The sequence below is a fragment of the Hoplias malabaricus genome, chromosome 18 (genome assembly GCF_029633855.1).
Source record: "Hoplias malabaricus isolate fHopMal1 chromosome 18, fHopMal1.hap1, whole genome shotgun sequence".
NCBI lineage: Eukaryota > Metazoa > Chordata > Actinopteri > Characiformes > Erythrinidae > Hoplias > Hoplias malabaricus.
Window position 1 is genome coordinate 31002142 of NC_089817.1, and position 58694 is coordinate 31060835.

At 37.0% G+C, this 58694-nt stretch overlaps 7 protein-coding genes and 1 pseudogene across 7 annotated transcripts; all 8 read left to right on the forward strand.

Moving 5' to 3' along the window:
* Window positions 1-364: 364 nt before the first annotated feature.
* LOC136674285 (trace amine-associated receptor 13c-like) lies at window positions 365-1381 on the forward strand. The gene has a single exon (XM_066650206.1). It carries the CDS (start codon window positions 365-367, stop codon window positions 1379-1381), a length of 1017 nt encoding a protein of 338 aa, XP_066506303.1.
* Window positions 1382-5596: 4215 nt separating this feature from the next.
* Window positions 5597-6613, forward strand: LOC136674284 (trace amine-associated receptor 6-like). The gene has a single exon (XM_066650205.1). The coding sequence runs from the start codon at window positions 5597-5599 to the stop codon at window positions 6611-6613; it is 1017 nt and encodes a 338-aa protein (XP_066506302.1).
* An 11175-nt stretch (window positions 6614-17788) lies between these two features.
* Window positions 17789-18781, forward strand: LOC136674288 (trace amine-associated receptor 13c-like). Its single transcript, XM_066650209.1, has one exon. It carries the CDS (start codon window positions 17789-17791, stop codon window positions 18779-18781), a length of 993 nt encoding a protein of 330 aa, XP_066506306.1.
* Window positions 18782-27094: 8313 nt separating this feature from the next.
* LOC136674289 (trace amine-associated receptor 13c-like) lies at window positions 27095-28087 on the forward strand. Its single transcript, XM_066650210.1, has one exon. The coding sequence runs from the start codon at window positions 27095-27097 to the stop codon at window positions 28085-28087; it is 993 nt and encodes a 330-aa protein (XP_066506307.1).
* Window positions 28088-30946: 2859 nt separating this feature from the next.
* On the forward strand, window positions 30947-31954 carry LOC136674423 (trace amine-associated receptor 13c-like). The gene has a single exon (XM_066650431.1). The coding sequence runs from the start codon at window positions 30947-30949 to the stop codon at window positions 31952-31954; it is 1008 nt and encodes a 335-aa protein (XP_066506528.1).
* Window positions 31955-36785: 4831 nt separating this feature from the next.
* Window positions 36786-37787, forward strand: LOC136674424 (trace amine-associated receptor 13c-like). Its single transcript, XM_066650432.1, has one exon. The coding sequence runs from the start codon at window positions 36786-36788 to the stop codon at window positions 37785-37787; it is 1002 nt and encodes a 333-aa protein (XP_066506529.1).
* Window positions 37788-41404: 3617 nt separating this feature from the next.
* LOC136674425 (trace amine-associated receptor 13c-like) lies at window positions 41405-44106 on the forward strand (annotated as a pseudogene).
* A 3143-nt stretch (window positions 44107-47249) lies between these two features.
* LOC136674426 (trace amine-associated receptor 13c-like) lies at window positions 47250-48266 on the forward strand. Its single transcript, XM_066650433.1, has one exon. It carries the CDS (start codon window positions 47250-47252, stop codon window positions 48264-48266), a length of 1017 nt encoding a protein of 338 aa, XP_066506530.1.
* The last annotated feature ends 10428 nt before the right edge of the window (window positions 48267-58694 follow it).

A 58694-nucleotide genomic window follows, 5' to 3' on the forward strand; every position in this document is an offset into this window, starting at 1 on the left:
ACTCCCAGAGGACTAGAGTGAGAACTTTCATTAAGGATGGTACAGGGTCAATGAATCTTGACAGTTTGTAAGCCTTCCTACTTTTTTGAGCCAGGTATTTTAAAAGAAGCCTTATTGTTTGGGTTTCCCTTGTTCGAACAGGACATTTGTTAACTTCCAAAAGGTCAGGATGATCCACCGATAAGCTAAATGACAGAAAAGAGAATTATTACTGGTGGGAATGTCATTTCTAAAGTAACATTGGATGTTACTTCTGGGAAAGTGGTTGGACACAACAACTAATCACATGACCATGGGAGGGGTCAAAAATGTCCATAAAAGAAAAATGAAAGTCAGTCCAGTGATTTTTTCAAATCAGCTCAAGATGAACATCACAGAGCCTCAGCAGAACATCACAATCCAGTACTGCTTTCCTGAAAACAACTCATCTTGCAGAAAGCAGGCCCGACCAGGCCCTGCTTATATATTTCTGTTCATTGTTCTCTCATGTATATCTGTGTGCACTGTATTTCTGAACCTGCTGGTGATCATCTCCATCTCTCACTTCAAGCAGCTCCATACTCCAACCAACCTGATCATCCTCTCTCTGGCTGTGGCTGATTTTCTTGTGGGACTGTTAGTTATGCCAGGGAATATAATGCTACTTTTTGACTCTTGTTGGTACCTCGGAAAAGTGGCGTGTTATATGTATCCAATAATCAATGGCCTCTCACTGTCAGCCTCTGTCTTTAGCCTCATTTTCATTGCAGTAGACCGGTACATTGCTGTCAGTGATCCTCTTCTTTATTCCACTAGAATCTCAGTGTGTAAAATGTCTATGCTCATAACTCTAGGTTGGTCTTTCAGTCTATTTTATAATGTCCTCTATGTGTACTTTAATGACCATTTTCTTGAGTCTAAGGTAAGATGCTATGGGGAATGTATTTTGTTTGTAAGGTACTCCTGGGTCATCATTGATCTGGTCACTGTTTTTGCAACCCCTTTCTCTATTATAATAATTTTATATTTCATCATATTTAAAATTGCGATACGTCAAGCCAGAGCTGTCAGAGCTGCGACCAATGGTATCTCAAAGAGTCAAGAAGAAAAAGTCTCAAATTCTTCTGAAACAAAAGCAGCAAAAAAACTGGGAATTGTGATATTTGTTTTCTTCACTTGCTGGATACCATTTTATTTAAGCTCTCTTTCAGTAGAAAATGTTACATCTGTGTCTGTAGTATGGACTGTGTTTGGCTGGTTGACGTACATTAACTCCTCTGTGAACCCACTAATTTATGCCATTTTATATTCATGGTTCAGAGAATCAACCATGATTATTTTAAGATGTAGAATATTTCGATCTTCATCTTCAAGGTTTAATCTGTTTCAAGAAAATTTCTAACAAATGTCAACTACAGTCACACACTGAAGACATCCTCATGCTTAGCTTAAGGAAATTAAGATTGTTGCCTTTTCTTCTGTGGATGAATATTTGAGTATAGCATTGAGGCACAGTTAAAGTCACACCTGATTTTTTTTCTGTACTGCAAATAACATGTTATGTTAATTTCTATTACACAAGAAAACTAACCTCTTTAATATTTGTATTTTAACAACATTCTCTTTTTTCATGGCTACTTAAAGAAACATCTTTTTGAATAGCAAATTTGCCAATATTACGTGAATATTAAGTGTTATCATTGTGAGTAGTGTTAACACTAGCATTGTTGAATAATATGTGAATACGTTTTTATCATTAGAATTAAAAAAAATCTTAATATATTATTGTTAAACAGGTATTTGTCAAATTACATTAGATAATATTTGCCTTAAGATACCTTCATCTATTACTCAATCATGAACCTTTACAAAACCCTTTGTTTGACTTTTTATTCAGGCCTTTGCTGCTTTCTTCTGAAATGTTTGATGAGCTCCATTGCAATGATCCACTTTAACCATCACATGGTCACTTTAATGATTTCTGGGTCTAATATGATGCACTTTTTTTCCAAGATCATATACTGTAATAGACAGAGTCTTAGTAGTTTAAGTCCTTTGTAAATGTGAGAAAGATTTTTATGGACATATTGAAAACCAAAACACACAAGCAAACAAATAAACAAAAAAAAAACAAACAAAAAAAAAAGATAAGAAGAAAGGGGAACCCACAAAACTATTTTAGCAAACAACTAAAGAGTTAAAACAAAGCAGGAGGTTACAAAGCAAACAATGTAATTGTAAATGCAAAGAAATATGTATGTAGGTTATCATATTGATACAGCAAAATATACTGAATGGAAAATATACGATGGATACAACATCCCAGAGAAAGGCCGGGTTTTAGGCTATGGCTTCTCACCCATGGCTTGTATTCCGGAGCCTTTCTATGATGGTGATTTTGAGTCATTTAACTGCCTTCTCCAAATGTACTAAAGTAGTCCCCCAGATCTCTTACTTCCCTAGAACTGTTGGTCAAATGCAGATTTGACCCCAGTGTCTGTGATCCAGGGGGAACATGATGGTTGAGGAACCAGCCTGGACTTAAAGTGTGTAATCCTTGAAAAGGAGTAATTCAGAGATATCTGAACATAATTAGCCCAAGAGAGATACATGTAGCCATCTCCCTAACATGGTGCTCTGAATCTGTGCAAATGCTGAGTTTTTATTGTCTCTACACTGAGGATGATGTCAGCAATAGCAATCTTCCATCTGGAGTGACCAAGCTGGATTCTGGACTGTGTTTTGGTGGTGGATATAAATATATATATATATATATATATATATATATATATATATATATATATATTTATATATATATCAGTGGCGGATGCTGGTCTTTCAAAGAGGGGAAGCTCAATTTCGGCCTACATCATAAAAAGTGTCGGTTTATTTATACGTAAATTCTACCCTCCGTTCCTTTTCAAGAAAATTATCTGTGACCCTGTCATACCAACAAGGCGTCTTTTCCAGGGACTTGACTAGTGTCCTCTCAATGGCCAGCAGAGCTAGGCTTAAACGGCCTTGGCCCATGTGAAGTGTGTCCGCCTGTGAGTGCTTTGTGACGGTGGAGGGGCTCAGCAGCACCCGCTGGACAGAAATTGCGATAGAAGTCAGAAAGAGTGATAGAAGTCAGTCTCCAAACACAAGCAGCTACAAAAAAAAACCCCACCAGAAATAGAAGCTCGATTTGTCACTAGTCATTTTTAACAAAGAAAATGCCGCTAAGGGGACTTAGAAAGTCTGGTTCAACTCAGAACAGAATGAAAATGTAATGCTCCCATGGATCTTTAAACCAAAGGATCGCTGATTCGCTTATTTCGCTGTCAATCAAAAAGGGATTCAGTCTCAGACAGATCATCCAATCATCATGCAGAAGCTGAGCGTCTGGGCCAGCCGAGGCCAGCCCACTGCCCCATAGACCCTCAGAGACGCTGAGCGTCCGATGGGCGGGACAAAGCCCAGCATTTATCCAATGACTCATCTCGTTTCGCTGCACTTCGCTGCTTCGCAATTGAGCTCTGTGGACGCTCAGCGTCCTCACTGTTTAAAGCACTGTGATTCTGCGCGAATGATTGAGAGGAAAGCCACGTCTTTACCAGTGAGAAGAAGCTGATTCTGAACAAAAGTTAATCGCGTTGTAGTGAATATTTATTCAGTGAAATGTACACACAACAGTATATATTTGATCACTTATTTTTTGACATTGTAGGGGAAGCTGAGCTTCCCTTGCAGTCTTAGAGCAATCGCCACTGATATATATATATATATATATATATATATATATATATATATATATATATATATATATATATATATATATATATATATATATATATTTGAATGACAGACAAGAACACAATATAAACACCTAATATCAGGCATGAGACACAATGTCGGGACCTTAATAACCAGTGGCATTACTTTAGAGGTGGATAAAATGACATACACGAATACATAAGAAAAGAGTTGTCAGAGTTCCCCTAGTGGTTAAAACAGGTATTTGCATCCAGTCATATTTCACTACCTAGAAAAATCCAGCTAAAATGGGAAACAAACAAAAAAAAAAAAAAAGATAAAACTGAATTATTCATTTTAGACAAAGAAAAAAAAATAGGATCATATAAATATATTACATTAATACTAAATAATGCATTAAAAGTTTATATTTTCCCCATGGACATATCACCTTGAACAAAATTTGTGTACTAATATTTTGGCTGGTTTTACTGCTTTCCTTTACATATCAATGTCATGTTTATTGGCATTTCATTGAGATTTCATTTTCTTTAACTTAAACACGTGTTAAAGTATATGTTTATGTTGGAATTCTGATTATCAACAAATTGGCAATTGCACACACACACACAAACATACAGAGATATTTTATTGTTATTTTCAGTTGTTACCTGCACTTATTGTTAAAACATTTGCTTATTAAAAATCCCCTTGCTTGGGAGCCATGGAGACCCTGAACTGGATTAGAGGTTACAGATAATGAATGACTGAATGAAAGTATGTTTCCAACATTCATTCATTCATTGTCTGTAAATGTTATTGAGTTCAGGGTCGTGGTGTGTTCGGAGCCTACCCAGAGTCACTGGGCGCAAGGTGGGAGCATACACTGAAGGGGGCCCCAGTCCTTTTCAGGACCACACACAATTTCCTTGAGTAGCCAATCCACCTACCAACGTGTTTTTGGACAGTGTGAGGAAACTAGAGGACCTGGAGGAAACCCATGCAGACACAGGGAGAACAGACCAAATTCTTCACAGAGAGTCACCCAGAGATGGGCTTGGACCCACAACCTCAGGACCCTGGAGCTGTTTTTATGTGACACTACATGCTGTGCCCTATTTTTCAGCAAATTTATATTTTCTTCTACTACTGAAGTGTACCAGAATGCTAACAAAGGTAATCTAGTTACGTTTATGTATTTCCACCAGGGTTGTATTCCACAAATCAGTATTTCTCAGTTAGCCAGTTATTTTAAACCCATGTGGAGAACTGTTCCATAAGAATCTCCATGAGTGCTATTCTTAAAGGACAGGCCTGACTTGGCTTTAAGATATCTATCTAAACTGAGAAATCCTGCTTTGAGGAATATTCCCAGGCACGAGAGAAAATATAACTCGTTCTGCAGATTGTCACAGTGTCCGGGGTTACTTGCGGCTGCCCAAGTAAATTCCTGGTCTCCTAGAGGATACAGTGACACAGCAGTTTGAGCTGTACATTCCTTATGGATCGTTCTCATAATATAATTTCAACCTTCCTGCTGTTTGAGCCAGGTCTGTCTGAAATAATGAATTGTAAAGATTCCACATGGATCGGTGCCCCTTGTTCAAATGAGCCTCTTTTTGACTGTGGCCTCCAAAGGGTCTGGATGATTCAACAATGTGTTGGATGAGAGACAGTGTGTGAATGTAACACCTGATCGCTGCTGTGAGATATTCTGTAATTAATTATGGGAGTGTTGATTCCAAAACAACCTTAGAATATTCCTTATGGGATGGTGCTTGGAGTAAGAACAGCCAATCAGGTGTCAATGGGCAGTGTCAGACATTTCCATAAGTAGACAGTGAAAAATCAGTCATTGCATGAATTTTGAAATATGTCTAAGATGAATATCACTGGGCTTCAGCAGAACATCACAGTCCAGTACTGCTTTCCAGACAACAACTCATCTTGCAGAAAGGAGGTCCGAACAGGCCCTGCTTATATATTTCTGTTTATTCTTCTCTCATGTATATCTGTGTTCACTGTGTTTCTGAATCTGCTGGTGATTATCTCCATCTCTCACTTCAAGCAGCTCCACACTCCAACCAACCTGCTCATCCTCTCTCTGGCTGTGGCTGATTTTTTTGTGGGACTGTTTCTAATGCCAGTGAAAATAATGGAACTCTTTGACTCTTGTTGGTACTTTGGAAAAGTGGGATGCTATATATTTCCAATAATCAATGGCCTCTCACTTTCAGCATCTGTATGTAGCCTCATTTTTATTGCAGTAGATCGGTACATTGCTGTCAGTGATCCTTTACTTTATTGCACCAGAATCTCAGTGTGTAAGATGTCAGTGCTCATAATTCTAGGCTGGACTTTCAGTTTATTTTATAATGTCATGTACTTGTACTTTAATGACCATTTTCTTCAGTCTAGGGTACGATGCTATGGAGAGTGTGTCTTTTTTGTAAAATACTCCTGGGTCATCATTGATTTGGTCACTGTTTTTGCAACCCCTTTCTCTATTATAATAATTTTATATTCAATCATATTTAAAATTGCGATACGTCAAGCCAGAGCTGTCAGAGCTGTGACCAATGGTGTCTCAAAGAGTCAAGGAGAAAAAGTCTCAAATTCGTCCGAAACAAAAGCAGCAAAAAAACTGGGAATTGTGATTTTTGTTTTCTTCACTTGCTGGATACCATTTTATGTAAGTTCTCTGTCAGTAGAAAATGTTACATCTGTGTCTATAGTGTGGACTGTGTTTGGCTGGTTGACATATGTGAACTCTTCCGTGAACCCACTAATTTATGCCATTTTATATTCATGGTTTAGAGAATCAACAAAGTTTATTGTAAGCTGTAGAATATTTCGATCTTCATCTTCAAGGTTAAATCTGTTTCCAGAACATTTCTAACTCCACTTTGTTGTTATTGGCCACATTTTCGACTAATTCATTGACTCAGAAATTATACTATTACATGTAATGCAGGTCATTCAGAAACACCATAACTTTATAAATATGTATACTCACATTTAATAAAGAAATATTTAGCTTAGTGTATTTTGCAGTCAAACTAAATATGACATCAGGTTATATGTGATACAATATATTGTAGCATTAGGTGACCATTTCTATAAACGGCTTATAGAAAATGAATAAATATAACTGCCTTGTCTTTTTAGGCCTTGAATTTTTAGGCATATCAGTGAGACATAGCAGTTAAATCCACACCTCTTTTATTCTGCTTGGCCTTCATCTGTTAGATTTTTGATAATATATATTCCATTAAAATAACTATTTGATTACAGAAGCTAACAAACCTCTTTAATATTTGCACTGTATTTTTTCATGCCTTTTTTAATATACAATTTGTGGGAAGATTATTTTTTTTCTTATAATATTATGTGGCTAATAGGGAATTTTACTGATTAAATATGTGACTTGCCTTAGGACCCCTTCCATGTACCTCTCCGTCAAGAGCTCTTATATGATTTCTTGCATGTCCTAATTATTCAGGCCTGTAATTCTCTTCAGGAAAATATGGTGAGACAATTTGTCACAGTGTTCCAGTCACCAATCATATGCTATTGTGTGCTAGGTCTTGCACATATATATTTTTTTTTTCATTATATACTAGCCCACATATACGCTACACAGGTGTTCTTTTCATAAGTTTTTAAAAATCATCCAATCTAAACAAGCACAAATTTAAAATAAAATATGTTTCAATATCAATATCAAACAAAAGAGAATGCCACAGTCTTGAAGCTACAAACCCCCCAACTTTGTTTTTTATTTTGTGACTAGAAAACAACACCAATTATTTCTGTGTTTTTTCTAAATATCTTCTCCCTGGACCTAGTTTTCCAAAAGTTCAATTTTCAGTGACCTAAAAAACACAATGTGAAAAGCAAAAGTAGATGAAAGGCCAAAATTCATGGAAAACCTACATTTAATAATAATAATAATAATAATAATAATAATAATAACAATAAAGATACCCAGGCATAAGTGGACAAGGTCTCAGTTTCTACCATAAGGTCATTCAGAAGTGAAACTACCCACTTTTCTCATGAATGCCCTGAAATCTGGTATATGAACCATGAAATAAAATGTGGCTAAAAGAGAATTTAAATGATTAAATTGGAGACTATTTTGCCTTAGGACACCATCCATGTATCTCTCGATCAAGAGCATTTTTATGATTCCTTGCACATTTGTAATAATCAGGCCTGTAATTCTCTTCTGGAAAATATGATGAGACATAATTGGTCACAGTGCTCCAGTCACCAATTCTATGCTCACTTTAATGACCTCCATGACCTAAATCATGTTCAATGCCATAATTCATTTTTTGGTATTTTCTAGATTTTATAAATTCTACACCCTTGTTTGGCCTGTAGTCTGGGGCCTCCCTATGGTGATGATTAGCTTGGGCCTTTCATCATTTAATTGCCTTATACAAATGTATTTCAATATATTTCAATAAACACCCGAACCTTTTATCTCCACCAAATAATTTGTCCACAGCTTGTACCACTTCACTTTCTTCAATCCAGGGGAACAGTGATGGCTGATGGACAAGAAGCCCTGAAAGGTGATTAGCCCTGAGGTAAAGGGAATCAGAGATTTCTGAGCATAATTGGCCTAAGGAATCAACCTGGAATGTGAATCATATTCCTCTGTCCTATACTACGTACCCTATATGGCCAAAACACAGAAAGTCAAGGAATAATGGCCTCTGCCTGCTTGTACTGACTGGAGACTCATCTTTTAGAAAACTGTTTGTACAGTCTTTGTAGAGGTCAAAGACATGGGCAGAGTTTGGAGTATGCCAGGGAGTAACACCTTGGGAAGCTGGGATACTTTCATCCAGAATATAGCAATTCACAAACTTTAATTGATTCTGGCAATCAATCATGATCTGAAGGTCATTGAATAGTTCTGTTTACTCATGGATAACCACTGGCTATGGCTGTGTGTGTCCAGGTAAAGAGAGTTTACCTTCTGTGACATTTGGGAAATACAACTTGTTTGGCTGTAACTGCTGGCTACACTTCCCCCACTATTTAATTCTGCACCATTTGTTCTGTATCTGCAAGCTTTTGAGAACATGTGCAGAAATACAAAGGAAATGACCACAGGGCATGGACACTAGGCTCCAGTTTTAACAGGGAGCCCAAATTAGCCTTTAGATGTAAAAGAATTTGAACATTATCATTCGAAAAACACAGATATATTAATGATGTAATCCATATCTAAACCTATTCTTCTGAGACCACTTAAAGACTTTTGTTTACTTCATATTTTCAATACAAAATGTCCCTCTATGATAATATTTACCTGTTCCTAGACACAGGTCTCCTAAGACCCTATTATCACCTTCACACCCTGTCCAAAATAATGGATGCTTAGAAAACCACACAATTAAAGGTGTGAAGTAAACACTGGTGTGGTGATGCAAGGAACACTGCTGGGATTCAGCACCAAGGTACGGAGGCCCGCTGCTGCTGTAACTTACAGAAGCTTTGCCTGAGAAGTGAAGTTTTATTGAAACTAAATTCACAAAATAGATAACATCTTTTAAAGGCCCATTTGTAATAGGTATATTTAAACTTATTGACCCTCTAGGTGCTATTGTGTCATTGGACATGTAACTGGAAAGTCATAATCTGGTCATCAGTATGACTGTACATGGCTCATATACATTTGTGGCTTATCAAATTTCTTCAGCCACTCTTCCTTCTAACAGCTATAAGTGACCAATATTAGCCTATTCAGTGACAGAGTGGATGTAAGCATGTTCAGTGCATGTTCAGTCATAGCTTATCCTATTAAGTAGCATTGCAGTCCAACATGTTCATACAGCATCTGTACACAGAAGATTCTTTACAGACTGGGGCCTCATATTGGCAAAAGTGCTTGTGCAGTCTACAGATATCCAGGGCTATGTCATCAATAGTTTTAGGCTCCTTATAGGATCTCCCACTAGCAATTAGGCCACAGCTGCTCCCAGACTCATGTTCAAATATGTTCCCAAAAGCAAGCCAGGTTATTACTGTACACTGCTATCCATGGTTTTTTTATATTGAACACCAGCACAAGGTCACTCAAAAGTGTATGTGGTACAAGAAAACTGTGTCAAATGTGTCAAGCAAAATGTCAGTGTGGGACTTTGTTTTGTCTTCTGGTCTGAAGATATATAATTTGGACAATCATGTAAAGAGAGGAGATGAGCTGTCAACAGGTGCTGGATAAGATGGTGGTGAAATACCTGTTAGGCCCAAATGTGTAGTGAGTGTTGGCTGGGAAAAGCTGACCTAGAACTCTTTCTGGAATTATTTGAAATCCCACCTCTGAGAGTGGGGGCCATGGAGTCAGAATGGATCCCACTCAAGGCCTCTGCCGTGAAAGCAGCTGCATTCAGTTGGTGCCTGTTGTGTGTGTGTGTGTGTGTGTATATATGTGTATGTATGTATGTATGTATGTATTCCTTATGCTCATTTTACTGATGAAACCTTCAACATGAAGGATTACAAGCTTCACAAGATTCTAATTTGTCATTTAGACATAACATGAATCATCCCGATTTTAAAGGTGAAGTTAAATGGAAATACTACTTTTGGCATGTCCTGCTATAGGTTCCAAGTTAATTATGATTTAACAGCTGAAGAAATATGTACATTTCCACTTCCCATGATACAAAGATATGGAACAGAGCAAATATTTTCTGAATATACAAATTTCCTCAGAGGCAGTCACCTGGAGCAGGGCTCAAACCATCAACCCCAGCTCCATTCATTATTATTATCATTATCTGAAACCGCTTATCCAATTCGGGGTCGCGGTGGGTCCAGAGCCTACCTGGAATCATTGGGCGCAAGGCGGAATACACCCTGGAGGGGGTGCCAGTCCTTCACAGGGCAACACAGACACACTCACATTCACTCACACACTCACACCTACGGACACTTTTGAGTCGCCAATCCAGCTACTAACGTGTGTTTTTGGACTGTGGGAGGAAACCGGAGCACCCGGAGGAAACCCACACGGGGAGAACACACCAACTCCTCAAAGACAGTCACCCGGAGCGGGTATCAAACCCACAACCTCCTGGAGCTGTGTGACTGCAACACTACCTGCTGCACCACCGTGCAGCACCCCAGCTCCAGGACACTGGAATTGTGTGACAGTGACACAGCATTGCCATGCTGCCCCCATCTAAGCAGTATGTGTTTATAAAATGGGTAGTGAAATAAGAGATCCTTGGTTTGTGTGGAAAATATTTCAGTTTGACATTGAGGATAGTAAATGACATCTTGGCGAAATGGGCCTTCTGTTTAGGTATGACCTATGTATGACAAAAAAAAATAAATAAATAAAATTGTTGAATGACCAAATATAAACATTCAAAACTTGTGTACCATATATTTCTATTTGGGAATTAGAATACCTGAATAACATTGTTACGGGACATTATCAAATCAACAACTCTAAAATGCAAAATAGCCACTCCTTTGTCCATTTCAGCCTCATAGTTCTCCATAAAAAGGCAGTGGAAATGTATCAGTGTATGTTATTTGAAATATGCGTAAGATGAACATCACATTGCCTTAGCAGAACATTACAGTCCATTACTGCTTTCCTGACAACAACTCACCGTGCAGAAAGGCGGTCTGAACAGGCCCTGCTCATATGTTTCTGTTCATTGTTCTCTCATGTATATCTGTGTGCACTGTGGTTCTGAACCTGCTGGTGATCATCTCCATCTCTCATTTCAAGCAGCTCCACACTCCAACCAACCTGATCATCCTCTCTCTGGCTGTTGCTGATCTTCTTGTGGAGCTGTTTCAAATGCCTGTGTAAATATCGGAACTTGTTGACACTTGTTGGTATCTTGGAAAAGTGGGATGCTATATTTCTTCGATAATGAATGGCCTCTCATTGTACATCTCATCATAGTGCATCTCTCAGTAGCCTAATTTTAATTGCAGTAGATTGAAACATTGCTGTCAGTGATCCTTTACATCGTTCCACCAGGGTCACTTTGTGTAAAATGTCCTTGATCATAATTATGGGCTGGTCTAGCAATCTGTTTTATAATATAATCTACTTGTACTACAATTACCATTTTCATCAATCTCGGACAAGATGCTATGGAGAGTGTTTCTTGTTCATAAAATACTTCTGGGTCATCATTGACCTTGTCTTTTATTTTATAACTCCTTGGTCTATTATAAAAAAAAATTCCTATTCAATCATTTTTAAAACTGAAAGAGGTCAAGCCAAAGCAGTCAAAGCTGTGACTAATGGTGTCTCAAATTCACTTGAAACTAAAGCAGCAAAAACACTGGGAGTTGTGATTTTTGTCACTTGCTGGATACCAAATTATTCAAGTTTTTTGTCAGCTAAAGGTGCCAATTCTGTGTCTGTTGTATGGACTGTGTTTTGCTGGTTAATGTACATGAAATCCTCTCTGAATCCACTGATTTATGCCATTTTCTATTCATGGTTTAGAGATTCAGTTAAGTATATTGTAAGCTGTAGAATATTTCAGTATTCATCTTCAAGGTTTAAACTGTTTCAAGAAAATTTTTAAATATAGATCTATTTACCATGTTTTGGATAATTTCACTCACTAAAATACTAACAAAAAAAACAAAGATTCTTTGTTTTGCTGATTACCCAAAACCTTCAGTAGTATAGAAATATATTTACTCACATATAATATGGTATGCCCTGTGAAGGACTGGCGCCCCCTCCAGGGTGTATTCCCACCTTGCCTCCAATGATTCCAGGTAGTCTCTGGACCCACCGCGACCCTGAATTTGATAAGCGGTTACAGATAATAAATGAATGAATGAATAATATGGTATTTGAGCCCATGCTCCAGGTGACTCTCTGTGAGATTCTCCCCATGTCTGCTTGGGTTTCCTCCAGGTTCTCCTCCTATGGTCCAAAAACACAGGTTGGTAAGTGGACTGACTACTCAAAGTGTCCAAAGGTGTGAGTTTGTGAGTGGATGTGTGAGTGTGTGTCACCTTTTGAAAGACTGGAGCCCCCTCCAGGGTGTGTTCCTGCCTTGTGCCCAGTGACTCCAGGTAGGCTCCTGACCCACCGCAACCCTGAACTGGGTACTTACAGACAATGAATGCATGAATAATATAGAAAATGGAAGTGAGTAATTAGGCCAATCTCAGGCAATATAATCTTAGTCTATTCCCAGTCAAACTGAACTGTATATCTGGTCATGTGTTATATTATTGTATGAATTTTATTTTATCTAGCATTCAATGAAAACTTCTTTGAATGGGTTATGCATGGTTCCATATATTTCAAACAAACTTGAATATATTAAATATTACCTGGAACACTACAGTTACAGAAACACTATGTGTCAGGCATTACACACCGTAAAGCTTTTTCTTGCTGGTGAGTGGTTATGGTGATGAGCTGGTGTATATAGAATGTAAATAAATAGATCATATATCATTATATGAATAGATTAATTCCACAACAAAGCAACATCTTTAATATGTGCATTTTATTGCTATTTTTCTTATGTCATGGTTTAATAAATATATTCTATGAAGCATATTTTCATTACATTTTTTTTTTAAGGGAAATTCAATTATATATTTGGAAATTATTTTGCCTTAGTACATCATCCATGCATCCCTCCACCAAAAGGAATTACAGCTTACTTGTGGGGTCAAGTATTCAGGCCTATACTGGTCTCTTTTTGAAAATATAATGAAGACTTTAAAACAAGATCACTCACAGTGCTACGGTTTCCAGTCATATGGTACATGTTGAGCTCTGTGGCCTACATTTCATAGAGAATGATAATTAAATGTATATTCTAGCTTAGAAAAAGGAAATAGGTAGTGATAAAAACGAAGCTAGAAACTCTCAGATTGGCGTTTTATGTTGTAGGGATGTGTAGGAAAGAGGCTTGTGTGAACATTATCAGGATTAATCAATACCAAAGACTAACAAAACAAACCTACTCATATGACTAAACATTTATTTAGTCCTTCATTGTCTGTTTCCTGCACTGACCAGTAAAAATGGGGCTCAATACAGTAACACACCCTAGACAGGGAGCCTGTCCATCACAGGACATCACACATTCACACAGTAACTTACACCTTTAGGTAACTCCGGCTACCAACATGTGTTTTTGGACTAATGGATGAAGCCAGAAGACCTGGAGGAAACCCATGCAGACACAGGGAGAACACACCACACTCAACAAAGTCAGTCACCTAAGGTGGAAATTGAACCCAGGACTTTGAAATCCTAAAGATGTTTAGTAAGGACATCGCCTGTAGCATCACCATGACAACAACAGCACCAGACAGCGCCTGGGATATACATGAAAATAAACTTAGCAAGCAACTGAAGAGCCAAGATGAATCAGGACATACACACATAACAAGGACAGTGGTTCAATTCACATGAACAAGTGTAAAACTGTGGACGGAGAATAGGAAGGCTTTGGGTAAACATGTGTGTATGACATGGAAGATTTGAGCCATTGATTAGCAGGAAATGAGAGCCAGGGGTTAGTTCTCAGATCGGATTCACACTGATGATGGTGTGGGAGTCATTTATGGCACTTGCCACTGTGGTCTTAGTTCTACTTGACTCAGCTCAAATCTGCTCTTTGTTTTGAACAAGTTAATTTTTTTAGTCACTGCTGCCTCCTAGTACCAATTGAGCTGGGTAGGGATTAAATGTGATGTGTAAACTTTGCAGAGCTCTGATTGGCCAGAGAGACTTAAGTATCTACATGATGAAAATGCAGACATCAAACAGAAAGTAATCTTCTATAATTTCCCCAAGCTAGAGCAGAGATCATATTTGTTTTTAATCCTGCTCACAACAGCAGCTTGTAAAATTATGCCAATTTTGCCCACTTTTAGAAGTGGTTCAAACTCTCCTTGGATCAGTGGCTGACAAAACATCTGGTGCAAACCAGAGCAACTTGAACAAAAAAAGGAAAACAATCTACAGATCTGTCTGAACTGATCCGCAGGACTGTGTTCAGCCCCAAATAACAACAAAATGCAAAAACACAAAGAGTAAACAAAGCTTACATTTCCTGTGCTGTCTCCAAGAGGATTGGAGTAACCAAGCAGAAGTTAAAGATGATGGACTGTACTTTCATGGCTGTTAGATTGTAGAGGATTGTAGAGCATTGAAATGGTGTAGGCTTTCATACACTTTGAGCCAAATTATCATTTCAGACAGTGTCTACCTGGATTGGTGCCCAATGTTCAACTGGGCCTGCTGACCTCCAAAGGTCCTGGATGATTCAGCAATGGAATGAATGTCAGACTATGAGTAAACATAAAACCCAATAGCTGGTGGTGGATACTCTTACTTTACTATTTTTATTTTTATTTTACATTTCCAAAATAAAACTAGAATTTTACTTGTGGGAATAACCAATCGTGTGTCAATGGGAGGGGTCAGACATTTCAATAAATGTTCAATGGAAATCAGTCACTTCATGATTACTGAAACATGCATGCCATGAACATCACAGAAGTTCAGCAAAACATCACAGTCCAGTACTGCTTTCCTGACAACAACTCATCTTGCAGAAAGGAGGTCCGAACAGGCCCTGCTTATATATTTCTATTTATTGTTCTCTCATGTATATCTGTGTGCACTGTCCATGTCTCAACATGCTGGTGATCATCTCCATCTCTCACTTCAAGCAGCTCTACACTCCAACCAACCTGATCATCCTCTCTCTGGCTGTGGCTGATCTTCTCGTGGGACTGTTTGTAATGCAAGTGAAAATAATGGAACTTGCTGACACTTGCTGGTATCTTGGCAAAATTGGGTGTTATATTTCTCCAGTGATCAATGGCCTCTCATTGTGTGCATCTCTCTGTAGCCTCATTTTTATTGCAGTGGACCGATACATTGCTGTCAGTGATCCTCTGCTTTATTCCATCAGAATCTCAGTGTGTAAAATTTCTGTGCCCAGAATGAAGAACCCACTGATTTATGCCGTTTTCTATTCATGGTTCAGAGAATCAGTGAAGTATATTGTGAGCTGTAGAATATTTGAATCATCGTCTTCAAGGATTAATCTGTTTCCAGAAAACATAAAAAAAAAAAAATTCATAAAAAAGAGGCTGGTCACGTTGTATTTGTTGACAACATTCTGGAAACCACCCCCAGTGAATAAATGACACTGTTGCGTGTGTTCAAATTATCCAACAGCAACAACTATATACAATAATATAGAACTGTATTCACTCAAATGTAACATGGAAATCAAGGCAGTAGTGAGACTATTTGATAGCAATTTAATGTTAGTGTTTTTCACAGAGGAAGACATATGGTGAAAAGTAATTTTCCTGCATGTTTCTCTTTTTTAGCTTTTTTTTTAAATTATTATCTTACTGTAGGTTTTGTAAATAAATATTCCATACATTTAAAGCTCTTCGAATATAATAGATCACTGTTTGACATGTCTGCCTTTTTTGCTGGATGGGAAATTGTGGGAGTATTCTTTCTTAGTGTAACTTGTTTTTGCCTATTAATATAATCATGACTCTCTATAACCACTTAAATACCATGCTCCAGTAACCACTCACATGGTGACATTAATGACCTCCATGTAAAACATGGCCTAAGCATCTTACAGGATTACATGTTAACATTCTGGCTTTGGCAAGTGCTAAATGTATAGAGAAGGTTTGTTTGGAAATTCTACTCTAAAAGATTGAATTACAAGCATACACAACATAAGGAAAGAAAAAATCTCAAGGATAAAAAAGAAAATTTTATGTAAAAACACAACTAGATATAATATAATGAAAATAATCATAATTTCAGACAAAATCAGTGTATGTACAAAGAAACATGAAAGGGAAAGAAGAGTGAACGTAGATAGAAAACTGTAACCCTACACAAGGGGCACAGGGAGAGGTCATGGTTAATTAATGTAGTTAAAGCAGAGGAGATTGGCCAGTGATGTGTAGATAGTGTCAGGTATCAGTTGTCAGGTGGCACTTGTCAGGTGGCTGTTGTCAGGTAGTTGACAACTGATACCTGACACCTGATACCTGAGAAATGACACCTGATACCTGACAACTGAGTATTGATAATAGAATCTTGAAGCCATGTTTTATGATACCTTATTGCATTACAGAGGAGGCATGACTTAAATGAATTTGAAACATGGTGCTTTTTATTCTGATACACGAGGACAAGGTTTCCAACATTGTTTGGAAAACTGATTCTATTAAACAGGACCTCATTTACAAAATCTACAGATAAAGATGTAAAAAGTCACTAAGGCTATACAAAAGGCAAAAGTTGTTATTTGCAAAAGGGTAAACATTTGGGTATATTAAACTGAGCATTCAGAACATGTATAATGTATTTTAAAGATAATTATTTCAGTCTCAGTTAAGATGCTATGGAGAGTGTGTCTTGTTGCCTGAAAGCCAAGGTGAAAAAAACAATTTTAATAACTTTGGTTCATTTCAGTGCTCATGTTCAGTACAATTCATTTTGCCATATCTTTAAAGTGGAGCAATTTTTGTTTAAGATTTTTTTGTTTCCTCCTGTAAAATTCAATCTGAAGTGTGATGACATCAGTCAGAGCCTACAATTATGAAGAACATATCTTTTTCACTCACGACTGAATGCATTAAAGTAAAAGAAGTACATATTCTGGTATCATTTGTGATTTGGAGGCTCTAAATCAGAATTTCTTGGGGTGCTCCGGTTTCCTCCCTCCAGTCTAAAAACACATGGGTGGATGGGCGACTCAAAAAGTGTCCAGAGGTGTGAGTGTGTGAATGAATATGAGAGTGTGTGTGTTGCCCTGTGAAGAACTGGCGCCGCCCCCCCCAAGGTGTATTCCTGCCTTACCCCCAATGATTCCAGGTAGGCTCTGGAACCACTTCTACCCTGAACTGGATAAACTGGATTGAGGGATTAGAGACATAATACACACCCCTTTGTTAGGGGGGGAGGTCCCACTAATCTATAAAAAGGTAGTGGAAATGCTTCTGTGCATGTTTTTACAAGACAGCGTGACAAAATATGTTCAAGATGAATATTACAGTGCTTCAGCAGAACATCACAGTCCAGTACTGCTTTCCTGACCACAACTCATCTTGCAGAAGGATGGTCAAAACAGGCCATGCTTATATATTTTTGATTGTTGTTCTCTCGTGCATATCTGTGTGCACTGTGTTTCTGAACCTGCTGGTGATCATCTCCATCTCTCATTTCAAACAGCTCCACACTCCAGCCAACCTGCCCATTCTCTCTCTGGCCATGGCAGATTTATTTGTGGGACTGTTTGTAATGCCTGTGAAAATACTTCAAATTGCTGACTCTTGTTGGTATCTTGGAAAAGTGTGGTGCACTATTTATCCAATAATTAATTTCCTCTTTGTGTCAGCATCTCTCTGTAGCCTCATTTTCATTGCAGTAGATCGGTACATTGCTGTCAGTGATCCTCTACATTATTCCACCAGAATCTCAGTGTGTAAAATGTCTTTAATTATAATTCTAGGCTGGTCTTTCAGCCTTTTTTATAATATTATCTACTTGCACTTTAATGACCATTTCCTTCAGTCTAGGAGAGGATGCTATGGAGAGTGCATCATTTTCTCAAAACACTCATGGATTATTGCTGACCTGGTCATTATTTTTGTAACCCCTTGCTCTGTAATAATAATCTCATATTCCATCATTCTGAAAATTGCAAGACATCAAGTCAAAGTTGTCAGGGCTATGACTAATGGTGTCACAAATTCATCTGAAACCAAAGCTGCAAAAACTATGGGAATAGTGATATTTGTTTACCTTGCTTGCTGGATACCATTTTATATAAATTCTCTGTTGGCTGACAGTTCCACATCTGTGTCTATAGTGTGGACTATGTTTGCCTGGCTGATGAACATAAACTCCTCCGTGAACCCATTGATTTATGCCATTTTCTATTCATGGTTCAGAGAATCAGTTAAGTATATTATAACCTGTAGAATATTTGAATTCTCATCTTCAAGGATTAATCTGTTTCCAGAACATTTCTAACACCAGAACATCTGGCCACTTTACTATTACTGATCATATTTTGACCATATTAATTGACAATGAATTGTACATTTTGCTTTTTTGTAGGTTATACACAAACATAATACACTGAAGAAATGTATGTAGTCATATTTAATATGGGAAATTAAAGAAGGTAATAAGGCCAATGTAGGACAACTGCAGATATTGTTACCTGTAATATATCTCAGCTTTAAGGTTTAATCAATTTCCTGAAAATTAGTCATTTCAGTTTGGCCACGGTGCAGTTATTGAATAAATTCAGAGCAATTTAACAGAGTTAGAAATGAGAGTGTGTTCTTCATATATTATCTAAAAACACAGTGGTAGAAATGCATTTATTAATATTTAACATGGAAAATGTAAGCAGTAATGAGGCCAGTGTGGAGCAGAATCAGTTTTGTGTGTTTCCTCATTAAACTGAAGAAAATATCAGAGCATATTCATAATTTTTTTTTTACTAGCATTGGATAAAAATGTATTTGGATTGATTATAATGTTGTTTATAATGATTGTTTATAAATAATTGTTCATATATGTTTTTGTTCCTGTAAAAATCCAGATACATTTCCACTTGCAAAAACAATGTGTCAGACATAACAAATATAAATACATCACTGCAATATGTGCAATAATATGAATATCCTTATACTAACTGTTCAACTGCATAATCCAACTGTCATGGTAATAATGACACAGTATTGGTATATGGGCTCAACTCAGGGATGTACCATTCTAATATGAAAAATATGTTGAGGAATTTTGGAAAAGCTCTACAGTAGTCAAACATTGCCTAGCTCTGTTGTGTAAACTGAATTGCTATAAAATATATTTGAAAAAATCTCATTTTGTCTTCTTAAAACAAATAGTAAAAACAAAAACAACAGAAGGTAACCAAGAAATTCAAGGTTGAGAAAACAGGAAAATAGAAAAAAAGAGGTAATAGCTTAGAAAAATTAACAAGGGATGAACATGATTAAAAAATGCAACAGCTTAAGAGCCATAAAAATTGTAATGCTGTGCTAGGAACACGTGAATATTCTGAGTTTACATACAGCATGGCGCTTAATAAGAGGAAATAAACTGGTAACAAGAAAGTAAGCGAAAGTAAAATGGCCTGATATTGGTATTGAAGATGGGTTCACACAAATAAGATTTGGGGAAAGTGGCTGTCCAATTGGAATAATTAAGAAGTCTGGGTCCCTCTAAATGGTGAAGGCAGGAGGTGCAATGTCACAGAAAACAGTATAATGGTTAGGAATAATAGCCCTTAGGATTGAGACTTGAATAGAGGACAAATCTTTAAGGAAGTAACAGTACATAGGTTAACGTACTGATTCTGCAAACAATCCTGAATGGAAATAACAACACAGAGACAACTTCCTGGAACAAAAGCCAAGGTTTAGATTTTACAGTCTTTCTCTTTGCCTGCAGCTTCAACCTGAGGTAAAACCTCACTGCCTGCAATCCAGGGCAAGATTGCTAGCAGCAAAAGTGGGTAAGCCCCTAGATATAGGGTATCAGAGAATTCTGACAGATGGGGGGTTACAAAATCCACAGAGACACACAGTGGGTAGAAGTTGACATTTGTCTGAGGATAAGTTGTTAAGTGGACTGGGAAAACAGAGCAAAAACTTGAGAGCATTTGCATGCATACCTGGCCACCAGTATTGATGCCAAAGAAACCAAATATTTCTGGTTAATACTGGATGTGTGGTACATGTTTAACTGTTTGCAACTGTGTCTGGATTCACCTGTGGCTGCTGCTGGGACAATTTCTTTAGTTGTAACTTCCAAAGTGTCTGAATTATTCAATAATGAGACAGACAATGAAAGAATATAACAGTAAACAGTTGTTGTCACATACTCATGCCATGGTGACTGGAGGGAAAAAAAAAACAATCCTGTGTGAATGGAAGGGTTCAAAGTACTCCCATTCCCATACTCCCATAATCAATTTCCTCTCTATGTCAGATTCTCTCTTTAGCCTCATTGTCATTGCAGTAGATCAATACATTGCTGTCAGTGATCCTCTACTTTATTCCACCAGATTCTCAGTGTGTAAAATGTCTATCATCAAAATCATAGGCTGGTCGGGCAGTCTATTTTATGCCATTTTTTTCCTGTACTGTAATGGCCATTTCTTTCGGTCTCAGGTAAATAAATACTGGGTCATTGTTGATCGGGTCATTGTTTTTGTTACTCCTTTGCTCGGTTATAATACTATTATACTCCATTATTTTTAAAATTGCCAGACGTCAAGCCAAAGCAGTCAGGGCTGTGAGTAATGGTGTCTCAAAGAGTCCAAGTGACAAAGTCTTAAATATGTCAGAAACTAAAGCAGCAAAAACACTGGGAATTGTGATTTTTGTCTACCTCACTTGCTGGATACCATTTATTCTAAGTGCTCTGACAGTTGATAATGTTACTTCTGTGTCTATTGTTTGGATTGTGTTTGCATGGCTAATATACATAAACTCCTCCATGAACCCCCTGATTTATGCCATTCTCTATTTATGGTTCAGGGAATCAGTTAGGTGTATTTTAAGCTGTAGAATATTTGAATCCTCATCTTCAAGGATTAATCTTTTTCTAGAACATTTCTAACTTCAAAGTGAAAGTATTGAGCCCTCTGAAGATAGCAGAACTTATCTTCTTTTGTAGATTATCTGCCAACACTCAGAACTGTAGAATTGTATTTACTCACAATTAATATGGAGAATGGAAGAAATAATAAGGCCATCATAGAGCAATTTCAGCTTTAATATATTCCACAGTCTACCTGAAAAAGAGGTTTGGCCTCATGACATTTTAATGTGCATTTATACTTTTTTGTAGAATTAGGTAGTCACTTCTGTGAATGGTTTATACATGTTATTGTCTCTGTATCAAATTCCACGTATTTCACACTACTTCAGTATATATTAGAACCATATGCATGTACATAACCCAGCATTTGCAGAAACACTGCTAGACACAGTTAAATCCACACATCATATCTTTTGCTCTGCAATTTACAATTTGCTGTAAAGCACAGTATAATCATTTAAGTCATTGCTTCTGTATTATTGTTTATAGTCATTGGTCATTTTTCACAAGTAATAAAATACCAGGACCATGGAATTACTGACACCTCACCTGTGTGAAGCCTCATTTTTAGTTTAAATCAAATCAAATCAAATCAAATTTATTTATATAGCGCTTTTCACAACTGATGTTGTCACAAAGCAGCTTCACAGAATTCCAGTAAGACAAGATTTGACATGAAATGTAAAGACAAATGTAAAACCCTCAAGTGAGCAAGCCAGGGGCGACAGTGGCAAGGAAAAACTCCCCCAGCTGAGGAAGAAACCTTGGGAGGAACCAAGGCTCACAAGGGGTGACCCATCCTCCTCTGGTCAATCTACTGGTGATGATAGTTAGTAGTCCATGAGAACTTCAGTGTAGGGACAGCTTCAAGGCACTTGGTGGTTGCTGGAGCGTGGGCAGCTGGTCTGAAGCGCGGAGGAGGATCTCGACAGTCATCCATCAGTGTCCAGACAGACAGGTGGGCAGTCGTTTACTCAGAAAGATGTAAAGGGATGGAATTAGTTTTGAACTGTTTTGTGTTTGTAAAGTAGAAAATATGAACATTTCCAGAGTGTGGCTAATGACTCCGGCAGATCTGACTATGACAGCATTAACTAAAAGGAGAGAACCAGAAGGACACACAGACACGGGAGCATCCTGAAACACTGGCATCCCTCCGCTCCACCGTCAACAAACCTGAGTGATCGCGAGAAGCGGCGGGACGACAGCACCAGCGTCTCAGTATACTATAATTCCCTGTGTCCATGGACCCCCCGGATCTGCCGCCTTTATCTATGGGGGAGCATTAGCTACCAAATGATAAACTAAACAAATGAGTTTTTAGCCTACATTTGAAGATTGCGACTGTGTCTGAGTCCCGAACATTTTTTGGAAGATCATTCCAGAGTTGGGGGGCTTTATAAGAAAAGGCTCTTCCCCCAGCTGAGGCCTTCTGAATTCTGGGAACATTTAAAAATCCAGTATTCTGTGATCTGAGTGAACGTGGAGGCTCATAATAGGAAATTATATCTTGAAGATATTCAGGAGCAAGCCCATGTAGAGCTTTATATGTTAATAACAAAATTTTGTAGTCAATGCGGAATTTAACAGGCAGCCAATGAAGTGATGATAAAACTGGGCTGATATGTTCAAATTTTCTAGTTTTAGTGAGGACCCTAGCTGCAGCATTTTGAACTAGTTGAAGTTTTCTTGAATTGCTGCTGGTGCATCCTGACAGTAGTGCGTTACAGTAGTCAAGCCTTGAAGTAATAAAGGCATGTACTAATGTTTCTGCGTCCTGGAGGGATAAGGCATTTCTAATCTTAGCAATATTGCGAAGATGTAAAAAAGCTGTCCTAGTGATACTACCTATGTGTTGATCAAATGATAAATCCGGGTCAATTATGACACCAAGATTTTTTGCTGCTGAACCAGGTTTAACTGGAAAGTTAGCTAGATCTAAAATTAAATCTGATAATTTATTTCTTGTCACTTTTGGACCCAAAAGCAGGACCTCTGTTTTGTTGCTGTTTAGAAGGAGGAAGTTACGCAACATCCAGCCTTTCACGTCTTTTACACAGTCCTCTATTTTCTTTAATCTGTGTTTGTCATCGGGCTTGGCTGAAATATACAATTGTGTGTCGTCTGCGTAACAGTGAGTTAATGTCATGGTTTCTTATAACTGTGCCTAGCGGTAACATGTATAATGTAAATAATAATGGTCCTAAAATAGAGCCTTGTGGAATTCCAAATCTTACTTTAGAATAATTTGAATTTAGATTGTTTACTTTTACGAATTGATAACGTTCCGTTAAGTAAGATTTGAACCATAATAGGGCTGTCCCTGTGATTCCAACCATGTTTTCTAACCTTTCTATGAGAATATTGTGGTCTATTGTATCGAAGGCTGCGCTTAGGTCAAGAAGCACTGCAAAAAGCAATTATGATGCTTTTAAATGTGAATTGTATTTATGCTTTTAAGGTTTATTTTGTGTTTGTAAACCTATCATTACCCCCTTCAGCAAGAGCATTTTCAGCATTGTGTCATTCTTTGTAGGGCCTGAGTGAGTGCTCTGAGTGAGGAAAATTATTTGAAAACATGTACTTTTATGTACCATATTTTAAGTTAATTTAGTGGATTTTATTTTACATTTTTATTCATATATGTCTTATTTTTATACATGTATTACAGGTATATTATGTTGTTAACTCTAGTTTCTACAACACAGATGTAACTCTTAGTTTTCCCTCTGCAATGAATAAAGTGATTTATCTATCAACCTATCTATCCATTTATTAAAATTTTGTATCACGTAGTTGTTGTTTTTTTAAATTCAACTTAATGTGATTTACAATGTGCATTGTTTAAAGAGAATATAACATGCACAGTTCTTCATGATTTTTGTAATGTAACAAATATATTTGTGCCTTTGAAAGGGACATTTGTATTTTCATCCACTTTTACCTGTAGATTGGGTTAAAATTGGTTAAAAAATTATTTACTAGAAAGCCCTTGCTTTCAACAAACAACAGCCAGGGGATTTTACTGTTTATGTTTAAAAAGATATATTGACAGCATTTCTGGAATTTTTCCACAGAAAAAATGGGAAGTATTTAAAAAAGTACAAATTCAGGAGTAATAATTAGTTTATAACCCAGCAGAGCAAAATTTTTTCTAATCCACCTTTGGGGCTGGTAAAAGCCATCTTCACAGTGCCCAATGCCCAAATAGGTCTTGTTTGCTGTGACCTACAAATAGTCTTGGTGATTCAACAATAAGTTTTATTACAGAAATTGTTGATGTCAGAAACTGTCTACTTTTGGAAATGAGAATTTCACAGAAGAGTAGAATATTTCTTTGGGAATAAAGGTTGTAGATAAAATAGCCTTGTGCTTGTGCAGTCTACAAATATCCAGGGCTATGTCATCAATAGTTGTACGCTCCTTATATGATGTCCCTCTTCCCATATTGAACACCAAGTTTTAACACAAGGTCACTCAAATGTATATGTGGTACAAAAGAAGCTTGAGCAAAATGTCAGTGTGGGACATTGTTTTGTCTTCTGGTCTGAAGATATATAATTTGGAAAATCATGTAAAGAGTGGAGGTGAGCTGTCAACAGGTGCTGGAAAAGATGGTGGTGAAATGCCTCTTAGGCCCAAATGTGTAGTGAGTGTTGGCTGGGAAAAGCTGACCTAGAACTCTTTCTGGAATGATTTCAAATCCCACCTCTGAGAGTGAGGGCCATGGAGTCAGAATGGATCCTACTCAAGGCCTCTGTCATGGAAGAAGCTGCATTCAGTTGGTGCCTCTATGTATATATATATATATATATATATATATATATATATATATATATATATATCTATCATCTCCATCTCTCACTTCAAGCAGCTCCACACTCCAACCAACCTACTCATCACCAGTCCCAGATTGAGTGCTATGGAGAGTGTGTCTTGTTCATAAAATTCATAAAAATAAAATAAAAGTCAAAGCTGTCAGAACTGTGACTAATTGTGTCTCAAAGTCTCAAAATTGTCTGAAACCCAAGCAGCAAAAACACTGGGAATTTCGATACTGTTTTTCACAGCTAAACAGAGGAAGACATATGGTGAAATGTATTTTTTCCTACATGTTTCTCTTTTTTAGCATTTTTTTTTTTTATTTTACTGTAGGTTTCTTGTAGATTTTGTAAATAAATATCACATACATTTAAAGCTCTTTGAATATAATACGTCACTGTTTGACATGTCTGCCTTTTTTGCTGGATGGGAAATTGTGGAAATATTCTTTCTTAGTGTAATTTGTTTTTGTCTATTAATATAATCATGGCTCTCTATAACCACTTAAATACCATGCTCCAGTCACAACTCACATGGTGACATTAACGACCTCCATGTAAAACATGGTCTAAAGATCTTACAGGATTGCATGTTAACATTCTGGCTTTGGCAAGTGCTAAATGTATAGAGAAGGTTTGTTTGGAAATTCTACTTTAAATTATTGAATTACAAGCACACACAACATAAGGAAAGAAAAAATCTCTAAGGATAAAAAATAACATTTTATGTAAAAACACAACTAGATATAATATAATGAAAATAATCATAATTTCAGGCAAAATCAGTGTATGGACAAAGAAACATGAAAGGGAACGAAGAGTGAACGTAGATAGAAAAGTGTAACCCTGCACAAAGGGCGCAGGGAGAGTACATGGTAAATAAATATAGCTAAAGCAGAGGAGATTTATCAGTGATGAGTAGATAGTGTCAGGCATCAGTTGTCAGGTGGCTGTTGTCAGGCAGTTGACAACTGATACCTGACACCTGATACCTGACAACTGAGTAGTGATAATGGAGTCTTGAAGCCATGTTTTATGATACCTGACTACATTACAGTGGAGGCATGACTTAAATGAATTTGAAACATGGTGATTTTTATTCTGATACATGATGACAATGTTTCCAACACTGTTTGGAAAACTGATTCTATTAAACAATAAAAAGTCACTAAGCAAAAACAGAAGTTGGTATTTTCAAAATGTTAAGTATTTGGAGATATTGGACTGAGAATTCAGAACATGTATAATGTATATTAAAGATAATTATTTCACTCTCAGTTAAGATGCTATGGAAAGTGTGTCTTGTTGCCTGAAAGCCAAGGTGAAAAGAAACAATTTTAATAACTTTGGTTCATTTCAGTGCTCATTTTCAGTATAATTCATTTTGCCATATCGTTAAAGTAGAGCAATTTTTTTGTTGTATAAAAACTGTAAAATTCCATCTGAAGTGTGATTACATCAGTCAGAGCCTACAGCTATGAAGAACATATATTTTTTTACCCACAATAATATCATTTGAAACATTTCTCACACACTGGAACTCAGGACTTGAATTTAAAAAATTGGATGCATTACAGTAAAATAAGTATGTATTCTGGTATCATTTGTGATTTGGAGACTCTAAACCAGAGTTCAACATTGTGTAGTTTAAATAGGTAAAATCCACTTTCCATATACTCTTTGGCCCAATACTCCTTCAGATTACATGTGATCTAAAAAATTACCTGGATGACTCAAAAATGAGTAAGCAGTGGAATATTACTGAGGGATTAGAGACATAATACACACCCCTTTGTTAGGGGGGAGGTCCCACTAATCTATAAAAAGGTAGTGGAAATGCTTCTGTGCAGGTTTTTACAAAACAGCGTGACAAAATATGTTCAAGATGAATATTACAGTGTTTCAGCAGAACATCACAGTCCAGTACTGCTTTCCTGACCACAACTCATCTTGCAAAAGGATGGTCAAAACAGGCCATGCTTATATATTTTTGATTGTTGTTCTCTCATGTGTATCTGTGTGCACTGTGTTTCTGAACCTGCTGGTGATCATCTCCATCTCTCACTTCAAGCAGCTTCACACTCCAGCCAACCTGCCCATCCTCTCTCTGGCCGTGGCAGATTTATTTGTGGGACTGTTTCTAATGCCTGTTAAAATACTTCAAATTGCTGACTCTTGTTGGTATTTTGGAAAAGTGGGGTGTGCTATTTATCCAATAATTAATTTCCTCTTTGTGTCAGCATCTCTCTGTAGCCTCATTTTCATTGCAGTAGATCGGTACATTGCTATCAGTGATCCTCTACATTATTCCACCATAATCTCAGTGTGTAAAATGTCTTTAATTATAATTCTAGGCTGGTCTTTCAGCCTTTTTTATAATATTATCTACTTGCACTTTAATGACCATTTCCTTCAACCTAGGGTAGGATGCTATGGAGAGTGTATCCTTTTCTTAAAACACTCATGGATCATCGCTGACCTGGTCATTATTTTTGTAACCCCTTGCTCTGTAATAATAATCTCATATTCCATCATTCTGAAAATTGCAAGACATCAAGCCAAAGCTGTCAGAGCTGTGACTAATGGTGTCACAAATTCATCTGAAACCAAAGCTGCAAAAACTATGGGGATAGTAATATTTGTTTACCTTGCTTGCTGGATACCATTTTATGTAAGTTCTTTGTTGGCAGAGAGTTTCACATCTGTGTCTATAATGTGGACTGTGTTTGCCTGGCTGATGAACATGAACTCCTCTGTGAACCCACTGATTTATGCCATTTTCTATTCATGGTTCAGGGAATCAGTTAAGTATATTGTAACCTGTAGAATATTTGAATTCTCATCTTCAAGGATTAATCTGTTTCCAGAACATTTCTAACAGCAGAAAATCTGATGCCTTTACTATTATTGATCATATTTTGACCATATTAATTGACAATGAAATGTACATTTTGCTTTTTTGTAGGTTATACAAAAAGATAATACATTTGAAAAATGTATGTAGTCATATTTAGTGTGGGAATAGACAGAATGTAATAAGGCCAATGTAGGGCAAATGCAGATATTGTTAGCTGTGATATATCTCACCTTTAAGGTTTAATCAATTTCCTGAACATAAGTAATTTCAGTGTGGACAAACTTGACCACTATTCAATTATTGAATAAATTCTAAGCAATATAACAGAGTTAGAAATGAGAATTTTTTCTTTATATATTATCTAAAAACACAGCTGTAGAAATGCATTTATTTCTACTTAACATTGAAAATATAAGCAGTAATGAGGCCAGTATGGAGTACAATGAGTTTTGTGTTTCCTCATCAAATTGAAGAAGATATCAGAACATATTCATAAATAATTTTATTTTTTCTTGCATTGGGTGAAAATTAATTTGGATTGTTTATAATGTTGTTTAAAAATTATTGTTTATAAATGATATTTTGTAAATATATTTTATTCCTGTAAAACTCCAGACACTTCATATTAATTTCCTTTTGCAAAAACACAATGTGTCAGACATAACAAATATAAATACCCCACTGCAATATCTGCAATATTATGAATATCCTTATACTCACTGTTCAACCGCATAATCGAACTGACACCTTATAGGTTTATATATTACTTTCAGTTGGCCTTTGCTATGACTTATGAAAACAGTATCTTAGTAATAATGGGCTCAACTCGGGGATGTACCATTCTAATGGTGAAAAATATGTTGAGGAATTTTGGAAAAGCTCTGCAGTAGTCAAACATTGCCTGGCTCTGTCATGTAAACTGAATTGCTATAAAATAAACTTGAAAAACTCTTAGTTTGTCTTCTTAAAAAAATAAATAAATAAAAATAAATACATTTATTAAAAAATAAAAAATAATGTTAGCAGTCTTAAATACAAGGAAAAACAACAGAAGGTACAGGCAGGGAGTGTCGCAGTCACAAAGCTCCAGGGGGTGTAGGACACAGACCCTGAATTGGATAAGGGTTACAGATAATGAATGAATGATTGAATGAATGAATGAATGAATGAATGAATGGTATACATGAACTCCATTCAGTGAGAATACTGAAATAGTTTGCTGTAAAAACACTCATGAACCATTTGACCACTCAACACCTCCTTGATCATAAAATCAGAAATATTGTTAGGAAACTTATTTGAGAAACTTATTCACTACCAATATTTGATAACGCTCTTCCTAAATTAACATGACAATGTGCTCAGGGTCTCAATTATTTTAGGTTTTGAAGAGGCTGGGATAGTATCAAATTTAACATTATGTCCAAAACAGTTCTAGCTGGACTTAGTGTAATGGGATTCAGTCAAACATTACATCTGACACATTCAGATGTCTGATTTTTCAAAACAAACAGTTAGAAAGAATCAGTTCCATAAAATCAGTGGATTTTTTTTTTAATCAGGCATTTCACCATACAGTCAAATCTGTACAGATAAAGTCATGCATTGGCCATTTTTTTCTCTTACCCAAACAAGTCAATTTACTTGGAATTATTCCATGTTAAATAAGTAAAATATGCTTAGATTTCCATTTAATGTTAACTTTAATGACCTTCTTGCTGAACATGACTGTCAGGACTGGGCGGGTGCAAATGCAAAAACAGACTTTTATTGATACAACAGGAAACAAACAGATAACTAAACAAGACTAACTAGACAGGGAATACTTAGATACAAAGAACTCAACAGAGGAAGACCCGAACAGAGAGAGCTAAATTGAGAGACTCAGACAGATAATGCTCGGACAGAGGAAGACCTAGTGGATATGGAGAGCCAAACAGAGAACTAGACAGAGAGAACTAAACAGGCGAAACATAGACAGAGAAAGCTGTTTCCCAGAAGTGAAATTGCAAACTTATTACCCTCACATTCCATGAACTTGCATAGATATTTAAATAATTGGTCCTTCTTACATGATGTCTTCTGAAAGTCAAAACATATTAATAAATGTGTTGAAAAATGTTCTACATCCAGCCGTCACAGACAATTCACTGTATAATACTCTGCGAAGTCAGTTTATTGAATCCCCAGATAAGCACATAAAATGTCACTAAGGAATGGGCAGAGTGTTCAGCCCAGTCCACCTCTCTGAGGTAGACTGGGCAAACCACAGAACAGCAACTCAGAAATATCTATATATTTGCATGCACACTCAGCCAGCAATGTATATGTCAAAGAAACAGCTTCTGGTTTCTCCCTGAAGATCAGATGTTGTGGATTTACTTTTTCAAGTGATGAGCTTTAAGAGAACTGTGCGATATATATGAAACATGTTCAGCTGCTTGTTAGTGTTTTTTTCTATATACTTGAAGATTGGAGCAACAAAGCAAGTGTGCTTGATGATGAGCTGTCCTTCCGTGATTTTGGAAAGTTCGGGATTGTGATCGCTAGGTCGGACAGAAAAATTGTGAATTGATAAAGACTATCTAGCTTGGTACCCCATGTTCAAATGAGCCTTTGGCTCAGTCACCATTTCCAAAGAGTCTGTGTCATTCAAAACTGAGCTGAATGACAGAGAATGAAAGAATATAACACAAAATTGTTGTTGTCAGATATTGTCATTAACTTTGTGAATGATGATTCAGGAATAACACTGATGTATTACTTAAGGAAGAGTAATTGGAGAAAAAAATAGCCAATCCTGTGAGTGGGAGGGTACAAACTTATCCATAAAAAGGCAGTGGAAATGTATCAGTGCATGAATGTTGAAATAGGAACATCATGGCACATGAGGAAAATATCACAATTCAGTACTGCTTTCCTGACAACAACTCATCTTGCAGAAAAGAGGTCCAAACAGGCCCTGCGTATATATTTATTTTCATTCTTCTCTCATGTATATCTGTGTGCACTGTATTTCTGAACCTGCTGGTGATCATCTCCATCTCTCACTTCAAACAGCTCCACACTCCAACCAACCTGCTCATCCTATCTCTGGCTGTGGCTGATCTACTTGTGGGACTTTTTCTAATGCCAGTGAAAATACTGGGACTTGCTGACTCTTGTTGGTACCTTGGAAAAGTGGGATGCTATATTTCTCCAATAATCATTTTCCTCTCTACGTCAGCATCTCTCTTTAGCCTCATTTTCATAGCAGTAGATCGATACATTGCTGTCAGTGACCCTCTACTTTATTCCACTAGAGTCTCAGTGTGTAAAATGTCTGTCATCATAATCATAGGCTGGTCGGGCAGTCTATTTTATGCCATTGTTCTCCTGTACTTTAATGGCCATTTCTTTCGGTCTCAGGTAAAATGCTTTGGAGAGTGTGTATTATATATAAAACAATCCTGGGTCATTGTTGATCTGGTCATTGTTTTTGTTACCCCTTGCTCTCTTATAATACTATTATACTCCATTATTTTTAAAATTGCCAGACGTCAAGCCAAAGCAGTCAGGGCTGTGAGTAATGGTGTCTCAAAGGGTGAAAGTGACAAAGTCTTAAATACTTCTGAAACCAAAGCAGCAAAAACACTGGGAATTGTGATTTTTGTTTACCTCACATGCTGGATACCATATTTCATAAGTGCTCTGACAGTTGAAAATATTACTTCTGTGTCTATTGTTTGGATTGTGTCTGCCTGGCTAATATACATAAACTCCTCCATGAACCCCCTGATTTATGCCATTCTCTATTCATGGTTCAGGGAATCAGTTAGGTGTATTTTAAGCTGTAGAATATTTGAATCCTCATCTTCAAGGATTAATCTTTTTTTAGAACATTTCTAACTTCAAAGGGAAAGTGTTGAGCCCTCTGAAGATAGCAGACCTCATCTTGTTTTGTGGATTATCTACCAACACTCAGAACTGTAGAATTATATTTACTCACAATTAATATGGAGAATGGAAGAAATAATAAGGCCATCATAGAGCAATTTCAGCTTTAATATATTCCACAGTCTAACTGAAAAAGAGGTTTGGCCTCATGACGTTTGAATGTGCATTTATACTTTTTTGTAGAATTAGGTAATCACTTCTGTGAATGGTTTATACATGTTATTGTCTCTGTATCAAATTCCACGTATTTCACACTACATCAGTATATATTAGAACCATATGCATGTACATAACCCAGCATTTGCAGAAACACTGCTAGACACAGTTAAATCCACACATCATATCTTTTGCTCTGCAATTTACAATTTGCTGTAAAGCACAGTATAATCATTTAAGTCATTGCTTCTGTATTATTGTTTATAGTCATTGGTCATTTTTCACAAGTAATAAAATACCAGGACCATGGAATTACTGACACCTCACCTGTGTGAAGCCTCATTTTTGGTTTAAATTATGATGCTTTTAAATGTGAATTGTATTTATGCTTTTAAGGTTTATTTTGTGTTTGTAAACCTATCATTAGCCCCTTCAGCAAGAGGACTTTCAGCATTGTGTCATTCTTTTTAGGGCCTGAGTGAGTGCTCTGAGTGAGGAAAGTGATTTGAAAACATGTACTTTTATGTACCATATTTTAAGTTAATTTAGTGGATTTTATTTTACATTTTTATTCATATATGTCTTATTTTTATACATGTATTACAGGTATATTATGTTGTTAATCTCTAATTTCTACAACACGGATGTAACGTTTGTATTCCCTCTGCAATGAATAAAGTGATTTATCTATCAACCTATCTATCCATCTATAAAATTTTGTATCACGTAGTTGTTGTTTTTTAAATTCAACTTTGTGATTTACAATGTGCATTGTTTAAAGAGAATATAACATGCACAGTTCTTCATGATTTTTGTAATGTAACAAATATATTTGTGCCTTTGAAAAGGACATTTGTATTTTCATCCACTTTTACCTGTAGATTGGGTTAAAATTGGTTAAAAAATAATTTACTAGAAAGCCCTTGCTTTCAACAAACAACAGCCAGAAGATTTTACTGTTTATGTTTAAAAAGATATATTGACAGCATTTTTGGAATTTCTGGAAAAAAATATGAAGTATTTAAAAAGTTCAAATCCAGGGCTCATAGGTAGTTCATAACCTTTGATCCTTTCTAATCCACCTTTGGGGCTGGTAAAAGCCATCTTCACAGTGCCCAATGCCCAAATAGGTCTTGTTTGCTGTGACCTACAAATAGTCTGGATGATTCAACAATAAGTTTTATTACAGAAACTGTTAATGTCAGAAACTGTCTAATTACTTTTGGAAATGAGAATTTCACAGAAGAGTAGAATATTTCATTGGGGATAAAGGTTGTAGATAAAATAGCCTTGTGCTTGTGCAGTCTACAAATATCCAGGGCTATGTCATCAACAGTTGTACGCTCCTTATATGATGTCCCTCTTCCCATATTGAACACCAGGTTACTCAAAAGTATATGTGGTACAAGAGAAGCTTGAGCAAAATGTCAGTGTGGGACATTGTTTTGTCTTCTGGTCTGAAGATATATAATTTTGAAAATCATGTGAAGAGTGAAGGTGAGCTGTCAGTGGAGGTGAGCTGGTGATCATCTCCATCTCTCACTTCAAGCAGCTCCACACTCCAAACAACCTGCTCATCCTCTCTCTGGCTGTGGCTGATCTTCTCGTGGGACTGTTTGTAATGTCTGTAAATGTAATGGAACTTGCTGACTCTTGCAGGTATCTTGCCAAAATTGGGTGTTATATTTCTCCAGTAATCAGTGGCCTCTCATTGTGTCATGTATTTGTATTTTAATGAGCATTTCCACCAGTCCCAGATTGAGTGCTATGGAGAGTGTGTCTTGTTCATAAAATTCATAAAAATATAATAAAAGTCAAAGCTGTCAGAGCTGTGACTAATTGTGTCTCAAAGAGCCAAGGAGACAAAGTCTCAAAATTGTCTGAAACCCAAGCAGCAAAAACACTGGGAATTTTGATTGTTGTTTACTTCACTTGCTGGATACCATTTTATATAAGTTCTCTGTTATATGAAAGTGTAACATCTGCGTCTGTTGTGTGGACTGTATTTTGCTGGCTGCTGTACATGAATTCCTCTGTGAACCCATTGATTTATGCCATCTTCTATTCTTGGTTCAGCGAATCAGCTAAGTATATTGTGAGCTGTAGAATATTTGAATCATCAAACCTTCAAGGATTAATCTGTTTCCAGAACATTTATAATTTCTTAAAAAGAGGCTGGTCACTTTGTATTTGTTGACAACATTCTGGAAACCACCCCCAGTGAATAAATGACACTGTAGCTTGTTTTCAAATGATCCAACAGCAACAACTATATACAATAATATAGAATTGCATTCACTTAAATGTAACCGTGAAAATGCAAGGCAGTAGTTAGACTATTTGATAGCAATTTAATATTAGTGTTTTTCACAGCTAAACAGAGGAAGACATGGTGAAATTTATTTTTCCTGCATGTTTCTCTTTTTTAGCATTTTTTATTTTACTGTAGGTTTCTTGTAGGTTTTGTAAATAAATATTCCATACATTTAAAGCTCTTTGAATATAATAGATCACTTTTTGACATGTCTGCCTTTTTTGCTGGATGGGAAATTGTGGGAATCTTCTTTCTTAGTGTAATTTGTTTTTGTCTATTAATATAATCATAGCTCTCTATAACCACTTAAATACCATGCTCCAGTCACCACTCACATGGTGACATTAACGACCTCCATGTAAAACATGGTCTAAAGATCTTACAGGATTGCATGTTAACATTCTGGCTTTGGCAAGTGCTAAATGTATAGAGAAGGTTTGTTTGGAAATTCTACTCTAAAAGATTGAATTACAAGCACACACAACATAAGGAAAGAAAAAATCTCAAGGATAAAAAAGAACATTTTATATAAAAACACAACTAGATATAATATAATGAAAATAATCATAATTTCAGACAAAATCAGTGTATAGACAAAGAAACATGAAAGGGAAAGAAGAGTGAACATAGATAGAAAAGTGTAACCCTACACAAAGGGAGAGGCTAAGGTTAATATTCATTCATTCATTATCTGTAACCCTTATACAGTTCAGGGTAGCGGTGGGTCCAGAGCCTACCTGGAATCATTGGGCGCAAGGCAGGAATACACCCTGGAGGGGGCGCCAGTCCTTCACAGGGCAACACATACACACATTCACACCTACGGACACTTTTGAGTCGCCAATCCACCTACCAATGTGTGTTTTTGGACTGTGGGAGGAAACTGGAGCACCCGGAGGAAACCCATGCAGACACGGGGAGAACACACCAACTCCTCACAGACAGTCACCCGGAGTGGGAATCGAACCCACAACCTCCAGGCCCCTAGAGCTGTGTGCCTGCGACACTACCTGCTGTGCCGCTGTGCCACCGTGCCGCCCACTATGGTTAATAAATGTAACTAAAGCAGAGAAGCCAGTGATGAGTAGATAGTGTCAGGTATCAGTTTTCAGGTGGCACTTGTCAGGTGGCTGTTGTCAGGCAGTTGAAAACTGATATCTGACACCTGAGAAATGACACCTGATACCTGACAACTGAGTAGTGATAATGGAGACTTGAAGCTATGTTGTATGATACCTGACTGCATTACAGAGGAGGCATGACTTAAATGAATTTGAAACATGGTGCATTTTATTCTGATACATGATGATAATGTTTCGATTGTTTGAAAAACTGATTCTATTAAACAGGACCTCATTTACAAAATCTACAGATAAAGATGTAAAAAGTCACTAAGCAAAAGGCAGAAGTTGGTATTTTCAAAATGTTAAGTATTTGGAGATATTGGACTGAGAATTCAGAACATGTATAATGTATATTAAAGATAATTATTTCAGTCTCAGTTAAGATGCTATGGAGAGTGTGTCTTGTTGCCTGAAAGCCAAGGTGAAAAGAAACAATTTTAATAACTTTGGTTCATTTTAGTGCTCATTTTCAGTACAATTCATTTTGCCATATCGTTAAAGTAGAGCAATTTTTTTGTTTAAATGTTTTTGTTCATGTAAAATTCCATCTGAAGTGTGATTACATCAGTCAGAGCCTACAGTTATGAAGAAAATATTTTTTCACTCACAACTGGATGCATTAGAGGATCTGAATTTTTCGGGGTGCTCCGGTTTCTTCCCAGAGTCCAAAACCACATGGGTGGATGGGTGACTCAAAAAGTGTCCATAGGTGTGAGTGTGTGAATGAATATGTGAGTATGTGTGTGTGTGTGTTGCCCTGGGAAGAACTGGCACCCCCTCCAGGGTGTATTCCCGACTTGCGCCCAATGATTCCAGGTAGGCTCTGGAACCACCGCAAAACTGAACTGGATAAGCAGTTACAGATAACGAATGAATGGATGAATGAATGAATGAATGAATGAATGCATGCATGAATTAATGCATCAATGTATCAGCACTCAACACTGTGTAGCTCAGTTTTGAGATTGGTAAAATCTACTTTACAAATCCTCTTTGGTCCAATACTCCTTCAGATTACATGTGATCTAAAAAAAGACCTGGATGACTCAAAAATGAGTTAACAACGGAATATCACTAAGGGATTAGAGACAAAATAACCACCCCTTTGTTAGGGGGGAGGTCCCACTAATCTATAAAAAGGTAGTGGAAATGCTTCTGTGCATGTTTTTACAAAACATCTTGACAAAATATGTTCAAGACCAATATCACAGTGCTTCAGCAGAACATCACAGTCCAGTACTGCTTTCCTGACCACAACTCATCTTGCAGAAGGATGGTCAAAACAGGCCCAGCTTATATATTTTTGATTATTGTTCTCTCATGTGTATCTGTGTGCGCTGTGTTTCTGAACCTGCTGGTGATCATCTCCATCTCTCATTTCAAACAGCTCCACACTCCAGCCAACCTGCCCATTCTCTCTCTGGCCATGGCAGATTTATTTGTGGGACTGTTTCTAATGCCTGTGAAAATACTGGAAATTGCTGACTCTTGTTGGTATTTTGGAAAAGTGGGGTGCGCTATTTATCCAATATTTAATTTCCTCTTTGTGTCAGCATCTCTCTGTAGCCTCATTTTCATTGCAGTAGATCGGTACGTTGCTGTCAGTGATCCTCTACTTTATTCCACCAGAATCTCAGTGTGTAAAATGTCTTTGACAATAATTCTAGGCTGGTCTTTCAGCCTTTTTTATAATATTGTCTACTTGCACTTTAATGACCATTTCCTTCAGTCTAGGGCAGGATGCTATGGAGAGTGCATCATTTTCTTAAAACACTCATGGATCATCGCTGACCTGGTTATTCTTTTTGTAACCCCTTGCTCTGTAATAATAATTTCATATTCCATCATTCTGAAAATTGCAAGACATCAAGTCAAAGTTGTCAGGGCTATGACTAATGGTATCACAAATTCATCTGAAACCAAAGCTGTAAAAACTATGGGAATAGTGATATTTGTTTATCTTGCTTGCTGGATACCATTTTATGTAAGTTCTCTGTTGGCTGACAGTTTCACATCTGTGTCTATAGTGTGGACTGTGTTTGCCTGGCTGATGTACATAAACTCCTCTGTGAACCCACTGATTTATGCCATTTTCTATTCATGGTTCAGAGAATCAGTTAAGTATATTGTAACCTGTAGAATATTTGAATTCTCATCTCCAAGGATTAATCTGTTTCCAGAACATTTCTAACAGCAGAAAATCTGACAACTTTACTATTCACTATATTATACTGATCATATTTTGACCATATTAATTTACAATGAAATGTACATTTAGTTTTTTTGTATGTTATACAAAAACATAATACACAGAAGAAATGTATGTAGTCATATTTAATATGGGAAATTAAAGCAGAATGGAGCAGAATGAGTTTTGTGTGTTTCCACATCAAACTGAAGAAGATATCAGAGCATATTCATAAATAATTATTTTTTTTCTAGCATTGGGTGAAAATTAATATGGATTGTTTATAATGTTGTTTAAAAATTATTGTTTATAAATGAATATTTATAAAGATTTTTGTTCCTATAAACTTTGCTCTCCAGACACACTAATTTCCACTTGCAAAAACACAATGTGTCAGACATAACAAATATAAATATCCCACTGCAATATGTGCAATAATATGAATATCCTTTTACTAACTGTTCACCAGCATAATCCAGCTGACATCTTATAGGTTTCTATATTACTTTCAGTTGTACTTTGCTATGACTTATGAAAACAGTATCATAGTAATGACACAGCATTTGGGCCCAACTTGGGGATGTACCATTGAAAAGTATGTTAAGGAATCTTAGATAAGCTCTACAGTAGTCAAACATTGCCTAGCTCTGTCATGTAAACTGAATTGCTGTAAAATATACTTGAAAAAATCTCAGTTAGCAGTTTTAATTACAAGGAAAAACAACAAAAGGTAATCAAGAAATTCAAGGTTGAAATAACAGGAAAATAGAAAGAAAGAATTAATAGCTTTGAAAAATAAACAAGTTAGGAACAAGGTTATTATTTCATACATTATTCAGCTAGCATAGTAACATTTATTCACGTTTTTAAAAATGTTCATTAATATTATTGTGTTTTCATAGTGTGTGATTTGCAGTTTACTAAGAACATCTTTTATTTTTTGTTATTTATACTGATATAATATGTCTATACTAACTGCTTAAATACACAACCAAAGTGAAATTTCCAATGTCCTATTATTGTCACTTGACTTTTATCACCACATTTAATTAATTGGCATTATTGAATTGGTGGTGCAGCATTTGTATGAAACCTATACTTCAATTTTATATATGATGTTTTTCTAAATGAATACCTCCAGAAAGAACATTTACAGCATTACAGCTGTCCTTGTAGGGGCAGAGGGTTGAGGCCTATACTGTGGACAATATGGTAAAGTCTTTAAGGGAAGCTTTATAGCAATGCTCCTGTCACCAGCCATATAGGTGTCTGAAAGTCAAGATAAAATAAAATACGTTCTAACATGTTTCATGATAGAATTTATGGTTCCTTAAATATTTTAACCAAGATTTTTCTCCATGTACAGTAAGAACCTACGGTTATGGAAAACATTTATGCTATAATGTCTCCAAGAACAATCAAGACCAGTCAGTGAGAATACTGAAATAGTTTGCTGTAACAACACTCATGAACCATTTCACCACTCAACATCTCCTTGACCATAAAATCAGAAACATGGTTAGGAAATGTAAACCTTATTCACTACCAATATTTGATAACTCTTTTCCGAAATTAACACGACAATGTGCTCAGGGGCTCAATTTCTTAGGTTTTGAAGAGGCTGGGATAGTGTTAAATTTAATATTATGTCCAAGTGTGCTGCCACTGCTGGAGTGCAGTAGCGGTGGCGTAGGTGGGCTTGTAAAACTAAGGTTCTCTATTAGAAAAATTAAACGTTGAGAGAGTCTGAACTGATAGCGGCCCACGTTGTTTGCAAAGTTGTTTTTCTCACAGACCATGGGAAATATATACCTGTAAGTATGAGTGCATTCTAAGTTCGTGTCGAGTGAGTAATGTAATGTAGTTTTGTAGTGTTGTTTGATGATCATGCAGTTGCGCTCGTCAATGCTAATCGTGTTAGCTTGTCTATGGGAAAACCCATTATGTTAGCATCGAGCTAGCGGGATGCATGCTACCCATTGTTTACTCTTTTTCTGGTGGCTATGCCAGCTACATTTTGAGATAGTGGAACTCCAATTTATAGCGTGTACTAGTATAAATATGTTATGTGACTATATGCATATTGTAATGTGTTGTTTCTTGTGTTTGTAGTTTTGCAGTGCCTTCATTTGAGTCAAATAAACTTTGCTACAATGGAAAACTTTTGCCTCTTATTTTGAAGAACTGTTATCTATCTGCAAAACTGGACATGCGTGTACAGTGAGGGCAGAATACCAAGGCAGTTCTAGCTGGACTTAGTCAAGAATCTTAATTGAAAATGGAATGGGATTCAGTCAAACATTACATCTGACAGATTTAGATGTCTGGTTTTGTTTTTTTTAACAAACAGAAAGAATAATTTCCATAAAATCAGTGGATTTTTTTTTTCTCTTTTTATCAGGCTTTTCACCATACAGTCAAATATGTACAGGTAAAGTCATGCAGGAGCCATTTTACTTTTACCCACACAAGTCAATTGACTTGGAATTATTCCATGTTAAATAAGTAAAATATGCTCAGATTTCCACTAACTATGATCTTCTTGCTGAACATGACTGTCAGGACTGGGCAGGTGCAAATGCAACAACATACTTTTATTGACACAACAGGAAACAGACAGATTACTAAACAAGACTAACTAGACAGGGAATACTAAGGTAAAAAGAACTCGACAGAGAGAGCTAAATGGAGAGACTTAGACAGATAATGCTTGGACAGAGGACGACCTAGTGGACAGGGAGAGCTAAACAGAGAACCAAACAGAGAGAGCTAAAGAGGCTAAACCTAGAGAGAGAGTGCTGTTTCCCAGAGAGACTTACTACCCTTTCATTCCATGAACTTGCACAGACATTTAAACAAATGGTCCATCTTACATGATGTCTCCTGAAAGCCAAAACATATTAATAAACATGTAGAAAAATGCCCTTCATCCAGCTGTTACAGAAAATTCACTGTATAATTCTCTGGGAAGTCAGTTACTGAATCCACAGACTTAGAAATATCTATGTATTTACATGCACACTCAGCCAGCAGTATATATGTCAAAGAAACAGCTTCTGGTTTCTCTCAGATGAGCAGATGTTGTGGATTTACTTTTTCAAGTGATGAGCTTTCAGAGAACAATGCAATATATATATATATATAACATGTTCCGCTGCTTCTTAGTGTGTGTGGGGACACCTTCTGATGCTGGGGTGATTGTTTTTGTCTATGTACTTGAAGACTAGAGCAAAAAAGTAAGTGGGCTTGATGATGAGCTGTACTTCAGTGATTTTGGAATGTTCAGGATTGTGATCACTAGGTCAGACAGAAAAATCGTGAACTGAAAAAGATCATCTAGCTTGGTGCCCCATGTTCAAATGAGCCTTTGACTCAGTCACCATTTCCAAAGGGTCTGTGTCATTCAAAACTGAGCTGAATTACTGAATGAAAGAATATAACACAAAATAGCTGTTGTCAGATTTTGCCATTAAATTTGTGAAAGATTATTCAGGAATAACATTGATGTATTACTTAAGGAATAGTAATTGGAGAAAAAAATAGCCAATCCTGTGAATGGGAGGGTACAAACTTATCCATAAAAAAGCAATAGAAATGTATCAATGCATGAATGTTGAAATATGAACATCATGGCACATGAGGAAAATATCACAGTTCAGTACTGCTTTCCTGACAACAACTCATCTTGCAGAAAAGAGGTCCAAACAGGCCCTGCGTATATATTTATTTTCATTCTTCTCTCATGTATATCTGTGTGCACTGTATTTCTGAACCTGCTGGTGATCATCTCCATCTCTCACTTCAAACAGCTCCACACTCCAACCAACCTGCTCATCCTCTCTCTGGCTGTGGCTGATCTACTTGTGGGACTGTTTCTAATGCCAGTGAAAATACTGGGACTTGCTGACTCTTGTTGGTACCTTGAAAAAGTGGGATGCTATATTTCTCCAATAATCAATTTCCTCTCCATGTCAGCATCTGTCTTTAGCCTCATTGTCATAGCAGTAGATTGATACATTGCTGTCAGTGATCCTCTACTTTATTCCACTAGAGTCTCAGTGTGCAAAATGTCTATCATCATAATCATAGGCTGGTCAGGCAATCTATTTTATGCCGTTGTTTTCCTGTACTTTAATGGCTATTTCTTTCAGTCTCAAGTAAAATGCTTTGGAGAGTGTGTATTAGATATAAAACAATCCTGGGTCATTGTTGATCTGGTCGTTGTTTTTGTTACCCCTTGCTCTGTTATAATACTATTATACTCCATTATTTTTAAAATTGCCAGACGTCAAGCCAAAGCAGTCAGGGCTGTGAGTAATGGTGTCTCAAAGACTCAAAGTGACAAAGTATTTAATTCATCTGAAACTAAAGCAGCAAAAACACTGGGAATTGTGATTTTTGTTTACCTCACTTGCTGGATACCATATTTTATAAGTTCTTTGACAGTTGAAAATGTTACTTCTGTGTCTATTGTTTGGATTGTGTTTGCATGGCTGATATACATAAACTCCTCCGTGAACCCCCTGATTTATGCCATTCTCTATTCATGGTTCAGGGAGTCAGTTAGGTGTATTTTAAGCTGTAGAATATTTGAATCCTCATCTTCAAGGATTAATCTTTTTCTAGAACATTTCTAACTTCAAAGTGAAAGTGTTGAGCCCTCTGAAGATAGCAGAACTTATCTTGTTTTGTAGATTATCTACCAACACTCTGAATTGTAGGATTGTAATTACTCACAATTAATATGGAGAATGGAAGAAATAATAAGGCCATCATAGAGCAATTTCAGCTTTAATATATTCCACAGTCTAACTGAAAAAGATGTTTGGCCTCATAACATTTGAATGTGCATTTATACTTTCTTGTAGAATTAGGTAATCACTTCTGTGAATGGTTTATACATGTTATTGTCTCTGTATCAAAGCCAATGTATTTCACACTACTTCAATATAAATTAGAACCATATGCATGTACATAACCCAGCATTTGCAGAAACACAGCTATACACAGTTAAATCCACACATCATATTTTTTGCTCTACAATTTACAATTTGCTGTAAAGCAGATAATAATCATTTAAGTCATTGCTTCTGTATTATTGATTATAGTCATTGGTCATTTTTCACAAGTGATAAAATACCAGGACCTTGGAATTACTGACACCTCACCTGTGTGAAGCCTCATTTTAATTTTAATTTATGATGCTTTTAAATGTGAATTGTATTTATGCTTTTAAGGGGTATTTTGCCTTTCTAAACCTATCATTAGCCCCTTCAGCATTTTTTTTTCGGCATTTTCAGCATTGTGTCATTCTTTGTAGGGGCTGAGTGAGTGCTCTGAGTGAGGAAAATGACTTGAAAACATGTACTTTTATTTAAGCTACTATATTTTAAGTTAATTTAATGGATTTTATTTTACATTTTTATTCATATATGTCTTATTTTTTATACATGATTTACAGGTATATTATGTTGTTAATCTCTAGTTTCTACAACAGAAATGTAACACTTTGTTTTCCCTGTGCGATGAATATAGTGATTTATCTATCAACCTGTCTATCCATCTATTAAATATTAGGTTAGGGTTAGGATGAGGGATGTGATTATACATCAGCACATCCCTTTTTTGTGTAACACATACACACACATTTAGGAATAGTTCCTCAGTTAAAAATAAAATGCAACATTCATTCATTATCTGTAACCACTTATCCAGTTCAGGGTCGCGGTGAGTCCAGAGCCTACCTGGAATCATTGGGCGCAAGGCAGGAATAGTCATTCACAGGGAAAAACAGACACACACATTCACTTTTGAGTCTCCAATCCACCTACCAATGTGTGTTTTTTGAATGAAACCGGAGCACCCGGAGGAAACCCACGTGGACACTGGGAGAACACACCAACTACTTACAGACAGTCACCCGGAGTGGAAATCAAACCCACAACCTCCAGGCCCCTGGAGCTGTGTGACTGCGACACTACCTGCTGCGCCACCGTGCACCGTGCCATATCTGTGTGCACTGTGTTTCTGAACCTGCTGGTGACCATCTCCATCTCTCACTTCAAGCAGCTTCACACTCCAGCCAACCTGCCTTGCTTGCTGGATACCATTTTATGTAAGTTCTCTGTTGACAGAGAGTTTCACATCTGTGTCTATAATGTGGAGTGTGTTTGCCTGGCTGATGAACATGAACTCCTCTGTGAACCCACTGATTTATGCCATTTTCTATTCATGGTTCAGAGAATCAGTTAAGTATATTGTAACCTGTAGAATATTTGAATTCTCATCTTCAAGGATTAATCTGTTTCCAGAACATTTCTAACAGCAGAAAATCTGATGCCTTTACTATTATTGATCATATTTTGACCATATTAATTGACAATGAGATGTACATTTTGCTTTTTTGTAGGTTATACAAAAAGATAATACATTTGAAAAATGTATGTAGTCATATTCAGTGTGGGAATACACAGAATGTAATAAGGCCAATGTAGGGCAAATGCAGATATTGTTAGCTGTGATATATCTCACCTTTAAGGTTTAATCAATTTCCTGAACATTAGTAATTTCAGTGTGGACAAACTTGACCACTTGCAATTATTAAATAAATTCTGAGCAATATAACGGTGTTAGAAATGAGAATTTTTTCTTTATATATTATCTAAAAACACAGCTGTAGAAATGCATTTATTTCTATTTAACATTGAAAATATAAGCAGTAATGAGGCCAGTATGGAGTACAATGAGTTTTGTGTTTCCACATTAAACTGAAGAAAATAGAGCATATTCATGAATAATTTTATTTTTTCTAGCATTGGGTGAAAATTAATTTGGATTGTTTATAAATGATATTTTATAAATATATTTTATTCCTGTAAAATTCCAGACACTTCACATTAATTTCCTTTTGCAAAAACACAATGTGCCAGACATAACAAATATAAATACCCCACTTTAATATATGCAATATTATGAATATCCTTATACTATATTACTTTCAGTTGGCCTTTGCTATGACTTGTGAAAACAGTATCATAGTAATAATGGCACAGCATTTGTATATGGGCTCAACTTGGGATGTACCATTCTAATGGTGAAAAATATGTTGAGGAATTTAGGAAAAGCTCTACAGTAGTCAGATATTGCCTGGCTCTGTCATGTAAACTGAACTGCTATAAATTAAACTTGAAAAACTCTTAGTTTGTCTTCTTAAAAATAAAAAAATAAAAATAGATTAATTAATTTAAAAAAAAATGTTAGCAGTCTTAAATACAAGGAAAAACAACAGAATGTAACCAATGCATTCAGAGTTGAAATAACAGGAAGATAGAAAGAAAGAATTAATAGCTTGCTATTAATGCTTTATTATATTAGTGTTATATTCCATAATTTTTAAAGTTACAAGACATCAAGCCAAAGCTGTCAGAGCTGTGAACTACTGTTGTCTCAAAGAACCAAACTGACAAAGTCTCAAATTCATCTGAAACCAAAGCAGCAAAAACACTGGGAATAGTTATTTTGTTTACCTCGTTTGTTGAATACCAATTTTTATAAGTTCTCTGTCGGTTGAAAGTGTCACTTCTGTGTCTGTTGTATGGAACATATTTGGCTGGCTGGTATACATGAGGGCAGCATGGTGGCACAGCAGGGAGTGTCGCAGTCACACAGCTCCAGGGACCTGGAGGTTGTGGGTTCGATTCTCGCTCCGGGTGACTGACTGTAAGGAGTTGGTGTGTTCTCCCCGTGTCCGGGTGGGTTTCCTCCGGGTGCTCCTGTTTCCTCCCACAGTCCAGAAACACACGTTGGTAGGTGGATTAGCGACTCAAAAGTGTCCGTAGGTGTGAGTGTGTGAGTGAATGTGTGTGTTGCCCTGTGAAGAGACCCCTCCAGGGTGTATTCCCGCCTTACGCCCAATGATTCCAGGTAGGCTCTGGACCCACCGCGACCCTGAATTGGATAAGGGTTACAGATAATGAATGAATGAATGAATGAATGGTATACATGAACTCCAGTCAGTGAGAATACTGAAATAGTTTGCTGTAAAAACACTCATGAACCATTTGACCACTCAACATCTCCTTGACCATAAAATCAGAAACATGGTTAGGAAGTGTGAAACCTATTCACTACTGAAATTTGATAACTCTCTTCCTAAATCAATATGAAAATGTGCTCAGGGGCTCAATTTTTCTTAGGTTTTGAAGAGGTTGGGATGGTGTCAAATTTAACATTATGTCCAAGGCAGTTCTAGCTGGAATTAGTCAAGAATCTCAATGAAAATGAAATGGGATTCAGTCAAACATTACATCTAACAGATTCAGATGTCTGATTTTTCAAAACAAACTGTTAGAAAGAATAGGTTCCATAAAAGCAGTGGATTTTTTTTTTTTAAATCAGGCTTTTCACCATACAGTCAAATTTGTACAGATAAAGTCATGCATGAGCCATTTTACTTTTACCCACACAAGTCAATTTACTTGGAATTATTCCATGTTAAATAAGTAAAATATGCTCAGATTTTCATTTAATGTTAACTTTAATGACTTTCTTGCTGAACATGACTGTCATGACTGGACGGGCGCAAATGCAAAAACAGACTTTTATTGATACAACAGGAAACAAACAGATAACTAAACAAGACAAACTAGACAGGGAATACTTAGATACAAAGAACTCAACAGAGCAAGACATGGACAGAGAGAGCTAACTGGAGAGACTCAGACAGATAATGCTCGGACAGAGGAAGACTTAGTGGATAGGAAGAGCTAAACAGAGAACTAGACAGAGAGAACTAAACAGGCTAAACTTAGACAGAGAATGCTGTTTCCCAGAAGTGAAGCTGCAAACTTACTACCCTCACTATATATTTGCATGAAGACTTAGCCAGCAGTATTTATGTCAAAGAAACAGCTTCTGGTTTCTCCCAGATTATCAGTTGTTGTGGATTTACTTTTTCAAGTGATGAGCTTTCAGAGAAGTGTGTGATATATATAAAACATGTTCGGCTGCTTGTTAGTGTGTGTGGGGTCAGCTTCTGATGCTGGGGTGATTGTTTTTGTCTGTATACTAGAAGACTGGAGCAACAAAGCAAGTGTGCTTGATGATGAGCTGTACTTCAGTGATTTTGGAACGTTCAGGACTGTGAACACTAGGTCGGACAGAAAAATCGTGAATTGAAAAAATACCATCTAACTTGTTGCCCCATGTTCAAATGAGCCTTTGGCTTAGTCAAAATTTCCAAAGGTTCTGGATCATTCAACAGTGAGCTGAATGACAGAGAATGTAACACAAAATAACTGTTGTCAGATATTGCCATTACATTTCTGAATAATGATTCAGGAATAACATTGATGTATTGCTTAAGGAATAGTAATTGGAGAAAAATTAGCCAATCCTGTGAGTGGGAGGGTACAAACGTATCCATAAAAAGGCAGTGGAAATGTATCAGTGCATGAATGTTGAAATATGAACATCATGGCACATGAGGAAAACATCACAATTCAGTACTGCTTTCCTGACAACAACTCATCTTGCAGAAAAGAGGTCCGAACAGGCCCTGTCTATATATTTATTTTCATTCTTCTCTCATGTATATCTGTGTGCACTGTGGTTCTGAACCTGCTGGTGATCATTTCCATCTCTCACTTCAAACAGCTCCACACTCCAACCAACCTGCTCATCCTCTCTTTGGCTGTGGCTGATCTACTCGTGGGACTGTTTCTAATGCCAGTGAAAATACTGGAACTTGCTGACTCTTGTTGGTACCTTGGAAAAGTGGGATGCTATATTTCTCCAGTAATCAATTTCCTCTCTATTTCAGCATCTCTCTTTAGTCTCATTGTCATTGCAATAGATCGATACATTGCTGTCAGTGATCCTCTACTTTATTCCACTAGACTCACAGTGTGTAAAATGTCTGTCATCATAATCATAGGCTGGTCGGGCAGTCTATTTTATGCCATTGTTTTCCTGTACTTTAATGGCTATTTCTTTCGGTCTCAGGTAAAATGCTTTGGAGAGTGTGTATTATATGTAAAACAATCCTGGGTCATTGTTGATCTGGTCATTGTTTTTGTTACTCCTTGCTCTGTTATAATACTATTATACTCCATTATTTTTAAAATTGCCAGACGTCAAGCCAAAGCAGTCAGGGCTGTGAGTAATGGTGTCTCAAAGAGTCCAAGTGACAAAGTCTTAAATACGTCTGAAACTAAAGCAGCAAAAACACTGGGAATTGTGATTTTTGTTTACCTCACTTGCTGGATACCATATTTTATAAGTTCTCTGACAGTTGAAAATGTTACTTCTGTGTCTATTGTTTGGATTGTGTTTGCATGGCTGATATACATAAACTCCTCCATGAACCCCCTGATTTATGCCATTCTCTATTCATGGTTCAGGGAGTCAGTTAGGTGTATTTTAAGCTGTAGAATATTTGAATCCTCATCTTCAAGGATTAATCTTTTTCTAGAACGTTTCTAACTTCAAAGTGAAAGTGTTGAGCCCTCTGAAGATAGCAGAACTTATCTTGTTTTGTAGATTATCTGCCAACACTCAGAACTGTAGAATTGTATTTACTCACAATTAATATGGAGAATGGAAGAAATAATAAAGCCATCATAGAGCAATTTCAGCTTTAATATATTCCACATTCTAACTGAAAAAGATGTTTGGCCTCATGACATTTTAATGTGCATTAATACCTTTTTGTAGAATTAGGTAATCACTTCTGTGAATAGTTAATATATGTTATTTTCTCTGTATCAAATTCCATGTATTTCACACCACTTCAATATATATTAGAACCATAAGTATGTACATAAACCAGCATTTGCAGAAACACAGCTAGACACAATTAATGAGCTGTGTACCCATACATAAAATGAATGGGAGTGAAACTATAAGAAAAATAAGAATAAATACAATATAGCATAAGTAATGCCAGCAGAACTGTAACACATTCACTACACCACTGCATTGTTAACACTTCTAAACAATGTGGACTGTAAACAGATTGCATCTTTCACACATAAAGATTTAAACTCTCTCTTAAATAGTTACCATTAATCGAGGCAGAAATAATGAAGCAAGGCTAACAGAAACAGCATATATAGTGCATTTCAACATGAGTAAGCTCAAAATATTGAAGCAAACAAACAACAAATACTCATAAAAATGAATATAATATTTGTAACTATTTTTTGTCATTTACGAATCTTTCTGTGGCATAAACAAACAGGTATACAGGACATTGTTCCACAAGGCATAGGAGTACTGCAAGTTACTTCCTACTTACAAAGGAACACAAAAACTGTCAAACTAAAAGTCCTCAGCAGGAGGTGCTATATTTAATCAACTGTAGATAAAACAAGTAGTGAGTGAGGGGAAGTTTGGTTGATACTCCTTGTTGGTGGAGTTGGAGTCGGCCTAGATGAAGTGTGTTATTGTGTAGTTTTGAGGGCCCACTTCACAGTGAGGGTATATCTCTCTCACCCTGCTGATGTATAGAATTGGATGGTTCTAATGCTTAAATTCCTGTGACAGAACTGCTCCAAGCCCAATATCAGAAGTAGGAGCCTTTTCTTCCTCCCCACCATACTTTGTCAGGAGCTTCTCTTTTAACCGGGGATAGCCCTGGATGAAGTGCAGAAACATGCATATCACTCTCAGAGTCACTGCATTTAACATCTGCCTTACAGTTATTTGTGAAGTGAACTGTAGCAAGGCAGCATCTGTAGCACATGCCATGTTGCTTGAGAAAAGCTTTCGTTTTTCCAAAGTTTTTGCTCTAAAGCCAAGACATTGCCTGAGCACGTGTTTGTTTCTCATGCATAATTCACTGCTTCCCCACAGTAATAGACTGGTCTGCATAATTGTCAACTGGGAATCTAATTGCCTAAGCAACACCTGTATTGTGAGCAGATACAGACATCTTTCTGTATGTAGGGTGTCTGAAGAATGGATCAAATGTTTTCTGATTTGAATTAAAGGAGTTCAGACTGAATATTGGGTCATTTCTAGCTTTGGCTTCATCTTTAACAAAGTCAGCATAAAAATGAGAAAAGTGGGAATGAGACCTTGTACCTCATTTGTGAACCATTATAGATCCACTTCTCTTGCGCAAAAAAAAAAAAAAAAAAAAAAAAAAAAAAAAAAAAAAAAAAAATTGATACATTTTTTAATGATAGGGTTAACCCTCCTAGAGGTATCCAGGTAAGAAATACCTGTCAAGTATCCCTCTGGTTTGGATGACTGAATTTCTGTCCTAGTCCTCTTAACTTAAGGGAATCTTGCTTGTTTACTTTAGTAAACCTCTGTATCTTATGCATAAGGACTTTCTCTACAACTTCTGGAGAGTCGTATGTTTCCTCCAAACATACCCGAGCCAATTATAGGAACAACTTCTGGATGTTTGATTATATACTGCTCGTATATTTCAGACATATTCAGAAAATTGGAAAACAAGTCATGTTAAAATGTCAAGTTATTCAGTACAAGTGAGATTCAACCTTTTCTTATGTAACCCCTACCAATTTTAGGAAGCGTACATCTCATACATTACTTCATGCAAAAATTATAGCACAGTGCCTCCAATTATGTTCTCTGACACCTGTTAGGCATCAATTTTTCACTCAATAAAAAAAAATAAAAAAAAAAATATCAGTACTCTTTGAATAATTAACAAGAGACTTTTCAGAGCAAAACTTAACACTGGAGCTATTGATTTATCTATTCTTTTGTGTCACGCCTTCGTCCTGTCAAGTCTGTTGTCCCCGGTCATGTGCTCCTTTTAGCACATGGCTATGTTTTGTTTATGTCCTTGTCTCCGCCCTCGTCCCGCCTTTGTTCTGCCTCCTCGTCCGTGTCATGTGTTAACCCGTCCTCCTCGTTATCTGTCCAGGTGTGTCTCGTTTGTGTCAGCATTTAAGCCCTCTTGTCTCACGTCCTGTTTGTCGTTCATTTCACTTCACTTCGTATTGCTTGTTTCCTAAGTCATGTCGGTTTGTGTCATTTCTAGTCATGTCATTTCGTTTTTCTCCCCAAGCCTTGTCATTTCTTTGCTTTAAGTATCGTTGTTTCGCCTCCAGTGTTTCCGTGTTTTGTTTCTTAGTTCGGTCTGTCTGTCTCTGTCGTTTTCCTCGTTTCATTTCATATGTCTAGTTGTTTCCGTGGTTGCCAGTCTTTGTTTTGTTCTATCTTTTGTTATTAAAAACCCTCCGTGTTTTAGCAAGTGCGTCCGCCTCCGTCAGTCCACCCCGTGATCCGTGACATTTTGTTATTACTATTAATTTATCTTCAGAGTAGCAACAGATTTACTCAAATGCAGGTCATACCTCTTAGAATGACCTAAATGAAAAGAAAATAATTCACCACCTTTCAGTAGAGATCAAGTAAATAACATTTGGCAGAGATGTAAAGAAAAACTCTCTGTCAGAAAATATTATTCTCACACGTGTTTGTAGTTAATTTATGTTGGGGCCCATTTTGTTGATGCAGTTAAACAGCTTCCTCATGCAGATGTCAGTGAATCCATCAATACCCACATGTCAAGAGAGCTCACTTGGAGACAGGCCTATAATTCATAGCAATGGAGCAGCCAAAAACTACCCTCTTAATCCACCCATTTCTCAATGCAAACTGCAGTTCACTAGAGCAGGAATCCTCCACTTTTATTCTCTCTTTCTCTCTCTGCGAAGTCACTGACTTTTTTCGTAAGGAAAAAAATAAACTGCACTTAAACAGTTCAGTCCCAAACAAATCAAAACACTGCAGTTTGGGCTGATATTCATTGCATGTTAAGTCTCCAAACTCTGCTAAACAAAACCAAAAAGAGAAAATGGCTTCCAACTTTGGGCTTTCTCTCAACTTCTCTCACCTCCCACTGGGAAAAAAAACACCCTCTCTCCTTCTCTATAAAACCCACACATCCTCCTTGCTGATTGGATAGTACTATAGGAATCTCCTAAGGGGTGCACTCATTGGTCAACTTACCCATGAAACTAACAGGTAAACACCAACTAAAATGGCGTCTAAACCAAAAAAGGCTTCTGGGATGTTGAGTCATAACACTTATGTTCACTTCCGCTTCCGGGTGAGAATACGCTGTGCCCGTTTGTTGCTGCTGTTTCTCACTGGAATTATTATTATTATTATTTCTTTTTATTTTTATACTTCTTCCCCCCTCCCTCATCCCTGGTTATTTGTTTACTTTTTCAACTGTTTAACTTCTACATCTGACGTGTCTCCGGTGGATTCTCTGGACTCCGTTTGCGCGAGTTTTGTAAAATCATTTGAATACATGGCTCTGAAACTGGTCAGCTCAACCCCTGTGCTGTTTCTGTTAATCTATCGCCCACCAAAGACCTCCTCTGACTTCTTTCCAGAACTGTGTGAGATACTCACCTTGGCCAGTCCTGTATGTCCAGCTCTGGTCACGCTAGGGGATTTTAACATCCATGTTGATGCTATCTGTTCACTGACAACTGAATTTGAGTCTCTGTTGGACTGCTTTAGCTTGACACAACATGTTGATTTTCCCACACACTCACATGGCCACACATTGGATTTAATTTGTTCTTCTGGTCTATCTGTTACCTCTGTCTCTGGCTCTATTGTTGATTTTTCTGACCACAAGCTTGTTGAAGCATCTGTTAACATCTCGGTTTCATGCCAGTGCAGTAAATCTACTGTCTCCTTCTGTAATATCAAAGTTTTCGAACCTCAATCGTTTTCTGCCCTTCTCCAGCCTTCTGCACTTTCTTCTATTTCCTGGCTGTCCTGTCCTGATGACATTCTGACTCTCTTTAATGACACTGTTTCTGGTGTACTAGACCAATTGGCTCCCTTAAAGACTAGACAGGTCCCTGCTGGTCGCTCCTCCCCTTGGTTCACTCCTGAACTCCGTGCTTTAAAACCACTGGTAGGCGTCTGGAGTGCCGCTTTAAGAATTCTGGTCTTACTGTGCACTTAATGGCATATACTGATCACATGATTTCTTATAATACTGCTTTAAAATCTGCCCGTTCTGCACACATTTCATCTATTATTAATAATTCTGGTAACAAGCCCAAAACACTTTTCACTACTCTTAATAAACTCATTCAGCCATAAACAATCAAGAACTTTAACACTGCTGAGCAATGTGAAGTTTTCCATAGATTTTTTAATGACAAAATTGCTAAAATCTACCATCAGCTCCTCTCATCTCCTTCTTCAACTTAGCATTGTTTCCATTTGAGCCCAGCTCATAAACCCCTGGCCAATTTCTCTCCCATTTATCCAGAGCTTATAACAGAGCTTATAGTTAATTCCAATGCTTGTACCCGTCTCCTCAATGCTGCTCCTACCGCACTATTTAAAAAATATTCCGCAAACATATCCAGCCCCATTTCCCATCTAATTAATATGTCTCTTGCCTCAGGTCATGTATCCATAGGTCTTAAAACATCTGCCCTCACACCCATTCTCAAAAAACCTGGTCTGAACACAGACAACTTTGATAATTTCTGACCTATTTCTAACCTCCCCTTTTTAGCTAAGCTGTTAGAAATGGTGGTGGCCATTCAGTTTGAGTCATTCCTGATGGACAATAAACTTTTTGAGCCTTTTCAGTCTGGCTTCCACACAAAACACAGTACTGAGACAGCCCTTTTGCGGATTTTAAACGATATCCTACTCGCTACTGATTCTGGTGCGCTCAGTATCCTTCTTCTCTTAGATTTGAGTGCAGCATTCGACACTGTTAATCACAGCATACTCATCTCCCATCTCTCAGCTATTGGCATAACTGACACAGCACTTTCCTGGTTCATCTCTTACTTTACCAATAGATCTCATTTTGTTGCTCTTGGTACACACAGATCTTCCCCTAGTACTGTTACACAAGATGTTACCCAAGGTTCAGTCCTATACTATTCATCATATACATACTTGGTCAGATCATCCACAGCCATGGTCTTAATTATTATTGTTATGCAGACGATACTCAAATATACGTGAGCACCAAAAATACCTCCACTCTGCCCCCCCTCTGCCCTTATTTCCTGCGTTCAAGTCTTGCTCACTGGCCTCAAGTCCACTCTTTCAAAAATTTCTGATATCACACTTAACTTTGATGGTGTGGCTATAAAAACCTCTCCTGTTGTTCACAATTTAGGTGTACTTCTTGACTCCTCTCTGTCCTTCAAACCTCATATTAAGGCCCGAACCAAAACATCCTTTTTCCATCAACGTAACATTGCTCGCCTTCGTCCCCTGCTTTCTGTTAAGGACCCTGAAATTCTGGTCCATGCTTTCATTTCCTCTCATTTACACTATTGTAATTCTCTCTTCATTGGCCTTCCTTCTACGACCATACACTCGCTTCAGTGTGATCAGAACTCTGCTTCTCGGGTCCTCTCTTATTCTAAAAAATAAGCACGTATCACCCCTCTTCTTCATCAGCTCCACTGGTTACCTGTCTCACTCCATTTTCAGTTTAAGGTTCTCCTGCTCACATACAAAGCTCTGCACGTTCTGGCGCCAGCCTACCTTTCTGAACTTTTACACTCCTACTGTCCAACTAGATCACTGAGGTCCTCTGAGAGTGGTCTTTTGTCAGTACCAAAATTTCTCTTTTCTCAGTACTTCTGCACTCTGCAAGCATAAGTGTATTCCTCTATTTTTCCACCTCCTCTTTGTATAAAGTGACCTTGGGTATTAGAAAGGCGCTATATAAATCTAACTTATTATTGTTATTTAAAAAAAAAAAAATATTTACATGTCTATTTTAAAGAGTGCTACATTTAGCAATGAAGAATGAAGACTTCCATGCCGAGTAGTGCTCTGGGCAATCATCACATTTGACCAACCCAGTGGTAAGGATCTCGAGTTAGAAATCTTGTTATGTCACTTATACCAGCATGTCCATCCATAGGTACGTGATCCTTGTGGTATTGTGGAAGGGGTTGGTATTCTAGAAGACTATGTGGTGAAAGAGACTGGGTGCAGAGCCTGGCATTTTGATTTGAATTATCGACTTATCTGTACCATAAGAGGAATGTCACTTTCAGAACTGTGTGGAGGCAGACTAACTTTGCATTTATAATCACATACAGAATTTGTGTGTGTGTAGTCACAGGCTCTGTCTTCACTGTTAGCTCTGTAGCATTCTGTAAACTTGAAAACTGCTCTACATATCTGCAGGGTGCACTGGAGGGACAATGTCTTGCCTCAAACACAGGCCACCTTCATCAGTTACAAGATGTGTGGCATCTTCAAGTACTTTAGCTTCCACCATGGTAGCTGCAGCCTCCTTTTCATGTTCTAAGGCTATTAATTTGCAGATGACCAATTAGAGCACAAGGACATAGTGTTTGTGTGTGAAGCTACTGATCTTGTCTCACATGTCTTGTCTATCTCAAAATCCTCCATGCTTTTGCACCTTATATCTCATTATAATCCTCATTAAGGATACGTTATTTTCTTCTCTGTTCTGCCCCTGCTGTACTTGGCTTGCAAACTTGACAGGCAGCTAACACAGATGGAATTGAAAGTAATATGAACCAAAGGTGAATCATCTTTGATATTTTATTTATACATCCAACCACATTTTGCAAAACTGAAACACAAATAATAATGATATTACTTCACCAATTTGATTAAAATGTGAGCGTGAACTTAACAAATATAGCATATAATCTGCATCCGTACGAAATAGGCTAAAAATGCTAAACACACATTTTGAAAGACTAGATTATAACTTACCAGATTTACTTATAGAATTATAACTAATTCAAAATACCTTTCTAAAATGTAACAATCCGTTAACAAATGTCTTGACTTGCAAACATTGACTTCCAGAGCATACAACAAAAGGATGGAAGGGGATTACCAACTCTACATTATATCTCATGAAGCTGTAGAAAGAGAAATCTAACATTGCTGCTACCTGCCATTGACCTGTCACGTGACTATCCAATAAGAATTTTAATATTTACTAGTATATCAATACACATGAATGTACACTATGTGGCACAGACAAGACACCTTTTAACTTAAACCATTACAGGACCAAAGACATTATGTCTAGACTTAACTGTGCCTAGCTGCCATACCTACAAATTCGCTTTTTTTATTTTTTCACATTAAATGTTATAATAATAATAACAATAATAATGTGCAATTAATTTTGTGATGAGGTCAGTGAATTTGTCCCATAACCAACACAGCAGAATTGACATTAATGAATGGATGCTTGTATTATTACTTACCTTGTGTCTCTAGTTCTGTTCCTGGGGGTATGGCAGCGAGTTTTCTGTCTCTCTTTGTACTAGCCGAAGGGCCCAGGGTAAAGAATAGAGAGGGGGGAGTTGGAGCCGGGAACCTGTAAAAAAGAAAAAGTATATAAATAAAATAAAAACTATGCACATATGTAAATTCTTACCTGTGAAGCAGGGAAAAGATGTGCATTTAATATCTGTTATCGGTTGTATTGTAGTGCATGAATGTCCTCCTCTAGTTAACTTTGTTACTCCTTAGCCAGAGTTAGGTTAGTCCAATGAGAAGAGGGGTGGGTCACTAAAGTTACTAAAAGGGAGGGGTACTGAGACTTCGGGTCGGACAAAGAGATTGGCTGCCGTAGCCAGTGAAGGTGAACGGGACTGTGGTACAGACAAATGGTTCTGTTAAGTCCTAATTTGATGTTTTTAACTTTTTTTTCTTTCTTTTTCTTGTCCCTCTTTTTCCGTGGTGTCACCATGTGTTATTTTGAATAAGTTATAACAGAAGGAGTAATTTTTGAGTCCTGCCTGCTAGTGAACCTTCACATTTTCACCCGTGCTCACCACACTCCAGACAAACATCTCTAAAATTTGTCATTGTAAAATTAAATTTGTGAAATGGCAGTGAACACACACACACACACACACACACATTAGTGCACTAGGGACTGTGATCATGATATTGTAGGAGAAGAACATTTTCTCCTTATTCTCAGTGTTCCTGTTGCAAAATAAATTTCCACGATACACAGGCCAGTTTTTGAGGCTAGTACTGGCTTTATTTACCAGTCTCTTATTGGAATATTCTGTTCAACGTTAAAGTCAGCTATGCAAGGCTGAAGTTGAGTAACTATTCTTAAATGGCTGCATTACATACATGTGCATATGATGGAACACTTCCCACCTTACTTCTGAAAATCTTTATACAAATTAGCCAGTATTTTTTCCTGGTTTATTTTATTGCTTTTCTTTGCTTTTTTTATTTTTTGACCTGTCCAAAATCTATAGAAAAGGTTTTTCTTTCATCTGAATAAATATGGACACATTTTATTTTTCAGAAGAGTATAAAATCTCACAGTTTCATCATATGTAATTTAATGGTTTTCAATTGAATATAAAGTTGAATTCCATACCAGGACAGACTCTTTATTTATTCAAATATCTATCCCAACTTCAGAGGTTGTTTATATATTTTCATTTCTTCTTGTATTTCCATACATTGTGGATTGACCATAAGACTATTCTATTATACTTTCTATTCTGTGTGTGTGCACAACACATCTTGTGACCTTACTGAGTATGAGCCAAGACATAAAAATCCAGTTACATCATCTGAACCCATGGCAGACTCTAATTTACATGATAAATGCTGTTTTGCTCACTGTGTAAATCTTGAAACTGTGACATTATCTTAAAAAAACTTCCATAGTTCTACCACTCTGAACTAGTCTCAGCTGACCCAACACTGTACGTCATGACGATGTTACCGTTACACTATCCACTAGTGGGAGAATTCATGCTCATGTATAAAACAGAGAAGTTTACCTTCTGAATAATTTCAGATTCTTCAGCTCTATCTCTATTTCAGATGGACGACCAACACTACATGAACAACATCACAGTTCAATATTGCTTTCCTGACAATAATAAGTCTTGTATACGATATGCCGTATATGGACCTGGATATTTTTTACTCTGCTTTATTCTCTCATGTATATCTGTGTGCACTGTGTTTCTGAACCTGCTGGTGATCATCTCCGTCTCTCACTTCAAGCAGCTCCACACTCCAACCAACCTAATCATCCTCTCTCTGGCTGTGGCTGATTTTCTAGTTGGACTCGTTAATATGCCTACGATTATAAGGCTCGAGATGGACTCCTGTTGGTATCTTGGTTCATCAACATGCTACATTTCTCAAACAATTGGTTTTATGTCAATGTATGGCTCTCTGTACAGTGTGATACTAATAGCAGTTGATAGGTTCATTGCTATCACTAACCCTCTGCAGTATTCCAGTCAAATCACAGTTCAAAAAACTTTGCTGTCCATAATTCTTGGCTGGTGTATTTGTCTGTGTTATACCATTGTGTTTCTATACTTTAATGAATTGTTTACATACTCCTACTGTTATGGAGAGTGTGTTGGGTATGTATATCAATATTGGAGATTCATTGAACTTGTAGTTGTATTTCTAGCCCCATGCAGTTTAATATTGATCTTGTACTCAGTTATTTTTAAAGTGGCAATACATCAAGCTAAAGCTGTCAAAGCTGTGAAAGATGGTGCCACAAACAACCATGGAGCTAAAACACCAAGGGCTTCTGAAATCAAAGCAGCCAAGAAATTAGGGACAGTGATTTTTGTTTACCTTATTTGCTGGATACCAATGTATTTCATCCCTGCATTTACTGACCCACCTGTGAGTGTGTTCAAAGTTTTGTTCTGGATTTTAGAAATGAACTCCTTTTTCAACCCACTGATGTATGCCATTTTATATTCGTGGTTCAGAACTTCTGCAAAGTATATTGTAACATGTAGAATATTTAAGTCATCATCTTCAAGACTGAATTTGTTTCCTGAACATTAACCTCAGACTGATTTCATCTGACAGAGGAGAGGCCACTTCATATTGTACAGCCCTAATATATTT

Coding starts and splice junctions, on each gene's coding strand:
- LOC136674285 (XM_066650206.1), top strand. CDS start 365: ATGAACATCACAGAGCCTCAGCAGAACATCACAATCCAGTACTGCTTT.
- LOC136674284 (XM_066650205.1), top strand. CDS start 5,597: ATGAATATCACTGGGCTTCAGCAGAACATCACAGTCCAGTACTGCTTT.
- LOC136674288 (XM_066650209.1), top strand. CDS start 17,789: ATGAATATTACAGTGCTTCAGCAGAACATCACAGTCCAGTACTGCTTT.
- LOC136674289 (XM_066650210.1), top strand. CDS start 27,095: ATGAATATTACAGTGTTTCAGCAGAACATCACAGTCCAGTACTGCTTT.
- LOC136674423 (XM_066650431.1), top strand. CDS start 30,947: ATGGCACATGAGGAAAATATCACAATTCAGTACTGCTTTCCTGACAAC.
- LOC136674424 (XM_066650432.1), top strand. CDS start 36,786: ATGTTCAAGACCAATATCACAGTGCTTCAGCAGAACATCACAGTCCAG.
- LOC136674426 (XM_066650433.1), top strand. CDS start 47,250: ATGAACATCATGGCACATGAGGAAAACATCACAATTCAGTACTGCTTT.